General features: G+C 42.6%; 1 protein-coding gene across 3 annotated transcripts; it reads right to left on the reverse strand.

Annotated features, from left to right (window-relative positions):
* Window positions 1–1,621: 1,621 nt before the first annotated feature.
* MYZAP (myocardial zonula adherens protein) lies at window positions 1,622–53,253 on the reverse strand. Of its 3 annotated transcripts, XM_060282783.2 has the most exons (13): window positions 51,561–53,253; window positions 42,449–42,538; window positions 35,456–35,614; window positions 34,658–34,750; window positions 31,794–31,907; window positions 29,213–29,365; window positions 28,350–28,475; window positions 27,299–27,427; window positions 23,582–23,667; window positions 20,744–20,849; window positions 9,269–9,352; window positions 6,455–6,555; window positions 1,622–3,541 (listed from the first exon to the last, which is right to left on the reverse strand). In XM_060282783.2, the coding sequence occupies exons 1-13, from the start codon at window positions 51,642–51,644 to the stop codon at window positions 3,370–3,372; spliced, it is 1,497 nt and encodes a 498-aa protein (XP_060138766.2). In that variant the 5' UTR covers window positions 51,645–53,253; the 3' UTR covers window positions 1,622–3,369. The 3 variants fall into 3 exon arrangements, with proteins under 3 accessions (XP_060138766.2, XP_088513214.1, XP_088513215.1); XM_088657088.1 differs by lacking the exon at window positions 35,456–35,614; XM_088657089.1 differs by lacking the exon at window positions 51,561–53,253 and having other exon boundaries at window positions 35,456–35,616; window positions 42,450–42,538.
* Between the last annotated feature and the right edge of the window lie 10,238 nt (window positions 53,254–63,491).

Raw genomic sequence — 63,491 nt, forward strand, 5'->3', positions numbered from 1 at the left:
GAAATGTCGTTTACCTTCCTGCTGTAGCAGTACCTATTTATCTACTTGCACTTTGACGTGCTTTTGAACTGCTAGGTTGGCAGGAGCTGGGATCGAGCATTGGGAGCTCACCCCATCATGGGGATTCGAACTGCCAACCTTCTGATCAGCAAGCCCTAGGTTCTGTGGTTTAACCCACAGCGCCATCCGCGTCCATTGTGCTTAGATCTATTTATTTAAGATGTATACCCCTGCTTTTCATCACAAGCGGCTTACAGCAATAAAACTATGATCAATGCAACATAAATTAAACCTCAGAAATTTAAATGAAAACATCAGAAAATTTTAAAACGCCAGACAAGCATTCATGATGCAACAGCTTCCTGAAATATGGTTTTAACCAGGTACCTGAAACTCATCAGAGGTGGTGCCTGTCTGACTTCTAGAAGCAGGGAGTTCCCAAGTTGGGCCAGAACACTGATGGCACAACTTCTCATTGACCCAAGTCATGCTTCTGCTCCATGGGGACCCTGTTCTCCCAGATGATCTCAGTGATCAACTTGGGATGTCTAGGGCAAGGGGGTTCTTAAGGTATCCTGGGCTTTGTACACTATTATCATTTATTTTTAATTAATTTATTAAATGTGTGTACTGTACCACCCTTCATCCAAGGATCACAGGGCGATTTTATATTGTAAAATGTGTAACATAGTAACAAAGAAAAACATTACTCACCCCGGCTCCAGTATAAAAGGTCATAGGTTTTTTAATTAGTCAAAGGCCTAGTAGAAGAGGATTTTTTTTTGCTTGGTGCCTAAAGGAGTCAAGGTCAACTTTATCCTTAAAATTGCTTTGCAAACAAGTCACAGTGAGCTACCATCAGTTCTGTCACCTCCTTCTGGAGACTGGGAAATGTCCTGCACTACCTGGAAAAGCTCTGCTTGATGGCACAAAGAGGATGCAATGGAGATACAGTAGTAAAGTATGCCTTCTTGGCTGCCTTCATTGCCACTAGGCAGGTTCAGTGATAAGCCCTTGCCAGTGTTTGATTTCCTCCATTATGTTCAAAGAACCCTAGTACAAGAACCCGGAATCTGGAGCAGTAGATTTAGTTCCATGACCTGCAGAATTAGTGCATGAATTTGCTTTTTTTTTTCTCCTCCCTCCTGTTGCTCTGGGAGCTTCTTTGGGCAGAAGAGTGGGTGGAAATGCTTTAAACAAACATACTGGAACTTACTTCTGAGTACACATGTCTAGGAGAGTGCTGTTTGCGTGCAGATCCTGCATGTGGGCTTCCCAGAGGCATTTGGATTGCTATTGCGAGAACAGGATGTTGGACCAGAAGGCCCTTTAGCCTGATTCCAGCAGCAAGACTCTGTTTACGTTTGTAGGACTGCCCCACACATGACTCAAGGTTTTTTGTCCAAAGTATATGAAGAGAAGGCAAAGCACTAAAAGAGACTGGGCCCTCAAGCCCCATATTCATCCCCATTTTGAACCCAATCCACTTTGCTGCTCTACATCCCACAGTGCCTAGACTACCTACATATTGTCACATGGTCCCCACTTCCCCAAGTGAAGATTTCCAGGTGTGCAGGTGCTTGCATTTTTTCGGAGGAGGGAACACTAGAGACTTGCAGCATTTTGTTGTATCAGATTTATTTACAGATGGCAATAAATCAAATCTCCAGGAAGAGGCCCACCCAGGTGCTTTCAGCTTTTCAGCTCCCTCAGCGCTGCTCTCTCTCCTTCTGTTGCAAACTGCAGTTTGCTTCACTCAGAGACTTCAGCCTCCTCTCCATAACAGCAACAGGAATGCCACTCTTCTTCCTCAATCTCCGATGTCTCTCTCTCCATTCAGAAATTTCCAGAACAATCTCAAACTACTTCCTAGGCATTCACCCACGCTGGAAACCATTAACATGATTCTGTCAAACCCCAGACTCTGACCACAGATTGCCTTGGGAAGCCAAGGGCAAAGGCATGATAGTCCCACCCACAGTAACATTTTCATAACAATATAAATGGCATATATAACATCACAGGGATTATATACTTCATATTTAGTTTTCCCTACATTTGTAAATGTAGAATATGTTGCCTTTTGTACAATTTCCAAAAAGTATTTATTCAAACAGGCACACTAGAGCCAAGTGGGAAGGAACTGAGGTGGCTGGATGGTATCCTAAGCAATTAGTTCTCTTGTTGCAGAATTATCCAAGTGACTCATATGGCCTCGGACTTCCTATACAGTGTTCTTTTTTATTTGCTAATTAAGTAGTGCACATACATGAAAATAACAAGAGCTCTGTTGAAAGAGTATAGTCAAATGTGAAACACACTGACAACGGGCCAGAGTCTTTAAAATGCCAATCATTTTAAATCAACATTTTCCCTGTTAACTCTTACACATTGTGTATTCCTTGAGGAATAGCTATCCCCTCCAGCATTCATGTTAAATGACATTAAAATACAACATAGCACATTATAAAAATGCATATATAGTGAGTTAGTCAAATGTGGCTTCAGTTCAGTACAAAGGACTTTTAACCATATTTTCAGTGGAACAGCATTCAGGGATTTTCAATATACTGTACAAAATAATAGGTTTTGTTAAACAGGAATGTTATAAATAGACACACAAGTACTTCTAGGTATTAATATACACGTACATGAAGAACCAATGCTATATTTCCTGGAGACAGATGAAAGGTGGGTATGAAAGACTGAAAAAAATCCCCTTGAAAAGAAACTGTGAATCTCAGAGACCTGGAGGTTACTGGATGTAGAAATAAACTTGGTAGTTAACAGTTTAGAAAGCTACGTGCCTTGTGGCAGAAACCCAACAAAAGTTAAGTCCTGGGGCGGCACATCAGCCAAGAGCATTCATTTGCTGAGAAAATTTCATTCCTTTCCAGAAAGTTCACAAGAGGACCACTGGCACGCTTACTTGGTGGTGGTCCCTGCCTCCCTCTTCAGGAGCACTGTGGTCCCATTCAGTGTTTTTAGAATCGCCATCTTCAAGAGTTACAAAAAGCAGAGACTTCCTCCCCCCAGCAAACTGCCAATATATCTTTGGCTGTAACTAACACTTTTCCAAAAAGGAAAGGAGTAACATTGAAATTAATGCCCCTGTCAAGAAAAGAAAACGGCAATTCTGTTCAGTAGAATTAGATTAAAGTTCAAATGAGAAATGAGTTTCCATGTGCAGTTAGGATTGCTGTCCAGCAGCCTCTCCTTCAGGTGTGCTCAAAATGTGGCAGATGACTTTGCATATTCCTTCCTCTAAAAAAAGGAACAGGGGCAGAGGTTTTGCTCACCTTTGGTTCCCTTGCAAATAAATACAGGGCAGCTTCATGAACAAAGTTCCTGAAAGACTTCTCTGCCTCATCAGTCCTTCAAGCTGCAGAGTTTCAAGACGCTGGAACATGTGTGAGGAGTTCCTGGGCCTGGAAGGATGGCAGTTGTGCTGCGCTTTGACGAATACTCCAAGACTCTCTTGAATGGAGTGTATGTCCTGGCAGGCTTTGATGTCTCGGAAGATATGCCGCTGTTCTCGGGGCTAGGAATCAAAACCAACAGCACAAAATGTTAGACACTTGAGAAATCAACCAATATTGTTTGGCTGATTAAAACCAATGAATAAGAAGCCACAACATATATGACTCTTTCCTTGGGCCAGGACAATACTTCATGCAGCATTAACCAGAAACAAAATCTACTACACATTTTAGAAAATGGTTTGATGGTTCCTTATAGAGTCTGTTCAATATTTGGAGACCTTAAAACAGGCACCGGCAAACTTGGCCCTCCAGATGTTTTAGGACTACAACTCCCATCATCCCTAGCTAACAGGACCAGTGGTCAAGGATGATGGGAGTTGTAGTCCCAAAACATCTGGAGGGCCAAGTTTGCCTATGCCTGCCTTAAAATATCAAAACCAAATTTTTCATTATGGTTCCTGAGACAAAGGAGCAAGTCTTGATCTATGTTTGGATACATTTGGATGCCATTTTGAATCAAAATGTTGGATTGAACCTTTCAAAACTCCACTGGTTTTTGGTTTCTTGGAATTCCCAAGCAACACTGGGTATGAGGCTGCTAGTCCTTTATTTTTTTGAAAAGACACAGCATGTTGGAAGAATTGCATCTAACATGTAATTTGTTGTAACATGGCAGCCAACTGCAGTCCACCTTTAGTCTCCAGACACTGAACTGGAAAAGTGGGGAGAACAGTGATGCATGCTGGGAATATCTCTGCTCCCTAAACCCCAGGGCAAGGTAATTTGACTCTCAATTTTTTTACATTGCAACACCCACACGAATTGATAATAACTGGCTTACAAAAGGTTGACCTAGTGAGCCCCACAAAAAATGACTCCAAACAACACCCCCTCCTGAAGCGTAGGCATATCTACCTATCATGCAAATCAAGGTAAACAATAATGTTTGGTTTATATGTGGATTATTAAGTACCTAGGCAAATAAGATTATACCTGTACCATAGTTCCTGAGGAACTATCGTAAAAAACATCACACCCGAGGCACAATAGCAAGAGCTTCAAATGAATTTTTAACTGATAAGGGTAGGGAAAGCCCAGCCTATGTCTCCTTTCTCCCCTTCTCTTCCAGTCATTCCTTTGAGACCAGACTCCAGAAAAAGAGAACAGATTCTGGCATATGCTTGAAACTTCTTTCTGTACACACCTACCACCCACCATTCTCCTCTACTCCCCACTGCAGTCCTACTCAGAGCAACAGAATGTCAGAGTTTGTGGGTCCCAAGAGCTGGAAAATCGTAAGAGAACCAGAAGCAGAGGAACTCTGGCCTGGGTGCTTGGCCCTAGCATCAACACCCACCCACACCCACTAGCCCAGGGGTCCCCCAAACTAAGGCCCGGGGGCCAGATATGGCCCAATCACCTTCTAAATCCGACCCGCAGACGGTATGGGAATCGGCATGTTTTTACATGAGTAGAGTGTGTCCTTTTATTTTAAATGCATCTCTGGGTTATTTGTGGGGCATAGGAATTCGTTCATATTTTTTTCCCCAAAATATAGTCCGGCCCCCCACAAAGTCTGAGGGACAGTGGACCGGCCCCCTGCTGAAAAAGTTAGCTGACCCCTGCACTAGTCATTTGCAACTGCAGAAACTCCTCTGAACCCAACCCTTTAAATCTACTCTAGTTAGCAACCCCCCCTCTCCTTCTCCACTTTGGGGGTTTGAGTGCAGTAGATTATTGGGGGGGGGAAGCCCAAGGACCACATTATTTAGTGTGTAATTGAACTTCCTTTCCCCACCCTACCTTAATATATCTGGTACTTCAGCATTCAACTCAAGCTCTTGGTGTGAATTCCTGGAACCTGGAACCATGTGCCACGGTGGCACATGGTCAACCCGCAGAAAGCATTCCCCTCTCACAAGCCTGTTTAAGGGTGAAGTACATACAAGTCCCCAGAGACACATGCATTCAGAGACTTCAGCATTCAAACCGGAATCTGATTAAGAACTTTCCCCCCAGGAACTAGAAGTTATTATTTATGTATAAGAACTTGCAAAAGACTTTATTTAAACGGATGTCTTACCAGTGATCCATAATTGTTGGTATTAATTGCTGCTTAACACTTTTGCACATGGTTGAAAACTTATTATTAGTATAATATAGGCTGTATTTGAATATTATGGGGTCTCTTTATTTTGTTGTGCAGAAAATACATTAAGCCTATGCCCTAATGAATGGCAATTAGCTATTCATAAACAGCGTGAAAAATGCCTCTTCCTGGTTTGTTTGTTTTACTGGCATTTGCCAAGTTGCTACAAACTGAGGACCATCTGCCACATCCCCCACACACATTCTTTTGGTTTAGGGCTTTAAGAGCTTTCCTCGAGCCATAAAAAATCATTAACTCTTATTTACTTATAAAAATTAAACAGGAAAAATAAAGGGCTCTATAAAGCTAAGCAGAGTAAAGGTCAATGATAAATTTCCAAATGAACCACATATAGATGCTTTGGCACCTTGAAGGTCCCCAGGAAGCATCACATAAATAGCTGTCACACGGCCTGGAAATTTCTTAACTTGTCTTATTATCGCCGCCTCTGGGCTGAAGCTCTGGAAACCAGTGTAGCTGGTTGTTAATGTCAAAAGGGCAAAATCATAACTGAGTAATCTTATTAGTGCTTCATTAAACTGCTCTAGTGAAATGACTTATTCAGCATGCTGCTAAGACTTAAGGCTCCTCTGGCAAGCTGAAACACAGCAAGCATATAAAAGTTTATTACACGTGACAAATCACTATTCCTCAGTTGGCCTTGAAGAAGCACTGTTGCACCCACGGAAATGCCCACCTGCTCACGTTCCCCCCGCCCCCTAAAAAACTTCACAATTCCAAGAATTTGCTACGGTAGTTGTTTCAGCCTCTCAACGAAGTGGGCTAAAAAGGATCCCCCCTAAATGGATTCAAGCCCAGATACCTCTGTGGAAGGTCACATCCTACTCCAACATCTCTGGTTTCTACATCAGTCCTTGACTGTGACTCCATCAAGTAATCCAAACGGTCTTGGAATTCTTTATTCTGAAATATACAAAATTGACAACTCAATTCTTCAATTCAATATCCCAGCAGGCCTTGCAATTAATTGTTACACATGCATACAGTGGTACCTCGGTTTATGAACACAATTGGTTCTGGAAGTCTGTTCATAAACTGAAGCGAACTTTCCCATTGAAAGTAATGGAAAGTGGATTAATCCGTTCCAGACGGGTCCGCAGAGTACTCAACCTGAAGCATACTTAACCCGAAGCATGGGTGAAATTGGTTCCGGAAGTCTGTTCATAAACTGAAGCGTTCATAAACTGAAGCGAACTTTCCCATTGAAAGTAATGGAAAGTGAATTAATCCGTTCCAGATGGGTCCGCGGCGTTCGTAAACCGAAAATTCGTAAACCGAGGTGTTCATAAACCGAGGTTCCACTGTATTGTAAAGCAAAGGACTTCCCTCACAGACATTTTCTTCATTAGTATATTTTTTAATTTTTGAGAGAAGCTCCTGATAGTGTACATGACTCATCCTGCTCCGGGCCCCACCCCTGTTGCTGAACCCGGTTAGCCTTAGAGATGGTGACCAGTCCCAAGGTCACCCAGGGAGGGCCTCGAACCAGAGTCCTAAGTCAACAAAGATTAAGAGAGGCTTGCTTTATTTATTTTTACCATTGAAGGAGAACATTAAGACAACAGAGATGGGGGAGCAGGAGGTGCTTAAAAGGAAGCTTATAGGGAATTTCTTAAATTGGAGGCGCAGAAAGTGAGAAAGGAGAAAGATGAAAGCTGGCATGGTAGAGTGTTGAACTTAGGACTCATGCTTACTGTCATTCAGTGTGGATAGTAAGCTTCCTGTGTTTCCATTAATTCTCTGTTGTTCATATGACATTCTCCAATAATTGCCTTCCCACACATTCTCCTCCCTCAATCTGGATTTTCTCTAACCCTCTCCTTTTTGGAGTGATTTGGAGGACAGCGTCCTATGGACAGGGGAGACCTATCCAGTGCTCTGCTCCCTTTCATGTCACAGCTCCCATGACTCCTGACAGGTTTTGCAAGCGGGAGCAATGAGAAGCCTAGATGCCAACACTCTGATCTAGTTTCCAGGGTTTTCCTGGAAAAGCTGTCGCTCAGCAGTAGAGCATCCGCTTTGCATGCAGAAGGCCCCAGATTTAGTCCCAAGCATCTCCAGATAGGGCTAGGTGAAACCTCTTTCTGAAATCCTGTTGAGCTGCTGTTAGACAATAGTGTAGACCAGTGGTTCCCAATTGGTGGTCCACAGACCACTGGGCAGTCCGCGTAACTGACCCAGGGTGTCCATGGCACCGTTCACGTAACACAAACTACCATAGTCAAACTCATGGAATCCACAATACTTACGGTAACTAATTGGGAACCATTGGTGTAGACAATACTGAGCTAGATGGAGGAATGGTTTGACTCTGCATAAGGCAGCTTCCTGTGTTTTCCCCTCCCAAATCTAACCACAAATGTGAAAACACGTTTCTATTAATTTTCACAGGCTTCTCTTTACATCTTACTGCTCATCTGTGCAAAATAAAATATATATAAATATTCTTTATTTGTTGAGTGCCTGAAACATTGAGTCACAGAACATGTGAGAAGATGGGTGCTGCCTAAGTAGACTTGCTATCCAATACAAACCACAAAACCAACCTACAAATTAATGAAAAAGTAGGAGGCAGCACACACAATAATTAAAGTCTAACAAAATTAGTTGTAATATAATGTCTAGGATTATTTTAGCTAGACGTTGGAAAAATCTTTCGGGGTAAACATAGATCATTGGTAAAAAGTGTATGGGACATTGGCCTCGTGGAAAAACTAACTAATAAATTATGGTTGTTGAGGGAGCAGAAACAAAAGGATAACTTCACAACAGTTTGGCTTAATTTATTATGTATGCAAGTCTTCCAGATAATAATCAATTCCCCTATAACATATAGCTCTACATGGCTACAACAGTGGTGTGCGGCAACATATTTTGTAGGAGAACAGTTAGGGCCAGATGCGCCAGCTTGCGAAGGCGATTCGGGGGGCGATGTCGTACACGTGAGCATTATGCCTCCCTCCCTAAGCTGCGCAGAAGCTTCCTGGGCTTTGGGAAGGAGGTGCCAGACTTTAATACTCTAATTTAATCAGAACATTTAGGGGACTAGTCTAGTCCCCTAATAGTCCATTGACTGCACACCACTGAGCTACAGTGATCCTATAAAAGGAAAAAGTATTGGGTTTCCATTTCCTCTGCCCTTCCCCTCACATTCACATTCACACAAACACATCCTGGTCTGCATTACCTAATACAGGAAGCACTTAGTTCATTAATAATCATCCCTGCTCCTGACTCACTCAAATCTCTAGACAGCCACTCAAATACAGCTGACAAATGTACTCAATTAATAGTGTATTGTTTTCTGTTTATAGATTTTCTATGGTTGCCCCCTCTTTTTTCTTCTTTGTTGTTGACACTTAATTCTTAATAGTTATACTGTAATATTATGCTGCCTTGATCAGAAATGTTTCATATTTGTTTTTGAATTTTCCAGATTCAGAGTATATAAATGTTCTGCATTGTTAAACTGTTATATTATTAAATTGGTACATATATTTGTACTGGGCTAACAGAACTAGAAGAGTTTTGAGGCATTTTTACACTGGAAAATATAATCGGCTAAGTATCAGTTAACAACAACAACTTTCAGTAATTAGCCAAATATAATCCTTACCTCTCCTTCAAGAAATGATATTTTTTCTAAAAGTTGAAATATAAACAGTTCCTTTTGCTTCATCTTTCGCTTTTGCAGCTCAATCTATGAAGAAAAAAAATGTAAATGCAGATAAGAGGGAAAAGCTCTGTCACTAAATAAGTTCCCTACCGGAAATTAGATTGTACATATCCATAGGGATGATTTCCAGAGGGATAGCTGTATATCAGTCTGTTGTGCAGCAGCAAAAACAAGACCCATGAACACTCCATTCATTGGAACATGAAATTACTCATTTCAAAATTTATAGCTAAGCCTGAATGTTTTTACAGAATGCCAACAGGTCAAATTGTAATTGTTGAACACATAAAAATGTAACAAATGGCAACAGTGAATATGTTTCCGGGTTCCCAGCACTGTTACTTTTTATTTATTTAAAATATTTTTATTCCACCCTTCTGTCATTCAGTGATGTATAAAAATCAAAACTATCATGAGATAAATCCTAATACTAACATTGAACTCTCTCACACCTACAGGGTTGTTGTATATAGGTGTGGTAGCCCCATATATACTGTCCTGATCTCCTTGTGGTAAGGGGGGAAATACAAACATAAAGAGTATGCCAGCCATGCTTATATCCCATGCAGAAGCACATCCCCTCTCAACTTGTTATACCCATGTTGTGCTGATGACAGATTGTACCCAATGTCTGCACAAATTAACCATGTGCTCATGGGCATAGCCAAGGGGGGCAGGGAGGACAGCTGCCCCCCAATCAATACAAATCAATACAAAGCTGAGGTTCTGCCTCCCTAACAAAAGCCTTCCCCCTCCATGGCTCGTAAGTCTTCCCTTTCATTTGTGCTGCTCTGCTACTGCCGATGTTTTCTTTCACTTCTCTGCCAGGCAAAAAGTTGTTGGATGCAGAGAAGGGGAGACCTAGGAGCAGAAAAGGAACTAAAGGCTACTAAGGCAATGAACAGGGGAGAGGGGGCATGAGGGTGGGCAGCAGGGACACCCCACGTTATTTTAGTGCCTGCATCAGCAGAGAAACCAAATGACACCCTTACCACTCACTAACAAGATTACACTAGTTACAGGTAGGTAGCCGTGTTGGTTTGCCGTAGTCGGAACAAAATAAAAAAAATTCCTTCCAGTAGCACCTTAGAGACCAACTAAGTTTGTTCTTGGTATAAGCTTTCGTGTGCATGCACACTTCTTCAGATACACTGAAACAGAAGTCACCCATTCCCACCACCCTTCTGAGTAATACCCCTCCCCACCCTCTCACTATATATAAAGGTCTGGTGACTTCTGTTTCAGTGTATCTGAAGCAGTGTGCATGCACACGAAAGCTTATACCAAGAACAAACTTAGTTGGTCTCTAAGGTGCTACTGGAAGGAATTTTTTTATTGTGTTAAGATTACACTGTGAATTTCTAAGGAAAGTCAGGACATTGAATTGAATAAAACCCCACACATGAGGCACAATCTACAAGCAAAATGGGCAGGAGTTGCACAATGGCACTGCTCTGCTCCCGTGCATTTCAACTGAGCCCACGTCTCGGTGGTTTTCACCTCAACGCTCTGTCTGGCACTCCCTACTAACATATGTGAGAAATAGCTAGGAAACGGGAAGTCCTGAAAATGTCCAGGAAAATAACATTCATGGGAATTAGACAAAAGAGAAAGGGTGTGTGTGTGTTTAAGTCCCTGGATAATTGCATCAGTGTATGAAGACAGGAGAGGCAGGCAGCATGGCAGGAAATGCATCTGCACATCGAATGAGGCAACCAATCAAGATAGTGCCTCTTGTCAATACCTGTTAGGGCTGGGATACAGCATACCAGGATGGGTCCGGAAAACCATACCATGGATGACTAGACATTAATTATCTTATTTCATTTAGATTAAAGGCAATTCAGGGCAGCTAAGTACATTTCCTTATTTGCTCCCACAACATCACAGTCACCGATGGAAGGGCGTTCCACAGGGCGGGCGCCACTACCGAGAAGGCCCTCTGCCTGGTTCCCTGTAGCTTTGCTTCTCGCAGTGAGGGAACCGCCAGAAGGCCCTCGGCGCTAGATCTCAGTGTCCGGGCTGAACAATGGGGGTGGAGACGCTCCTTCAGGTATATAGAACCGAGGCCGTTTAGGGCTTTAAAGGTCAACACCAACACTTTGAATTGTGCTCAGAAACGTACTTTATTAAGATTCAGATGTAGGGAGACCTTGGTTCAGGCATTGGACCTGATGAGGCCTGAATCCCGATTGGAAGGGATCCAAATGGTCCGCATCCTCCAGGCGTGCTTGGATTGTGGACCAAGGGGGTGTTCCAAAGAAGGGTGCCAACACTAAAAAGACCCAGTCCCTGGTCACCACCTATCTAACTTCAGGAGAACACTGCAGGCAACTACTGGTATTTGGTACTGGGGGGTAGGGGTGGGGTGGAATACTTCCTTTATATCTGAGAGGCCTATTTAGTATTTTCTTTATATTTCTTTATATTTTATTTATATTTCAGAAACATTGGCCAGTCCAAAGCCAAGAAGCAAATCCAGGGTTCAGCTGTTGAAGTGTGTTTAAACAATGGAATTCATTCTCACAAGATGTAATGATGACCACAAACTTGGATGGCCTTAAAACAGGATTAGATAAATTCATGGAGGATAGAAGCAATGTCAGTGGTTACTAGTCATGATGGCTGCTGTACCCACATCCTGCTTGTTTGCTTCCTAGAGACATCTGGTTGGGCACTGTGAGGACAGGATGTTGGGAGTAGATTGGTGCTGGGTCTGATCCAACAGGACTCTTGTGTTCTGGGATTTTTACAACAAATGTCTTAAATTGCCAACAGAGGATGCAGAATTAAGAATAGGAGGACTGGTTAGCCCCCCTATGAGCACAAATGAAAGATATAATCACACTGCACACCTTTTTTATCCTGCAATGATTATCCTAATTTTTTATCCTTTAAGTGATAGTATTTTCTATATTTTTAGCTTTTTCCAGTTCATCTGTGTAAACCACCTAGCATCCCAGACTGGGAAAAAGGCAGGATATAATAATAATAATAATAATAATAATAATAATAATAATAATAATAATGGCACATTAGCAAACTATGTGCTTTATGTACCATAACAAAGACAAGTGCACCTATAAACTTCCCTGTTTGGGCAAATAAATTCAACAACAGGGACTGTGAGCCAAAGAAAATAATAATAAATAGCTTTTACTGCATCACTGTAAGAGAATGGTAAAATAAAATCACAGCAATATAAACAGGAATTTTCTATAAAATGTACACCTAATTAAAAATATTTCTGAATGGCACTCACCTTTGCTCATTAAATATTTTTAAAATAAATGACATAAACTGCAGCAAAGGGATTGTTTATTTTAATTAGCTCTTGGGAAATTTTGGTTTCTTGATCAAAATAAATCAAATTCCCATCTAAAACTATCACTACATTTACACCCACATGCATAAAATGTGTTTAGAATGCTATGATTGTGTAACTGATCTTTTATTCAAGTTAATACTTTTTAAATATATGTTTAATAAGTCCACTGTTTACAGATGTATATATAACAAAACATTTGACCCAAATGAGCAAAGAAGAAACGTAACAAGAAGGACAATGATAAAATGAGAGTATTTTTCAAGCAAAATTTTCTATCAGCATTGTTGTCTCTAGAAACCTAAAGGGAACTACCACTGAAATGCACTTACAGAAGATCAACTGCTGAAGTATTATATATTTAATGTGTGCTATTTACCCATTTCTTCTCAAACAGCAGAGCTTAAAGCAACATACAAGCAGCCACTGAAATACAATGAGTGTGATCCAGCAACAGTTGAGCACTTTTAGAAGTCCCCCTGATTTTATTTGGAGAGTCAAAGATTTACCTAGCCCCACTGCAAGATACAATTTTTATTGTGAAGTCATAATTATTTGTGCTCATGATGGCATTGGGACAGTTATATGTGATCCCACTTTCAATATACTCTTTGTGCACACAAAGTTTCAGAGTGGACAGGCTGCTTTGTTTCAGTTTGGTGAATGTCTCATAGCTTCCTGCCAAAATTCTGCAACTTTTTATACCACAAAATTCAGATTTAATTTTTGACCTGCATTTGTTGTCAAAAGTGCCCTTCCAGACAGCAATAATGTAACAACATTGGGGAAACATCACAGAACAAATAATAAAGCAGAATGATGCACCACTGATGCTCTGTAATGGGATCATTGACATGTTGCAGAATACAATGCCCAAAACAAAACCTGGAGGGACCCTTAAATATTTGGGAGGATCATACCCAATGGAACCAGTGTAAAATCGCATGGCTACAGATTGAAGAACATTAATACAATTCATAGAATCCTGGAAGAATTGCAAATAAACATATTGGGAAACATCCAATGATGTTGGATTGCAAGAGCAAAAATCATGCAGTGTGCAACAAAAGGGTTATATTCTGTTAGTGTTAAAGTCAGCTAGCCAAGAGGGTGATGGGGAGGTGTTACTTAGCAACCAGGCAGAGTGGCATGATGTTTGCTGAAGTAACACATGTCCTCCTTGATTGGCTGTGTAGTTCTGAGGGAGTTCTGAGGGACATAGTTATGTATGTTTGGTTGACATTCTCCCTGTTATGTATTAGGCATGACCTAAGAAGTCAAAACCTTTCTGTTTATTTCTTCAAATTTATCAGGAATTATTTTCTTTCTTGACTTTGCTAACATTATTTAAGTGACTTTGCTAACAGTCCACCACTTGTGCAACAGTGGACATCCAGTTTCTATTCTCCACTCTACAGCCTCCAGATGCCCCCAAAATTTGCTCTGTGTGGGGGGGCAGGGGGAGGAGAGAGAGGAGGGGGCCCATTGGGTGAGCAGATGCCCTCTTGTACTATGTTGGAAGGACCTCACCTTCTGTCACTGGGAATCCCTTTTACAGTATGATAACAACTAGTGGAATAGTAATTGTCTAAAGCATTGTGCACCAGAACCTGTCACTCGACCAGGGGATGTGTTCAAAGAGATGGCAACATAGCACCAAAGTCAGCTAAGAAGGATAGTTTCTCAGCCTCACAGAAACACACTTTGCCTTCCCAAAAATGACACATAGCCTGGGTTTTAAAAAGAAAGAAAATGGAAGCAGTTTAAAAGTATAAAACATTTATTTAAATAAAACATGTACTCTTCTAACACAAAATGTTGATGCTACATAATAGTATTTTTATGCAGTTAACACTGCATAAAATAAAAGTGCACTGGCTGATAAGGTTATTGGCTCGTCTTTGCATTGTTTTGATAAAGCATTTTAAAAACCAGATTAATACTTAAAACATTTAAAGGAGCTTGACACTTTGCAAGATCTATTAAAGTGAAACAACCAACCCATATTCCTAACACACAAAAAGATGGTGCTGCATTTAAGTTCTATCTACAAGAATAAACACCAGCAATGGCAGGAGAGAGTGCTGTTGGGCACTTGGCAAAACTGGGCTCCAGAGATCTCAAGTCACTCATCACCAGCATCGACTATGTGCCTTCAGTGATTCAATTGAGCATATGGTACCATCAAGCACATTTCACAGTACTGTACTGTATGAAACAGGGCCAATGTTCAAGATTAACAGAAAAATGGGGCTGCTGCCATTAGAAGTGAGCAGAGTGGTGTGTGAAATTATGTCCGTAACTTGTAAGAAGAAACAAAAGCTAATAAAAAAATGAAAATGATTTCACTTCTATGTCCTCCCCTCGAAACACATCAGTTTTCATGACAATACTTCCTTATCATTCATTCCCATCATCTTGTCTTATTTCAATACCTCTCTTGGACAATCTCTAATCCTCCTCTCCCTTTAAGGCCAGAAGTCCCTGTTCTTCGGGATGTTGTCTGTAGGCGTTTCCTATAGACATTTCCTCCTCCTGGTTATTCCAGGAATTATAAAGCAACTAGTATCATGAAGCCCGTTAAAATAACAGGTGCTAGAGCAGACCTGTTGCTCTACCAACCTCGGGGACATGCGCTCCAAGTCCCCAACGGATAGAACTGACCCGATGGGGTGGGAGTTAGGAGAAGGCCTCGCTTTCTTTCCTCCTCAACCGAGGCCAGCAAGCGGCCCTACGAATTCCCTTCCCGGACCTCCTACCTCAGCCCGGCTCGAGCACCGCAGCAGCCTGCCCGCCTCATTCTCTCTCCCGCCGGCGTCACTCCTCCCCTCTCCCGTCAGGGCCTACAAAGAAGCAGCAGCGCCCGGCAAAGGGGAATGGGCGGTCCTCGTGCCCGCCTCGCCGCCTCAGCCTGGCTCGTCTCCCTGCTGGGCCGAGCAGGCACCAAGCTCCCCTCTCCAAAGTGTCTCTGCGCTCTAAGACCCAACGGCTGTCCGTGGGGCACATGCGCAGTAGCGCAATCCCACGGACACACGGACTAGACGCAGAGACACTTGCATATTATTATATAGGATATCATTGTCATCATACACTATGCAGTGTAACAGAGACAAACAATATTGGCTTTCATAGAAGAGGAGCATAGATGAAGCTGCCTTATACATATGACTCATAGAGGCTCTCCAGGGTCTTAGGCAGAAACAAACCCTTCCCAGTATTTCATACAGATATCATTTTAACTGAAGATGTCAGGAATTGAACCTGGGAACCTCTGCAGCTCTGTATCGCTAAGCCAAGACCCTCCTCTACATTGTTCATTTTGTGTGTGTGTAAATATGATGTTAGATATAAAAGACACAAGAAACATGATTGCATGCAAGAGACAGAAGGTGCAGTTACAGAATGGACAAATTATATGCAAGAAAGATCAGATTTCAACCTAAATACATTCCATTGTTTATTAAATCCAGTAAAATAAGACTGACTCAAAAGTAGGCTTTTAAAAAGTGGAGCCTTAGAGTCTGAATGTTTCTGTTTGTGCCTACTCAAAAGCTGTCTAGATTCTAACCTAACCAAACGAGAATGGAGTTTCCCCAAGAGATTCACAAAATTCTCATTGCCCAAACTTTCCCACTAAGATTTACGATTAGAGTTTAACTCCCTCTTATGCCCTTTGAAAATTCCAGTCCATTACTAAAAGTATTTACTCTACATAAACTTTCCGTAAAATTGTCATTTTGCTGAGTTTGTTTTTACAGATACTATAATTCCAGTGAATTATACAACAGGTTCATGCTCTACTATAAGTACCTAAGTAATTGGTTTTGGGAAAATATTGCAAAAGCCTTGGACTGGAATTAGCAGCTGGTATAATTCTGAAATTTGCTTTTGTTCCTGCATTATAGGTGCTCAGAATTGACATCCCTGCCACAATGTACCACTATGTCCCAGTAATGTAACTGTTGTAGTTTATGGCACAAATTTCTCAGATCCACCAAAAAGTTGAGCCCATGACCTCTATGCTTCATTGTCTTCTTTTTTAGTAGTTTAATTCAGTGTTCAAGTAACTTTTGTGGGATTGAAAAATATGCAACACCGCACAGCTTGCAAAAGCTTGAGTATGTATGAACAGGGCATTTAAGAATTGCTTCTTTTACAGCTGGGTTTTCAAGTGCCTGCTAAACAAACAATGCCATCATACCACACTGGAGTTTTCGAAGTAACTACAGTACAGGAATCAAGATTCAGTTTGGTCTGGGTATATAGGGTAGCTTTACAGAATGGATCAGAGAATATTCCTTGGTTGTGGTGCATCCATGTTATTTCTCTCCATCGTTTTGTTTCAGGTAGTCACCATTTATCATCTTCCAATGAATCTGAGACTAAATGTGGAGAACAGCTCATGTGCCATGACCTAGAGACAGTTCAATTCAGTTGGTTAGGGGAATGTCACTCTAAATCTGTATTCTGCAAACAGCTCCTTAACCAAGGGATATATTTTCCTTTTTTAAAAAAACCCCACTCCTTTTAGGCTCATTCTGTAAATTCCCATCTACAGTCAGCATTGCTGTGACAATTACCCTCTTCCTATGATGAGGGAGAATAGATGGCTTACTAATGAGGGTGCTAAATGTGGTTTTATGTAATCAGCAAAGCAGTGCCTTTTTTGCTCTTCTCCTTTCTATGCTATTTTGTAGCACACGATTTTTCAAACTAAAAATGTACTTTTGTTGCTTGGTAAAATTAGCTTTTTACTTAATGGTTTGTTTTACTCCCATTTATTTTGCATAGGCTTGGGTAAATCTAACTTAACACATTTCCCAAGAAATATCAAGAGAACAATGCTGTCTTTTTAATTAGAAGTATATTTTTGAGCTGAACTAAGTACATGAGTTGTCTGGCAGGGTCACCAACACCAAATCGTGGAAGAGCCTATCACTTTGCTATCCTATTCTAAACCGCCCTCATCTTCCTGATCCTTCCAAGGAGAATATGAATGCAGCTGGGCTTCCAACTAACTACTAATCAGGATGCTCACATTTTAGACAGCTGTTACTACATGAATTTCTGTAGAGTTAGTATAAAGTGTATGAACAAGAGAATCATATTTGTGTAGCTTTGCCAGTGGCTCCATTAATTTCCAGATGCTGTATGTGCAGGCAAGGCAAAACACGTACCACAAATTATACTATGAAAATAACATATTTGGCCACAGTAGAGGGGAAACAGCATTTCTCACTCTTAGAGCTTGTTCTTAACAGAGCAGTTGCTACTTATTTGTAGTTCTTTCCTATACCGTTTCAGTAATGTCTGAACTAGGGAGGTCACACAGATGAGATGTATTATGTCATTACTTTCCAGCCTTCCAAGAGGTTGGCAGGGAGAGACCAAGAGTTAGTACTGACACTGCAAGTAACAACATTATTTGATCTCTGCATGTAATTTCTCATATCCAAACCTTACTGGAATGGTGTAGGAAAGTAACTATGATAAACAGCACCTTCACTATAGAGGCTGATCATTCCCTGAAATGGAACTTCTTGAAGATTGGGCCATAAATGACATTTCTTCAAGGAACATAGACCAAATTCATACTCCAAATTTCTCTATTTAAGGTCTGTCAGATCTGTTTCATCACCATCTGTTTCTTCATCCACCCATTAATTCCTTATTTGTGAATACAAATGGCAGGTTACAACAACATTTCCTACAGTGAGCTACGGTAAAACACTTCTATCCCTGTTAAATATCACACATTTAAAAATACAATTATTTTTTCTAGTCTTGGCATAGTGCATAGGTAGGCATAGGGGCTGGATCTGGCCCAATCACCTTCTAAATCCGGCCCAAGGACGGTCCAGGAATCAGCGTGTTTTTACATGAGTAGAATGTGTCCTTTTATTTAAAATGCATCTCTGGGTTATTTGTGGGGCATAGGAATTCGTTTATTTTTATTTTCAAAATATAGTCCGGCACCCCACAAGGTCTGAGGGACAGTGGACCGGCCCCCTGCTGAAAAAGTTTGCTGACCCCTGGCATAGTGCATGCAGCTTAATTCACCTCCTTCCTCCTCTATGCTACTTGGCTTTCTTCATTTTAGAATGTAACTGACAGCAACACCTGCCAGAAATCCTAAGAGATTTTACATATAAATTAGTTCCTATAAACTAGTTTTTCAGGCTTGTTATTTGTTTAATTCTACTTACATATTTACAGTACTGTAGAAGCATTAATTATACACAACTGCTCAACATAAAGACAAAGCTGATGCAAATTATAAATCACCTAATACCGTTAAGAGGTAAGCAAAAATGCTAGGAAACGAAACTACTGTATGAGCACAAAGGTGAAGAAAAGGGCAACCACAAATGTCAAGGGTTACAATACTGGGGCATTTTTAGTTTAGAAAAAAATGGGAATAAAGTGGGGCATGATAGATGTGTATAAGATTATGCACGGTGTGAAGAATGTGAACAAAGAAAAAAAGTACCCTCTCTCATAATACTGTACTGAGCTCATAGTACTCTAATAATACCTGAGTTCTAACTCAGGGCCATCCAATAAAGCTGATGGTTGGAAGATTCAGGGCAGACAAAAGGAAGCACTTCTGCACACAGCAAATTCACTTATCCAATGGCCACAAAGTTAAACGTTATTAATGGAGTGTTTTCAGGCTATGAGTGGCAACTGGTCATGATGGTTGTGTATCCACATTCCATGCAGTTGGTGATTCTTTCATTTTAAAGGCAAACCCCCTCCTGTGCTACCAAATAATGAGAGAGAAGGAGAGAGGGAGAGGGAGGGAGAGGTTGTAGAGTTGCTGGTACATACAGTAAAGAACTCACATCAGCATCTGAGGCCATTTTTTTATATGCAAAGTGTGGTATAACTGACTTCATTTCCTCAAACCATCCTGAGAGGTAGGGCATTAACATTCTCATTTTGCAGATATGGCAAGGCTCAGGGCAAAACTAGGCATGACATTAACAGCATGAATGTTATCAGTGCTTTATCAGTGTGGCTTTTGTTATTTAAATAGCATGACCATGGAGGTTGGGGAGGGTTCTGCTGAAATAAAAATAGCAGCTTCAGAAAGTCTTTTTGTTGGGACTGTGGCAGGAAGAGAACAAGGTTGCTCAGGCTTCTCTGAGGCAGCTATATACTATTTACTTCTACTTGATCTCTTAGCAGCTTTTGATACCATTGGCCATGGGCTTGTAAACCGCTGTGATATATTTTTATGATACATATAAATTTATATGTCAATTCAGAGAAATTGGACACAGAAAAATCCATGATGGACAATATGAGGCACATTTTCAATGGCAGGGAGTATGCCAACCCTTTCAAAGACAAGCACAAAGAAGCCTCTACAGCAGGAAGCAAAGGGAGGTGGGAAAGCTGATTTGCTTATACTGTACTAGTATTTTTGAATGTGGCAGATAACGGGCTTACAAATAGGAGAATGTAACAAACAGATATCTTTCAGTTGCTTTACAATCCTCCATAAAGCTGTGTGAGCCTTAAATGTACCTTTGTAGCTGTGTGATTTGTGCTCAAACATGTATTGTGATGGCCATTGGCTATAAACAATCAAATCTACTGACATTACCTTCATTAGTTTGAAATTATGTTTGCATTTCATGTTCCAACTGCCACATTGGCCAAGAACATTAAGAAAATGTCAATATTTTTAATGATGGTGATGATGATAGGAGGAGGAGGAGGAGGAGGAGGAGGAGGAGGAGGAGAAGAAGAAGAAGAAGAAGAAGAAGAAGAAGAAGAAGAAGAAGAAGAAGAAGAAGAAGAAGAAGAAGAAGAAGAAGAAGAAGAAGAAGAAGAAGAAGAAGAAGAAGAAGAAGTAGAAGTTCACAGACCGTACTGTCTGATTTCTGGTATAACTGTGATGGGTCAAAATGAAAATTTAAATTAACATTTTAAAAACATTTTAACATGTTTGTTCTTGAAAAAATATTTATGATCATTACATCTATTTGATAATATGTTTCCAATCTCTGCCTTAAGAAAATCTTCACATTAGAAAATTAGGTTATTCAGAGTAAAAAATAAATTAAAATGCCACAACTTACTTCCTCAACCATGTGCTTGACTTTCTTCTGTTGGCAAAGAACCATGTCATCCAGATGTTTGATTCGTTCTCGCAGACTAGCTGTAACCTCCTCCAACTGATGTGACCTAACAAAAGATGTGAATACTAAATTAGTAAATTTAAATTAGTAAGATATAAATCTGTAGGAGACTAGCTGCCTCCCCAACACTGTATCAAATACTTTAAGAAAAGAAGATCTGTCAATCACAAAACCAATGACACATAAAGCCAACTACCACCTGCCTTAGATGATCTTTACCTTAAGAAAGGAAGCTTTTCATCAGTTGCAAAGTAATCTATTTTGGAGTATGAATCAGAGGAGGTAGAAGACTGAGAAGCAATTTAATTTGAAAGATTGTAGATTTTAGAATTTAATTTTAGAAAATAATTTGTTAAATGTATGCCTGGTCCATTTTACACTTGGCCACAATCCCTGGAAGGTTTTAAGTGGGACATATCAATAATCCTATCTGTCGGCATTTCATCTGGGGACAAAACAAACTCACTTCACTCCAAGTGAAAGTTCTAAGTTATGTATGTACAACAGGGCCAGCCCAGGACGTTTGCTGCTTGATGCAAAACAGAAAATTCCCCCCCCACACTCCTACCCACCTCTTTTCTGCTGCCTGATGCAACTGGAGACAGCCCAGAGAAGCCCTGGCATGCTGAAGGCAGCAAGGGAGAAAAAAGGAGGCTGGAGAGGAGCAAGTGGTAGTGGTGGGGAGTGGCAGTGTAAGAACATAAGAAGAGCCTGTATGCAGCTGAACAGGTCAAAGGACCTGTCTAGCATTCTCTTTTCACAGTGGCCAACCAGATGCTCATTATGGGAAGCCCATATAACCTGAGTATAACAGGAACAATACTCTCCCCATTGCTTTTTACATCATTTTGTGTCAGTCACATTTTGTTGACGTGTCTTTCCTGTTCAGAGGTGTGTGTGTCCAATTTTAACAGAAAAGTGACCATACAAATGAGGGAAACTGAACCCTCCCCACTTTGCCAAAGTCCTTTCAGTCAGTCATTTTTCTCTCAGCACAACTCATTTCTGGTGCTGGAGCCTGGCCCAGAGATAGGGAGATGGATGATGGGCAGGTGTGGCTAGGGAGAGTTGGACTTCCCACCCACCCCACTTGCATAACCCTTATAATGTTAAAATTAGACTAGTCTATCAAGGAATGGGGCATACGCAGCGGTCACCATCATGTATGCTTTGGGCCAGAACCGCAGCTTTTCAAATCTTGTCTTGCCTGCCCTTTGAGTACATTCTGGAGCGTCTTGACAGTTGGGCTGGGCGATGTCAGCTTTTCAACATTGCAATGTATCACCAGTCAAACATTGCAATCTTTGTGATACACCACAAAGTTGAAACAACAAGCTGCATTGGTCCCAACTCAGCAGGAGCTGAGACACTTTCATGAGGCACCCCATGAGGTGCTGGGGCCACACAGCTTGTTTGTGCTTCTCAACTGGGGGGTGGGAAGGCTTCTGCCCCCCAGCTGAGTGAACCCCGAAGTCCCTCCTGCTCATGGGCAAGTGTGAGGGACCTCAGGGCTTCTTTGTATAGCTTGGCTGGGGGGTGGGAAGGCTTCACCCAGCAGGATATCACGGGTGAACCTGCCACTGCTCCTGAGTCCCTCTGCTACCAGCGGCCCAATGTTGAAAGCAGCACTGGTGGCAGAAGGACTCAGCAGAGGAATTGGTTTCACTTGCGACATACTGCTGGGTGAAGTCGCCATCGTGGCCTGCCCCTCATACTGGTCCTGGCGATGCATCAATACATTGTCCAGGCCTGTTTGACAGAGTTATGTAAGACTGTGCTCGGTTCAAATTTCCTCACAGATTTTCTCCCCATGGCAGACCAAGTGCTCCTCATACAACAAATGCCTCTGTGCCCACCTGGAGGGGCTCCTGCACAGAACACCAGACTGGATCCCTAGGGACTTTGGTGTGTCTGATCCAGCTCTTCTTATCTCCCCATTATAAATATTTCCTGTCAAATAATTTTCCTGACTGGAAGACACACCTCTGCATACAGTAGTTTTCTTAATTGCCCTTCTCCTTTATGTTTTCCAGGACTTGAGCTCCTAATTGTTATCGTCACCATAAAAGCTGTTGGGCAAAGAAAGTGTAAATGGTTCTCAGAAAATAGCCCACAAGGTATCCAAGAAAATCTGGATTTTTAGGGAAGAAAGAATGTACATAAATTTCTCAAAGGAAATGCTGATGTTAGTGATGCTCTTCTGTTCAATAATGAACATTCTCCAAATTCGAAGATGACCTTTAGTCGGGTCCTGTAGACAAGTGAAATGCCTGAGGCATCTTAATGCCTTGAAGAAAGGTCTTCCACACAATGAAGACTAAAGGAACATTTTTTTACAACTGAGAATCCATGCATGCATATTACCAGTAATAGCAGGTGGGGTGGAGCCACAAAGACACCCCCCCCACACACACAATCAACATCACTACAGCTTACCTGGATGACACTGGGGGATGGTAGTAAGGTCAGCGTTGCATAGCAAGAGCACTGGATTTTCTTTGCAACATAACCTCAACTTTGTGGCCACCCTCCTCCCCACCAGCCCTATACAGGTACGCTGCAGTGATGACCCCACCATACCAGTCACCACTGCAAATTACTATGGAAGAATTGTGCAGGGCTCCTTCTCTATAGAGAATGCAGATAGCAGCAGTATATATGGCATGCTGGGATTTTTTTTAAAAAAATTATAACATTATATCATCCAAAGTTAATTATCAACTACAGTTAGGGATAGTTTATGAGCACCAATAATCCTAGAAAGAATCAAGACCTCACCTTTGTCTGCCTGACTGACTGTGAAGGTTTGCTCCATTAAGTTGTATTTCATATTCTATGAGTTGCTTTTGCAGTTGATGGCGTTCCTATGTGGGAAAATACATTTTTATATATTTCTGTCTTCTAACGTGTAAGAAATCAACTGCAGTATACAAAACTCTTTTCATTGGAATGTACACACTGCTCATAGAAATCCAAACACGTAGACTAAAAAACGAGGTCCATTCATTCCTGAGCCCAGTTCTTAGTGCTCATGCTTTACCTTGAAAGCTGTAAATGGTTGGCACAGGGGAGGTGGGGCTTTCTGCAACGCAGTAGAGACAACACAGATAAGGCTTCAGTTGGTGCTAAGGGCTGGTAGAGACAACAAGCTAGTAGAACTACCATAGCAAGACCCTGGGAGCTCTCCAAGATCCTGCAAGTGCTCTGGGCGCCCTAGACTCCTGTCATAGCCTTTTGACAGGACACCATCAAGCTTCCCCCAACAGCCCCAAATTCTCATAGAACAGGACACCTTCATGAATGGCTACTTTACATCCAGCCCTTCCAAATTGGTGAAAACCACCAGAAAAGGTTGTCCTAGTTTCAACACTGTTACTTCTGCCTCCTACTTGGGTTGCCCAGTCATTCATGCCTTCTTTCCCTCTGCACTAAACACTGTACCTGGATACAGGTAGTTGCTTAGCCTCAAAATTCATATTGAAGAATGAGATCTGGTCTACATATGCATCAGAATGAGGTGATAAGAGTGGATTGTACCATTCCAGACTACAAGTGGGGGATATAATTTTTGAATAATCTCTTACATAAACACCTCCCTGCACTGCCACCTTATCCTCACCTCAGGGCCAAATTAGAAATGGAACCAAAATAGAGCCCAGGAGGAAAAGGTATCCATACACTTAGAGAGCCTTTGAGATCTTTGAATGAATTGATGTATTTCAGTCTGACCAGAGTGCAAACATATACAACAACAGAGAACATACAGATAATAATAGATTAAAATTAAGTTTTATGAACTGATACACGATAAATAATTCAGATACAAAACAGCTAAAATATTTAAGTTAAAACCTTAACCACTGATTTAAAACATATTAAGATACTGGCCATTAGATTCATTCAAAGCTTATCTCCTTAATTTTATAGCAGCAGCAAAGAATTTAGCCACTTTTAAGGTAATCTCTGGTTCCCTATTAAGTATTTTAAGTACTGGTAGTAATCATCAGTTCTGCTTGTGGTGTGCTGCATGATTGGAGTGATAAACATAGAACGTACAGTATAACCTTGCTAATGACAATGTAGTAGGGCATGAGTAGCAGTTTTGGCTTCCTTCAAACCACATAGGCATATTTGCTCTGACTATGGTTTGCCTTCAAATCTGCCCTGCAGTAACGCAGATGGAAGGACATTGAATCTGGCAAGGGTAAAAGTCTTCTTCGTTCTCTCTTTGAGTTGTTATTATGTCATAATTTTCAAAAACTGCACACTGCCAATGCACATTCAAGGATCAGGTATATAGGCATATGTTACCAGCATAAGGTGGGTGTTTCCCCCTCTCAGCTATGTGAACACTAATCTTCTCTTTCATGGAAGAAAATTCCTATGCTCATATTAATTGCCACTATGGTGTTCCAAAATTAATTAAATCCTTTGCTTGATGAGTCCCCCCGTCCCCCCCCCCCCGCATCTAATTGGAATTGTAAACTAGTCTTCCAACAGCAAAGAAATCAGTGTTTCAGAATGTGATCCTCAGCAACAACTTCAGGCTATACCCCCCAGCTCTCAGTGAATTGTATAATATATCAATGAAAATGGATGAACTGCACTGACCACGAGGACCTTCTTCATCTTCCTCCACCATCAGAGATGCAGCAGCTGACCACAAAGGAAAGGGACTTTTGCATTGTGGACCCTGGACTGTGTCTCCTTAGGGAGGCGTGCCGTCCCCCATCACTGCCTGCTTTTAGACAGGCAATGAAAAGTGTACTTTCCAGAGAGTTTTTTTTAGAATTGTTGCCTTCTTGAGAGATATTAGCAATTTGTTCATTTTGATAGTGGCCTGGTTTGCACATAACGCTTACTCAAACCATGGTAACTCAAACCAAATGCTAACTCAAACCAAGCCCCTCCACACTACCTGATCTAGAACCATGGTTTAGAATGAACAAGCCAACATGTGGGCCCCTGGAAAGGAAATTACAAATGCTTTGCTCCTCCCCAGTTATGTTGTGGTGCTATGGCATGGCTTGAATGAGTATGTCCTCCAAAAATGAGCTCATGATTGAGACAGCTCTAGCCAACCAGGAGTTCTAACCAAGGCTTGTCCTATGGTTTACTGGTCATGGTTTGTCTGGAGAGCTAAACCACAAGCTTGGGTTCAAACAATACATTAAGACAGCCCACAACTTAGTGCACCACCAAAACAACTGGGGAGCAATAAAGTGGCTGCAATCCTGTCTCTGCGTGGCCACACCTTTTGTGATTCATGCTAAGGCATAGGTTGGCTTAGCAGCATGCATGAATGCTTTATCTTATATCTATTATGAGTATGTACAACAAGGTGTGTATCTAAATCAATCAATTAAACTAAACTTCAACAAATATGGTCACATATGGGAATGTGCAAGTCTTGTAAAGTAAATAGGTTTGGCATTCGGAGGATCACTAAAATAAAATGTTTAGATGTGTGAGAAGATAGGTCTACTTCATAGATTTTCTAGCTTACATTAAATTCAAAATAAAATCTTGTTAAATCACATTGAGAAATAGCCATCGTCTCAAAACTAGCATGACATTCACCTGGGGCAAAGTCCATGAAAAGAAAAGGGCAGGGCAGGAGACACAAGGAAGCAAGAGGAAATCTGCCACAACTTGTTCAACAGCAGTACTATGAATGTCACATGAGGTATGTGGGCAGCAGGATTGCTGCTGTCACTTGTAAAAACATATTCGATGCCTGGCTGTGATTTTCAACAAACAAACTCAATATTGAGCCCGTTGCCCTGTGGCTGCAGAAGTAAAAGGAAGGGCACCCTAACCCCTGTGATGGGGAACCTATGGCTCTGCAGAGGTTCTTGGACTCCAGCTTCCTTAATCTCTCACCATTAGCCATGCTGGCTCGCTGCAGCTGATGGGAGCTCAGAGTCCAACAGCATCTGGAGGGCTACAGAACATTCCTCTCCCTACTCTAACCCCTGCCACTGACTCGGAGGACTAGGGGCCACCGGAAGGCTGTGCCTCTCCCTTGCTCTCTCAAGAAAATTGCCACAGAAAGAGGAAGTCTGGTCTAGACTCAGACAAAGGCCAGGGAATGAGTAGATGTAGGAAGCCTGCTTCTTCCACTCTCTGCCAGAAAGCAACTGTGTCAATTGCCCTATGACAGCCATTGGAAGAAGAAAGTTGACGCTATGGCCAAAGGAGCAAATGGCCTCAGCATTGGGGGAGGTATTAATGTGCTGCAAGTTGCTTTGGATAACATTTAATCAAATAGTGGTATAAACAACTATATATATATATTTTTTAAAAAAATCGATTTGTGCACACAGAAATGGAGGATAAGTGTAAAAACAACTGTCCCTGATCGCTATTTTATATATGAAATACTTTCTGTACCACAACAACTAAGGAAACTTTCAACAATCTTTGTATTTTTGTAAAATGGATGAAGCAAGTACACAAGACAATTTAGTGAGGAATTTTGGTGTACACACTTACATCTTCCATGCGCAAAATAAATTGATCCAGCTCGCCAATTCTTTGGTCTTTTTCTTGTAAACTCATCTCGGTAAGTCTCATCTTCTTATTTGCATCTTCAATGGCTGTAAGTAGTCTATTTGTTTCAGACTGTGAAGAAAAGATTAAAATAGGCAAGATCAGCAATACACTGTATAAGCAAGGTAATGTCCTAAAGCAATGTTCTATCAGCAGAATATATCTCTGCTTCCAATTCTCTTGTCAGACTCATCCCCACTCTGCAGATCTCCTCTCCCAGACCCCGGAGAAAGCTTGGAGAACAGGAAGCTGCTTTATCCTGACTCAGACCATTGGTTCACATAGTTCAGCATTGCCTATTCTGGTAGTAGCTCTCCAGGGTTTCCGGCAAAAGCCTTGCCCAGCCCTACCTGGAGATGCCAGGGATTGAACTGATTCTGAATACAAAGCAGCAGCACCTTCACTGGTCTACAAATCTTCCCCTGAAGGGCAGTAAGCACCTGCTACCAGAGTTCATTTTGCAGTCACATAGTCCCCCATGATCCCCAGAAAATCCAACTGTGTGAAAAGGCATAGCTACAACCAACACACCCACTTTGTTCCTTCTGAGTTCTGCTGAGTTAAATGGGATTAAATTCCAAGTAAATGTGCACAAGACTAAAGGCATTTCAATTTTCTTCCTCTGAAATATTTAGGTTTATTTTTTCCCCCTTTTTATTGATTTTACAACATACCCTCACAACCACAGTGTACAGTGGAAGATGACTTGGCTTCCTGATACTACATTAGTTGGTAAACTAGTCTGTACATATCACATACCGGTACATGTTCCGTTGAAATCAAATCAAAACAAAAACTATAAAACAAAGCATGTGTCCATCACTCAGCCTTGCAGCAACCCATCAAAACCATTTCCTCTTTACAAATGGCTGGACTAGGCACAGCTACTCAGCAAGAGGCCTGCTGAAACTCACAACCTGGGGTTTCCATGTTTAGTTTAAGACTCTTCTACCACCACAATAATACACAACACAGGAAAAAGCTTCCCACGTACTATTAGAGTTTCTTTCTCAAGTTTATGTTTCTGTTCTTCTTCTCGTAGCTTTTCTTCATATTGACTGTATAGTTTTCTGGTCATCTCTCTCATTACTTCTGCATTTGCTTCTTGTGAACATTCTACCTATTAAAAAAATGAGGACATTTCTCACAGCCAAATGAAACAGATAAGACAGAAAGCGAAAGGAATATATTGGCAGAAGAAAATCAGATGCCATAAAGCAGAAGCTCAAGAAGTTAGCCTAAGACATTTTATGCCTGAAGCTGAAAATCCAAACCCCTTCACCCCCCGGCCTTTCAACTTGAGATTCCTGCACTGCAGGAGATTGGACTAGATGACCCTCAGGGTCCCTTCCAAATCTATGATTCTATGATCCAACCTGGCACACAATCCTGAAATCACCAGTGAGTTGTCTGGCACAGGCCTCTTTCAAATTAAAGGGACGTATGCAGGAACACAGCTCCTGGTCAATATTTCCTTTTACCTTACTTTTCAGCAGAATAAAGGCTCCCAGACCAGTTTACAAATACCAAGACTATATATATTAGGCTTTCAGTCTCCGCTTTGGCAGCCTACACAGCTGTTCCCCAGAATAATGAAAAACAGAATTGCAACTAAAATTCATGAACACTACCAACAAAAACAAGGGGCAGGAGAATAGGCAAGTTTTGAGGTAAACAGATCCTGAATTCAATAAATGAGTAATGATTTAACATTCCACAGATACTGCCTTTCCAATCAGTCACTGTTTTGAAAAGATTATCACATTCCTCATGCTGGGAGGCACTGCAATTTCCTTTTCCAGGCGTCATCAGCAGTAGGATCCTCTGCCACCCATGCAGTGTATTGCCTCAGCTTACCTTGAGTTTCAGCAGCTCATTTTCAACTCTGGCAGTTTCCAGCTGCTTCTGCTTTTCCTTCAGTTTTTCCATAGACTGTTCATGTGTTTGTTTTAGATTTTTTATTTGGTCTCGTATAACTGTATTCTCCAAAGTAACGTCAACTAAAGTTTTCTGTGAACATATTTTTAAAAATACAAAATTAATTCAGTTGCTTGAAAAACTGGATAAACTTGAAAAAAAACTTCCTGTTTTTTCTCCCAGCATTGCCTCCCCACCCCGCGTTACTCCTTTGTGAGGGATGCAAGGACCAGATTTTCTGAGTTCTCCTACCAAGCAATACATATTGAACAAACTTTAATATCAGACTTACCAAGTTTGTGCTGTACAAGAGACCCACAAATACAACATATTATTTGTAGGACCCAGTTCTATGTAAGATTTCTGAGAGCATGGGTGGAGAACCTTCAGCCTCTCCATTTGGCCGGCAAAACCATTTTGACAAAGCCATACCCCTCTGACCTAGGCTTGATGTCATATATGACGTCAGGTTTGAGGCAAGTGAAGCCCTGGCTCAGCCTAAAGGTGTTTGCAAGCACCACACACCAGCAGGGCTGGGCGATATCTGGTTTTCAACTCCATAAGATATTGCCAGCTAAACATGATGTAGTGATATATCACAATGTCTAGAAAGAAGGAAGAATGAGGAGATAAGGCAGGGAAGGGGAAAGCAAGCAGGCAGTGTTAATTCCTGGATGCGAACTTCAAAGCGGTTTGAACTGGCTCAGTAGCCAGCCCTTCGTAGGCAGCTGCACAGGTGATCAGTGACACTGTTCACAGGTTCTGCCACTTCATGGCGAGGTTAGGCAGGCAGAGTGTAACTGCCGGGATGCTGCAAGGCGCCATACACGCCGAGTAGCCACAGGGCACTGCTGGCCTCCTGGGATGCCAGCCTCCCTGAAACCGAGGCCATTCGCGGCACAGCCTCTCCCCAAAGCCGGTACGGGGCTGCTGCCAGCTCTGGTTCATATTCATGGTTGCCTCCTGCCACAAAAGTGGTGGCTACCACCCTCCAGAGCGTTGGCTCGTGCTGTGCAAGGCGCCAGAGGCGGTTCCATTCTGCCTTAGTGCTAAGGTGCGGTTCCCGGTTGCAGCAATCACAGCCGCCAGCACATGCCAAGCACACAGCTTCGCAGGCAAGGAAGAGAAGCCACTGCTGTTTTCCATGTGCTGTGGGCAGGCACGTGGGTGAGTGAGTGAGCACACGCAAGAGGTGGGCGCAGGCACAGCTGCTGCCCCCAGACCCACTCAAGTATCTTGGGAGGCACTTTCAGCAAAACACTGGTGACGCCCAGGAGCGAAAGGCATGATGCTGGCATTAACGATTTATTGGATTTATTGGAAATTGTTACTGCAATAGAGACTTCAAACTGGTTTTGTGTGATGTATTGATAAATAGCCTAGCCCTACCCACCAGTTTGGAACACTCCTTACAAAGCACTCTTCAAGACTTGCAGAGTGATTTGATAGGGGCTTTGCATGCTGTGCATTTGCCCTCATGGTTTGGTTTCAAACCCTCTCAACAAAAAGGGTTCTCTGGTGTCATTTCGATATCAGGTGATTGAAAGGTGTGTGGTCCCTATCCATTTGTCAAACTTTGCCCACAGAAAGTGGGGAAATCCAATAAACTTTCTCCACCCCTGCCCTAGGATTACTAGTGAATAGGGAATGGTGATGGAGAGGAGAATCTTCTGGTGCAAATCCATCCAAAAATAAACCAATTGTAGATTACTGTACTGTGAAATAGCAGTCTACCAAGCATGAAATGCTGGCTTTAAGACCAAAACACAATACATTACAACACAATACAGTGGGCTCACCACTTACACGAAGGTTAAGCTCCAGGAGTCCACATGCAAAGGCAATATTGTACAAAGTCAGGAACCCCTTAAACTGCCTTCCTGGGAGGCAGAGGACTGCTTACTGGACTCTGGAAAGACTTCCGGAGCACACTGGGACACTCTCAAAGCCCTCAGACAGCCCAGCCTCGAGGAAGGAGGTGCAAGGGAGGCTCCCAAAGCCTTCGCACCTCCTTACCAAAGCCTGATAAATGAGGTGGAAGGCTGCTTACCAGGCACTAGGAAGGTGGCACATGGGCTGAGAACTTCCCAGGGCACTCCTGCAACCCTCCCAGATCCCTGTAAGCAAGGAAAAACCATTGGGTGTGCAAGTGGGTGGAGAAATAAATAAATTGATAGCACCGAACATCGAGTTTCCCCTGCTCTTCATTTATTTATTTATCCCCCACCCTCACACCCACACATAAGGTTGCAGTAGCATAAGTAAAGCAAACGTAAATTGTGGGCCCACTGCATTTAATATTAATTTATCTTGCAGAAAATGACGTAAGCAATTAACTCTAAAATGTAAGTTATTCACAATGCTTTTCTCCCACTGTATATTTAAACGAACAGAGTCTTAGCTCTAAATGTTTAACTAATTGTCATTTTGGCCTACCGACGCTTTATACAACTGGCGCAAGAGCCATGATGTTTGCCAACATAATCATGTATCTATAGTGACCATACTATCAGCAATTTACCTGCAACTCAATTGAGGCTGAGGTCAACGAGTTATTCATTTCACTGAAGCTATTCAGAGCTGCAGAGTGCACTTGTATGTGATTGTCCAATGATTCTTCTTGAGCACTTGATACCTGGAGAAATATAAGCAAGATTTCCCCCTTAACTTAAGATAGCAGGAACTGCAAGCTTACCAGTTGTTTTGTATTAAGGTTACCTGTTTATACAATGTGTTTTACAGGCATCTATGGAAATACATGTGCTCCATCATTACTTGCCACAGTGCACACTTTTGCAAGGGCAAGTAAAGTTGTGTTCTATGCTTGGCAATGAAATATGTCCTGGCTTCCACTAAGAGCCCACTAAAGCTGTTCCAATGCACCTTCCTCAAAAGAAGTGCCAAAGGCACGAATCATCTTTGTGGTTCCTGCAGAGCAGTATCCCATGTTGTATGGCAAAAGACACTTGAAACTTACAAAGCTTCAAAAATGATGTGTAATAATGCATTAGTGGGTGGCTGTCCTAGAGGTCAAAAATGATGTGTAATAATGCATTAGTGGGTGGCTGTCCTAGAGGTCACATTCAAACCATATTTGCACTTAATACAGCTCTCTGGATTGCGGCCCTAATATGTATTTTTATAATATTCCTATAAAAATGCTCCACAATTTACAGTTGTAAAAATATTGATCACAAGGTGCATTAAGCACCTGACCCAGAATATTTTCAGAGTAAAATACAAAATGGCACTATACTGACATTGCAGCCAGATATTGTTGTTGTCGTTGTTTTTTAGTCGTTTAGTCATGTTCGACTCTTCGTGACCCCATGGACTAGAGCACGCCAGGCACTCCTGTCTTCTACTGCCTTCCTCAGCTTGGTCAAACTCATGTTTGTAGCTTCGAGAACACTGTCCAACCATCTCGTCCTCTGCCATCCCCTTCTCCTTGTGCCTTCCATCTTTCCCAACATCAGGGTCTTTTCCAATGAGTCTTCTCTGCTCATGAGGTGGCCAAAATATTGGAGCCTCAGCTTCAGGATCTGTCCTTCTAGTGAGCACTCAGGGCTGATTTCCTTCAGAATGGATAGGTTTGATCTTCTTGCAGTCTATGGGACTCCCAAGAATCTCCTCCAGCACCATAGTTCAAAAGAATCAATTCTTTGGCGATCAGCCTTCTTTATGGTCCAGCTCTCACTTCCAGACATCACTACTGGGAAAACCATAGCTTTAACTATACGGACCTTTGTCGGCAAGGTGATGTCTCGTGCTTTTTAAGATGCTGTTTAGGTTTGTCATTGCTTTTCTCCCAGGAAGCAGGGGTCTTTTAATTTCGTGACTGCTGTCACCATCTGCAGTGATCATGGAGCCCAAGAAAGTAAAATCTCTCACTGCCTCCATTTCTTCCTCTTCTATTTGCCAGGAGATGATGGGACCAGTGGCCATGATCTTGGTTTTTTTGATGTTGAGCTTCAGACCATATTTTGGCTCTCCTCTTTCACCCTCATTAAAAGGTTCTTTAATTCCTCCTTACTTTCTGCCAGCAAGGTTGTGTCATCTGCATATCTGAGGTTGTTGATATTTCTTCCGGCAATCTTAATTCCGGTTTGGTATTCATCCAGCCCAGCCTTTCGCATGATGAATTCTGCATATAAGTTAAATAAGCAGGGAGACAATATACAGCCTTGTCGTACTCCTTTCCCAATTTTGAACCAATCAGTTGTTCCATATCCAGTTCTAACTGTAGCTTCTTGTCCCACATAGAGATTTCTCAGGAGACAGATGAGATCATCAGGCACTCACATTTTTTAAGAACTTGCCATAGTTTGCTGTGATCGACACAGTCAAAGGCTTTTGCATAGTCAATGAAGAAGAAGTAGATGTTTTCATTTGAGGCAAATTCCTGTGTTGGTATTATTGTTTGATTTGTTTTGTTTAATTCTTTGGTTTTCCTTTTGTCTTGTTTGTTATATTTGCTTTCTATATTTTACTTTTCTACATGTTGTTTTTTAAATAATTTCAATAAAGATCATTTTAAATCTTAAAAAAATTTAAAAAAATAAAATAAAAAATAAGTTATTCAAGCCCCTTCACCACGACAAGACAGTGATCCATGAAGGAGGCAGCCAGATATACACTAGCATAAATGTATAGAGAGAGACTAGATAAGGTATCCAGGTAGCCTGTGCTTAATGTTTGACTTAAATCCAATACAAGAGTGAATGCAGAGATCTGCTTCACTGAAACAGAAGGAAGGGAGGATATTGCATACAGCAGCAAAATCTGAGAGGGATACAGCACACTGACCAGCATGTGTAATATTGAATCACAAAAACACACTAACAGAAAACCTCACAGTAATACAAACAATGCCAAGTAAGATGAAAGATCTAGACTTGCCAACATTCAATGAGAGCCATGTCTAGATGAAATTTGCATGGACTGGGGCACTCCTCCATAAATATGTGAATTATTCCACAAAAAGCTTACTAACCAGTGGCAACTAGGCCAGCAGGGTGTACTTTGCAGACATATGCAGAACAGAGAACCAGAGAAACACAGACAGATTTTAAAGGGTGGATTAACCAGGGAGGACAAAGAAAATGGAAGAGTGAAAGCACCCTATAACCTGTATTTCCACGCTTAGCTAAAAAGAGTGAAGGAACAATTAGGCAGGGACACACTGGTTGTGGAAGTAGTCCTTGCATCTGACTTATTCATGTTTGATAAACGTAACAATCTTTGAGCATCAGACCAATGTTGTATCCAATTTTGATGGGAATAAAATACTCTTATTCATTCCATCTAAACAGTATCAACATACTGAGAATTCAGTAATTATTAAGCTTATCACTTTTGCCATCTTTAAAGTACATGTGTACTTACTGCCAGTTCATTTGTAAGCTCCTGGATTTTGCGTTTCATTTCATCATATTCTCCATACATTTTCTTTCTTACTTTTTCCAATGTTAATCTCACCTAATAAAATAAAATAAAATAAAATATATAAATCAAAATATTGAATCTTGCTTCCAATTCTGTGTAGATTATCATTTCCACAGCACAAACATATTGATCTATTTATAGTGATAAAAGATAAAGGTGACCCCTGACCATTAGATCCAGCCGCGGACGACTCCGGGGTTGCGACGCTCATCTCGCTTTACTGACCGAGGGAGCCGGCATACAGCTTCCGGGTCATGCGGCCAGCATGACTAAGCCGCTTCTGTGAAACCAGAGCAGCTCACGGAAACGCCATTTACCTTCCCGCCAGAGCGGTACCTATTTATCTACTTGCACTTTGACGTGCTTTCGAACTGCTAGGTGGGCAGGAGCAGGGACCAACGGGAGCTCACCCCGTCGCGGGGATTCGAACTGCCAACCTTCTGATCGGCAAGCCCTAGGCTCTGTGGTTTAGACCACAGCGCCACCCGCATCCCTATTTATAGTGATAACCAGTGCTTTTTTCTAGGGGGACACAGTTGTACACATACCACTAAACATTTTGTGAATCTAAGTTTGGCCTCATTGAGGGGCAGTATTTCAATATGAGTAGAAAAATGAGAGTATTCCTAAACATTTTTTAAAAGAAAAAAGCACTAGTGATAACCAACTAAATCCAATACAACAGAATCCTATTTTTATTTTTAATGAACAACATCCTATACAGAAAACTCAACTCACATCTCTTATATATTTCATTTCTTCTTTCAGCTGTTGAGTTGACCATCCATAAACCACCATTTCTTTGTTATGATTATCATCAGATCTGCGCACCACACCATAAACCACACCGTGTGATAAGTTCCCTGCAGGCAATCCATTGGGAACATGGTAGAGTTGCTATAAAAAATAAACAGACTTAAGTTAAAGTCACTCTGAATTTCAAAATATTTTAACAAATCTGGTAAAGGTAAAGGGACCCCTGACCATTAGGTCCAGTCGCGGACAACTCATCTTGCAGCACTCATCTCGCGTTATTGGCCGAGGGAGCCAGCGTACAGCTTCCAGGCCATGTGGCCAGCATGACAAAGCCGCTTCTGACGAACCAGAGCAGCGCACGAAAATGCCGTTTACCTTCCCACTGTAGCGGTACCTATTTATCTACTTGCACTTTGACGTGCTTTTGAACTGCTAGGTTGGCAGGAGCTGGGACCGAGCAATGAGAGCAGCTAACAATTCCCAAATACTGGATGCTTTCCTTCACCATTGTGAACTTAATTCAGTATAATTATGTGTATATTTTCAAGTACCAGTAAGGGCTTTTAGAATTCTATTTTTAGGGTTCAGGAAAATCCCATGGAAAATAGAGATGGCGACTACAAAGGCCAATTAAGCTTGGTACTGATCATCTATCTAAAATCTATCTAAATAACCAGTAACTTCTTGCAGCCCTTGCGCAAAATGGTTCACATCCACAGAGGCATTTTAAAACCAATTTAAGTATATAGCTTAAAGTGTCAAATAATTACATTAAGTCACGTTGTAATACATGTGTATGACCAGACTGCCTCAGAATTCTGACTCATCAATAAAAATACATTGTTTTGTTTTGAAAGGAGGGGGAGCAAGCATATGCAATTTGAAATGGGTGTGTCGCCACACTGAAAAGCAGTTTTCCATTTCCTGGGTTAAATATTTCCTTTGTTGCTTTGGTATCAACCACTCCCCTACCGTCATTATTCTTATTGAAACATTCAAGAATTATTTCTGTGAAATACCAAAGAGCAAAGTAGTTTGAACTGGGAACAACTGTTTCAGAAGTATGTACTCTTCCAAGGACTTAAAGACTGCACACAGAACAAGAAGTTCTGGCAGGATTCTAAGTATCACATTCTCTCCACATGCACAAAATGGGGGCGGGAGGGGAGATTCTCTATATTAGTACAGTGGTACCTTGGTTTACAAACATATCCGTTCCGGAAGTCCGCTCTTAAACCAAAGCGTTCTTAAACCAAGGTGTGCTTTCCCATAGCAGCGGGGGACTCAATTTACAAATGGAACAGACTCAACAGGAAGCAAAACATGTTCTTATTCCAAGGCAAAGTTCACAAACCAAAACACCTACTTTGGGTTTGCAGAGTTCTTAATCCAAATTGTTTATAAACTAAGCTGTTCTTAAACCAAGGTACCACTGTACTGTCATGAAGAGTGTTCACCTTCTACAGTCATACCTCGGAAGTTGAACGAAATCCATTCCGGAAGTCCGTTTGACTTCCAAAATGTTTGGAAACCAAAGTGTGACTTCTGATTGGCTCCAGGAAGCTCCTTCCACTCTGCAGTTTTAATCTGAAATCTTAGGCGCAGTACTGAACTCAGAGCTCAGAAACTGCTCACGCTAATGAAATTCCCTGTTGCAAAATTCACCTAGAACAATGGGAGTTTTGAACGCTGACAGGGAGTAACAAACAGGGGGAAATCTGTCAGGAAATAACTTTCAAGGATCTGTGCTAAATCAAACACAGGCATATTTCTAGCACAGCACACCTTAGAAATCATACTTTTCCATGTCAAAACCCTAGGTTTTGCAAAAGTCTAGTAGACTGCCATTTATCGTGCTTAAAGCTGCAATCCTTATACACAATAACCTTGGAGTAAGTCACTGAACGGGTGGTACCCACTGCTTGCACAATGACATTTTCAGCTTCCCCTCCTCTCCCCATGGCCCCTATATCTGTTCTGGGGGTTCTTCCAACCCTCCAGAGGAGATCTGGATTCTGGAGAGGTGAGGGGAACATGAAGAGGAGAAGAAGGGGAAGTGCCATTGTGCAAGAAAATCAATCTGCTACCAGATCTATCTACTTGGATTGTGCCCAAAGGGACTTACTATTGAGTAGACATGTATAAGATTGTACTACAGGCCCCTTCTCTTTCCAAATAAGTTGGTGAAAACTGAAGATATTCAGCCCAGCACAACGGCTACCTCACTACAATCCTGACTTTAGATCATTTGTAAATTAAATAGCACTGGCCTTAGCACAAAGATCCCGTGGGAACTCTGCTGTTTACTTCCCTCCATTGTGAAATGTGCCTGTTTATTCCTATTCTGCACTTCCTGTTCTTGCAACATCTGCCATTTCTTCTCTTCTCTCCCCTCCCCACATTTTGTTTACCATCTAGGCTCATTTTCAGAGTTCTGGAAAACTTGAAACTTGCAAACTTTTCTGTAACATTTTGATTGATTTAATAAAGGTATTGCCCAAATGTGGATTATGGAGTTTTTCCTATCGGCCAACACTGATCCCTTCCTCTTTTGTATATTTTAAACTAGTTACTGATCCCTCAGAGGGCTTTCACTGCTGCCCTGACTGCTGAATGTTTGACAGTCACCGGATTCACACATAATGCTAACCGATGGTTTGTTTTAACATTAACAAAATGTGGCTTGTTTCCGAACCCAACAGCATTCCTTAATGCTGTTTGTCCACTTCATCCCAGACACTCACCAAGTTACAAAAAGCATGAGACATCAGTAGCTGGAAAAAAAGCATGAGACACCAGTAGCTGGAAAACCAGGCAGATGGCCTTCTTAGTAGTGGCGCCCTCCCTGTGGAACGCCCTCCCTTCAGATGTCAAAGAGATAAAGAATTAAACAACTTTTAGAAGACATCTGAAGGTAACCATGTTTCAGGAGGTTTTTAACACTTGATGTTTTATGTTTTTAGATATGCTCTAAGCCGCCCAGAATGGCTGGGGAAACCCAGCCAGATGGGGTATTATTATTATTATTATTATTACTACTACTACTACTACTACTACTAACCAGTTTGCCTATGAGATGACTTATGGGTTATTGAATAAACCATGGCTAAAAGAAACCATGGTTTATATGCAAATACAGCCAGTAGTCCATAAGGGCCATTGTAAAAGCTTTCCAACCATGCCCGTTAGCTTACATCTACAGTACATTTAAAAAAATATGCTAGCCCTGAGCCAAAGAAGTAAGAACAGAAGATCCACATCCAAAGTTAAAAATTTTCTTTATCACTCATATAGACACAATGCCACATCACAGAGTTTTCAGATACGTACAAATATAAAGGCAGCTGAGCTGCAGCTTGGAAAAATAAGCAAAAGCCTTGTTCTATGATTAGAATCACTGACATACAAAAAGCTAATCAATGGAAGAGGGTTAGTTTTCAAGCCACAAGCTTTGAAAAATACTGTTCAAAATAAGGCATTTAGAACATTTGTGAATATGTACTTGACAATAACTGAAACAGGTTTTAGGGGAAGCTTCCCAGCCTTGCCTTATTAAAAAACTAAATCCTTCCAGAGCAGATTATTAAGCAGAGCAAAGATATATCTTTTTATGCGCTGGTACTGCCAATGCACTTTCCTTAGCAATGTCACACTAAGCATACATAAAACAATGGTATATTTCTCTGCCCTTTTTGTTATCTCTCTATGACTTTTCTCCCAGAAACAGAAATTAGTGTCCTGTCCCGTCCCCAACCCATGAAATGGAACAAAACCTTCCCCCTTTCCTGCCTTAGCACTCTGCTACTTAAAGCAAACTACTGTATTCTTATTCATTTTATATTTAAACCACCCTTTATTAAAAATCACAGATTTTCTTCCAGCTCAGCAGCATCCCCAGAAATGAGTTATTAATTAACAAGATTTTCAGTTCTTTTTTTTAAGAACCGTGCTCTACAAAGTGCCTCACAACATATATAAAATATAATGACACATCCAAATATTGGGAAGAAGACCAGTGAGAATATTCCTAGATGCAACTGAGCACAAAAAGGTAAGACAAGGATGGGGGCAAGTTTCACCCAGGTCAAAGACCCAGCTTGGTCTTTGTGCATAGACACAGATACAGGCTGGGAGCCTCAATGGCGCCACTATGGAGGTTTCACCTGGGGCAAAAAATATGGCTAGCCCCCCCCCCCGCCAGCTACGGCTCTGCTTCCCACACATTCAATTTCATGTTAAAAACAAGCGACACATAAACCCTTCATATGCTCATAGGCCAGAATAGCAGATAACAATTAATGTTGCTACCTCATCACATTTAGCTTGGCCTATGTGGCAGGTAGCGCTGTGGGTTAAACCACTGAGCCTAGGGCTTGCCAATCAGAAGGTCGGCAGTTCGAATCCCTGCGACAGGGTGAGCTCCTGTTGCTCGGTCCCAGCTCCTGCCAACCTAGCAGTTCGAAAGCACGTCAAAGTGCAAGTAGATAAATAGGTACCGCTACAGTGGGAAGGTAAACTGCATTTCCTTACGCTGCTCTGGTTCAGCAGAAGCGGCTTAGTCATGCTGGCCACATGATCCGGAAGCTGTACGCCAGTTCTCTTGGCCAATAAAGCGAGATGAGCGCCGCAACCCCAGAGTCGGTCATGACTGAAATTAATGGTCAGGGGTCCCCTTTATGTGGCTTTTTAGTAACCTCTTGCCCATGGCAAATAAGAATTGGTGACAAGCACAGAGAAAGAAAGCTGGCTCTTTTTTGTCCTGGCTGTTGTTGTGACATATTTACATAGTTAGACAAGCTAGTCATTGTTTCATCTGAGCTAGTAGTTTTTGTAAACTTATGTGCAAGGCTGTCTTCCATCACAGACAACTCCGGCATCTCACAAAACACATTTAGTCATGAACACAATGAGGCATGTAATGGTTAAATAAAACGTGCTGATCAGCTTACAACAGTTGTTTGGCAGGGTCATCCAGTTAGTGCCAGTGAACCACCAGCCTGACACTGTGCCTCAAAAGAATGAAGCCCAGCCCCATTTCAAAACGTACCTTGGCATTTATAGAGCACAGCTATTTCCATATGGCCTCGTGAAATTGTGGGTGTGATGATAACAGAGCTATTACTGGCATTGCTTCACCTCTTTGTGAGCCTCACTTTGCAATGAAGGCCATGGGGGCAAGGAGAGAACAGTGTCACCTGTGTCGTGCACATTCAGCACCATACCCATTTCTGCATATATGGTAAAAGTTCTTATATGCAAGGTCCCACACTGGATCTATGAGTGTAGGATTAATCCTTTCCCTCATGCACCCCAGTTTCAATTACCCCCCTCCAGCTACTATTTTTTACATTGCAAGGAAATGCATACAGGTGGCGCTGTGGTCTAAACCACAGAGCCTAGGGCTTGCCAATCAGAAGGTCGGCGGTTCGAATCTCCACGACGGGGTGAGCTCCCATTGCTTGGTCCCAGCTCCTGCCCACCTAGCAGTTCGAAAGCACGTCAAAGTGCAAGTAGATAAATAGGTACTGCTCCGGCGGGAAGGTAAACGGCGTTTCCGTGCGCTGCGGACAAACACAGGTTCCCTCAGCCTATAGAGCTAGATAAGCGCCACAACCCCAGAGTGGTCTGCGACTGGACCTAACAGTCAGGGTACCTTTACCTTTACCTTTACATATGCATGTTTCTTCCCATGGGGCAAAGGACAGATGGAGAGGATTTAAATCAGGAAAGCACCACAAGGAATAAAAGTAGGGGTAGGAACCAAAAACATCCCTCAGATCCAATCGGGGCTCCCACAGGAAATCCTAATTACCAAGATCCTAATTACATATTTTCTGAGTTGCAATTAGTTGTGCCCAGAAAGTCAGAAGATGCTGACTGAAAATTTATGCTACAGTACTAACACTGGTCAGAGCCCTAACTGAAAACTCTGAGGATTTACAGCTGTCAACTGGCCAACAGCATCACCAACAGAAGGTGTAGCACAGCACTTGTTTGACAACACAGCACTGCAGCCACATCTGAAGAGGAGTCATGGAATTCACAGCTTTTAATTAATGTTTAGAGACAACATAGATACGGGAGGGAATTTTAAAATTGCTGACTGAGCTGGGGGCACAGATTGGCTTTTCTGAGCAGTTAAGTAGATGGCTTTTATCAGAATATTGTTTATTATTATGATTTTATATTTGGCTGTAGAATGTTTTGGGATTGTTATATTTAATTTTGGATCATTGTATTTAAGTATTACTATTTAACAGTGTAAATAATAATACTTCATGCTCATGTAGCATATTAACATTCTGTAATATTTACAACAGTCCTTTACTATAGAATTATTGTCCCCACATTACAAATCAGGGACTGGTGCGGAGAGAACAATAGCTCCCTAACGTCACTAGTAGATTCATGATTTAACCACATTTGAACTGGCGATGACTCAAATCCCACTATTAAGACAGCCATAACACTTCTGAATCCTAGGTCTTAAAACCAACTACCCTTGCTCCCTTGCTTTCATATCATATGCCTAGAATTGCTCCTATTACACACATGTAAGTAAGAGAGATACCTCTTTCTTACTTCACATTCCTCTTAAAACCTACTATTTCCGCTGGCATAACCACCTAGTTCCCATGTCCTGCTGTAGCTCTGCTTGCTTTTCCTTCAGAATAAAGGTGGCCAGCTTAGGCATGCTTTTTAAAAAGTGTGAACAATGTAATATGGAAATACAGTGCACTTTGGTCTTAGTTTTGCCCAAAAAGGAACGGGGGGGGGGGGGAATACCTTCCAATAAAACCATTGGTGATTTTGTAAACCAACAAAATTTACTCCAGTTGCAAAATTTGTGATGTGTACTGCAGATTTCTAGAACTTTTTTTTTAGTGCATACCAATAGATTCATCTGATTTTATTTTTAGATGGATTAATATTTACAGGGGTGAAGCAAACATCAGCAAAACTTTGTTAACTTACCTTTTTTGTCCTTTCAGTCTTATTTTTAATTTCCTGAGAAAGCGAGTTTTCTTCAGGGGGCAGGGTCAAGCGTAGCCGACACACATTAGCCTAGAAGAAAGACAAAGCTCTTCTTTCAGTATATTAAAAACATTACTGTCTTTGTGAAAAGAATGAAAAGTAACTTTCTAAGGGACAGCTTGTTTACTTCAGGGAACAAGAAAAACAGAAGTTTTTATAACAGAAATTATTAAATACTGTTGAAAGACGAGGGAGGGTCAAAAGCAGGGCTATCTACAATCAACAGTTTTCTCCATAAGTCAAACTCATTCCATGGCAAATGGAATTATTACTATAACAATATTCTCATGGACAACAGGTATTTGCAATTTTATTTAAAAAATTGAATAAATTTTATAGAGGGATACAAAGATTATTATCAAATATCTTTTTGCCTAACTAAAAAGTTAATCTACCGTAAGTAAAATAAAAACATAGATCCAGAGGAAAAGAAGAGGAAAAGAAGGAAAGAAAAGGAAAAGAGAGAAGAGAAAGAGAAATAGGATTAAAACAGAGAAAGGAGAAAATAAAGTTAAGAAACTAAAGAACTGCCCATTCTTCTTCTAATGGCTATATATAAACATTATTGAACTCATCCACTCCAATATAACACCCAGCACAACTACTTTCTATAAACTTCAGCCTTTAAACCCAAATGTCATTATTTCTTTTTCACGCAAAATGTCTATGAGAGGTTTCCAGTCTTTAGTAAATGTTAACAATTACGTTTTTCTGATTAAACATGTCAATTTCACCATCTCAGCTAAGTCTAATAATTTTAATAACCATTCCTCCATTGTTGGTAATGATGAGTCTTTCATCTTTTATAAATAGAGACTGAACTAGGTGGGGGGAAAGTTAATTACAGTATACCAGAGAAAATACATTAAAAATCACACAGCAGTGCTGGAAGGAAAACTTTGAAAAACTTTATTTGTCACTGCTTTCATTTTGGTGAGCAAACATTTTGAAATGGTTTTCAGTATATTTTTTCAAGACACAATAAAATAAACTGAAAACACATATTGTGATGCTGTAACATTTACAGATGGCATAAAAAACACACACATTAAGATAGGGGTGAAGGGAATTTTTCATTTGTTGTTTAGTCGTTTAGTCGTGTCCGACTCTTTGTGACCCCATGGACCAGAGCACACCGGGCACTCCTGCCTTCCACTGCCTCCCACAGTTTGGTCAGACTCATGTTGGTAGCTTCGAGAACACTGTCCAACCATCTCGTCCTCTGTCGTCCCCTTTTCCTTGCACCCTCAATCTTTCCCAACATCAGGGTCTTTTCCAGGGAGTCTTCTCTTCTCATGAGGTGGCCAAAGTATTGGAGCCTCAGCTTCACGATCTGTCCTTCCAGTGAGCACTCAGGGCTGATTTCCTTACTGAGAGCCAAATTCCCTTCTGGACAGACTTCCAGGTGCAACATGCCACTGGTGGGTGAGACCAGAAGCAAAAGCGGGAAGAGCAAAGAATGGAAATTTTACCACTGTACTGTAAAGTAGTTTCCACATACGTACATTCACAAAGCTCACTCTGTCCTCCATCCAAATAAGCAAGAGGCATTTTGAGAGTTCAAGGACACATTCCAGGGAAAGACATTAAAGGGCAGGGCAAAGTAGGGCCATTGAGTGGCGTGTACTGGAGAGAGGGGCTGTGACTAAAGAGCTGATGTAGAGGAGAAAGAATTGCAAGAGTCGGATTGGAAAGCCTGAAGGGCCACATTTGGCCCCTAGGTCTGAATTTTCTCGCCCCAGTATTAAGGCTTCTTGGGATCAAATTTTGCTTGACATTATGTTACTGCATGAGACGTGTTAACATTCCACCATTTTTATTAAAATTGAACCTATGAGTGCTGTTTGCTACATGAATAGAGATAGCAAGTGTTTCAAAACATAATAATGGCTTTGTGACAGCAAGTGTTATCAGCTGATCTCAGTTTTCTGTCCCCTACAGCATACAAAGAATGTGCATCCTGGAATGATAACAGCCTACGCTATCAAATTAGTGGAAAAGCTATTTAGAGCAGGATGACTGTTTTAACAACCCTTTCATTGGATCTACCAGAGTTTTAACACAGCATTAAAGAGTCAAGATCTTAATCTGGTTTATGAAACATTTCAGAAATAATTTACATAGTTTTAGTTAATGTTTGGAAGTGATAGTAGCCAGTAGCCAAGACAGCAGCAACATCATCCTTGTTACCTCATTCCTTTCATTAAGCAGAGGCAAACCTGGGTTTATTTCTGGAAGCACACTTCACAAAGAGCTACAACCAAGCCTAGATTCCTGAGTGTGCACACACATGATACACTTTTATGCCAAGACAAGTTTTATCCCTCTAGTTCCTGCATGTTTCCACTTCAAACCTCTTAGGTATACACTTAAAAATACCATAATCATTATGAATAACAACATTCCTGGTGAAGGACCAAAGCTCTTAGTAACTAAATCTAATGCCTCTATGCTGGCCATTTCTCTGTTAATATCAATCTGACAACCAACTTCTCTTCAGACTCAGGAAAATGCTGTACGAATTTTGGACCACACTAAAAATAATAAACTGATGCTTCAACAAAACAAATGTGTTGTACCTGGCACACATCATAAGCACACATTCTCAAGCATAATACAGGTACAAATTAAATCCAATGACTTCTGCATTTCTAGTCACATTAACGCAGGGGCCAGGGGGGGGGGGCAAATAGGATTGCAGCTGTGACCAGGTGACCTTGATATGAATCCAGAAGTATGTATGCATAATGGAAGAATGAGTAACTCTGGAGAAAATTTACTTTTAACTAACAATTTAAAGTACTTTTAACTAACAATTTATTTTACATCTGCTTTACTGAAAAGATGCATTTTGGGTAACTTCTCTCAGAAGGCTAAAGGCTGCCCTCCAAATTCTTTTATCAACACAGTAAAAGAGACACACAGATACATGTGTGGTAGAATTTATCACTGCAAGATGGGTCACTGGTTTAGGATATGTTCACATTTGACCTTAAAATGCAGCAAAGTTAAAGGACATAAAGGAGATCACGATCACACACACACCAAACTCCTATTAGGTAAAGCCATAATCTGTGCATGCGCTCTCATCTGCGCATGTGCAATGGATGTCTGAAATGTACACACCTTGTCTTAAGAGGAGTTTACATGTTCAAATCAGATGGAAGTTGGTTTGAGGGGAAATGTATCAAACAGCAATATTTCTCAACAAATTATAGGAAGCCTATGCATTGTGACTAATGTCATACGTACTCAGATTCAAACATTAGCATTGGGAGTGCACCGGAGCCAGAGTAAGCAGTCATGTATTAATAGCCTTGTTGTTGTTGTTTAGTCGTTTAGTCGTGTCCGACTCTTCGTGACCCCATGGACCATAGGCTATGGACCAGAGCACCCCATAGCCTTAGACAACGTGAAAATGGGCTTAGAGAACTACGTGAAGGAAAGCTCAATCAATGGCTACTACCGTAGTAACACTGGATTCATGCCTTTCAAGGTGGAACTAAAAATGTAAGTACTCAAATCCTTTTTCATTATTACTTTTTAAATCCATTCCTCCACCAAGGGGCCCAAGATGGAGTGTGCATGTTATCTTCACACCAATCCTCTGAAAAGTGAGAAAGCATACAACTGGCCCAAGGGCACCCAGTGAGCTTCATCAATAAACAGGGATCCCAGCATAGGTCTCCCCTACCAAAGTCCAGCACATAATCCACTACAAGACAGATTAATAAAATATTTGCATGGCACCAGGTTGGCCCAACCACATCAGCTGCTCAAAGCAACACGTTGGAGGTGAACAAACAAAACAGCACAGACTCTTGAATCCAAACATCTTCAGTGATGCTGCAAGAGATCCTGGAGTGCAGCCACTTAGCAGGTTTCTCAAGCCAACTCACATGCATTCATGTATACTTCCTAGATACTGACCTTAGAGGTAAATCCTCTTCAATTATACACCCATGCCAACCATAGTAAATTACTTTCTCTACAAACACATATTTTACACCTTCTACATTTTAGGAGAGGTTGCAAACAAGCCAGAATATTACAGAAATGGCTATTATTTTGTTTCTTTGCCAGAAAAAATGTAGAGAGAGAATGCAAAATTCTGAGTTTGATGTTTTCATTGCTATTTCTTTAAAATGGCACCTTTCAGAAGAAGGTGGGGCAGTCTGCACATGCTCAGAAACAGACATGCTGGATGAGACCATGGTGAATCCAGCAGTCTTGTCCAGCATCCTGCTTCCTACAACGGCCAACCCAATGCCTCAAGGAAACCTACCAGCACAGCATGAAGACAGCAATGCTTCCCTACTGTTGCTCCCTTGTATTTGGTAATCAGTGGTAGACTGCTTCAAGCTTGGAGGTTCCAAAAGGTCATAATTAATTTACAAAACCCTAAACAACTTAGGTCCAGGTTACCTCAGGGATCACCTGAACCCTTATATCCCAGCTCGATCATTGAGATCACCTACAGAAGCATCATTGCCGAGGCTCAGTTGCCAAGAAGAGAAATCAAGCCTTTGGTGTCACGGGCCCAATCCTGTGGAATACTCTACAAGAGATATTCAGCAGACACCTTCTGTGCCAACTTCTAAACGCCTACTGAAAACTTTTCTATTCCCCCAGGCCTACACAAACAGTTAAGAGTGCCTCTCTCCACAATGGCTAATTGATCTCTGTTTTTAATGTTTTAATGTGGTTTTTATTGTACGGCTTTGTTTTACTGCTGTAAACCACTTTGGGCTTTGTTTTGGTTTTTCACATATTGGTATATAAATACTTCTATAAATAAATAAATAAATAAATAAATAGGCATTTCCTCCTAGGCCTCTGTGAATTTGTCAAATTGCCCTTCAAAGCCATCTGAGCCACAGACCATCACCACACCTTGTGACAGTGTCCTGCTTTGCATGTCATATAAAATATAGTTTAAAATAAGCTATGGGTCATTTAATGTGAAACAGGAGAGTTCTGGTGCCGGCTTCTCAGAAGTCCTAAGACTCTCCCCCCACTGCTCAACCCTGGAAACAAAAAGAAGCCAGAGTCTGGTTTGTGCCATCTGAGGCAAGGTGAGTCTTGAAAGAGAGGGGGAAACTTGTCTGTAACCACTTTCTCCACAAAAGGCATAACATATTATACACCAATATCCACATTTCCACCTTAAAGCTGTTGTGAGGGACCAATACATCCTACTTCTTCTTTTCTTTTTTTGAAAGTATATTATGATGCAGGATAATTCAATCCGTAGAGCATGAGACGCTTAATCTCAGACTTGTGGGTTCTAGCCCCACATTGGACAAAATATTTCTGTGTTTCAGAGTGTTGGACTAGATGAACATCGTGGTCCCTGGCACTGTGGTCAAACCACTGAACCTCTTGGGCCTGCCAATCGGAAAGTCAGCGGTTCGAATCTGTACGATAGTGGTGAGCTCCCCATTGCTCTTTCACAGCTTTTGCCAACCTAGCAGTTCAAAAGCACACAAGTGCAATTAGGTAAATAAATAGGTACCACTATGGCGGTTCCCTGTTGGTATGATTGGTGTGATTGGTATGATTGGCATGTATTGGCATGTATGTATTGGTATGATTGGTATGGAAATCAGCCCTGAGTGCTCACTGGAAGGACAGATCGTGAAGCTGGGGCTCCAATACTTTGGGCCCCCTCATGAGAAGAGAAGACTCATCGGAAAAGACCCTGATGTTGGGAAAGATTGAGGGCACTAGGAGAAGGGGACAACAGAGGACGAGATGGTTGGACAGTGTTCTCGAAGCTACCAACATGAGTTTGACCAAACTGCGGGAGGCAGTGGAACACAGGAGTGCCTGGCGTGCTATGGTCCATGGGGTCATGAAGACTCGGACATGACTAAACGACTAAACAACAACAACATGGCGGGAAGGTAAACAGTATTTCCATGCATTCTGGCACTCGTCACGATGTTCCGTTGCACCAGAAGCGGCTTAGTCATGCTGGCCACATTACCCAGAAAGCTGTCTGCGGACAAACACCAGCTCCCTCGGCCCGAAAGCGAGATTAGTGCCACACCCTTACGATTCGACTTCCCCTTCTCCTCCTCCCTGGCTTCAGATTTGTTCACATCTCTGCTGCTTCCAATATTTTCCTTCTGGGAGTTCTACAACATATTTGTTTTTAACCCAAGCTCTTTTACATATTTTCTAAAATTTTCCCAATTATTTTTAAATTTTTTATTTGAACCACCCCTTATTGAATTTGTCAGTCTGGCTAGATCAATATAACTAATTAATTTTTCTTGTCAATCTCTGATGGTAGGGACTTCCTGGCTTTTCCATAACTTTGCAATTAGAATTCTGGCTGCCGCCACTGAATACAGAAATACCTTTTCATCTTTCTTTTCTACTTCTTTGCCAACCATTCCCAATAGGAAAGACTCTGGAGTTTTCTTTAAATTATATCTAAATATTTTCTTTAATTCCTCTAAAACCCCATTCCAGAAAGGTTTTATCTTTGAACAAGATAAAATCGAATCGTAAAGAAGATTTGAATATAAATATGAATATGAAAATGTACAAAGCAGGGGAAATGATGCAGTAGAAGACAGGATAAAGCATGCTGAAACGTACATGATTGTTTATCTGTATTTTCAGTTGGTTTGTATTTTAGTTGGATGTTTTGTTTTGTTTTATACTTATTTTAAAAATAATAAAAATTTATATATATTAAAAAAGAGAGAGAGAATAGTGCCACACCCCATAGTCGCCTTTCACGGGACTTAACCATCCAGGGGTCATTTACCTTTTACCTTACCATACCATTCTATGCCTGTTGTCTTTGTCCACTGAGTTTTCTTGGCAGGGATACTGGAGTGGCTTGCCAGTTCCCACTCCAGGTGGATCACGTTTAGTCAAAACTCTCCACTCTGACCTGTCCATCTTGGGTGGCCCTGCACGGACCTAACAGAAGCAGAAGACATCAAGAAGAGGTGGCAGGAATTTGTACTAGAAAGATATGGAGGTCTCATATACCCCAGGTAGTGTGGTTGCTGACCTTGAGCCAGCTGCCAGACATCCTGGAGAGTGAAGTCAAATGGGCTGCTAATAACAAGGCCAGTGGAAGTGCTGATATTCCAGCTGAACTATTTAAAATTTTAAAAGATGATGCTTTTAAGGTGCTACACTCAATATGCCAGCAAGTTTGGAAAACTCAGCAGTGGCCAGAGGATTGGAGAAGATCAGTCTACATCCCAATCCCAAAGAAGGGTAGTACCAAAGAATGCTCCAACTACCACACAATTGCGCTCATTTCACATGCTAGCAAGGTTATGCTTAAAATTCTACAAGGCAGGCTTAGGCAGTATGTGGACTGAGAACTCCCAGAAGTGCAAGCTGGATTTTGAAGGGGCAGAGGAAGCAGAGACCAAATTGCAAACATGTGCTGGGTTATGGAGAAAGCTAGAGAGTTCCAGAAAAACATCTACTTCTGCTTCATTGACGACGCAAAAGCATTTGACTGTGTCGACCACAGCAAACTATGGCAAGTTCTTAAAGAAATGTGAGTGCCTGATCATCTCATCTGTCTCCTGAGAAATCTCTAAGTGGGACAAGAAGCTACAGTTAGAACTGGACATGGAATAACTGATTGGTTCAAAATTGGGAAAGGAGTACGACAAGGCTGTATATTGCCTCACTGCTTATTTAACTTATATGCAGAATTCATCATGCGAAAGGCTGGACTGGATGAATCCCAAACCGGAATTAAGATTGCCGGAAGAAATATCAACCTCAGATATGCAGATGACACAACCTTGCTGGCAGAAAGCGAGGAGGAATTAAATAACCTTTTAATGAGGGTGAAAGAGAAGAGCGCAAAATATGGTCTGAAGCTCAACATCAAAAAAACCAAGATCATGGCAACTGGTCCCATCACCTACTGGCAAAGAAAAGGGGAAGAAATGGAGGCAGTGAGAGATTTTACTTTCTTGGGCTCCTTGATCACTGCATATGGTGACAGCAGTCACGAAATTAAAAGACGCCTGCTTCTTGGGAGAAAAGCAATGACAAACCTAGACAGCATCTTAAAAAGCACGAGACATCAGCTTGCCGACAAAAGTCTGTATAGTTAAAGCTATGGTTTTCCCAGTAGTGATGTATGGAAGTGAGAGCTGGACCATAAGGAAGGCTGATCGATGAATAATTGATGCTTTTGAATTATGGTGCTGGAGGAGACTCGAGATTCCCATGGACTGCAAGAAAATCAAACCTACTCATTCTCAAGGAAATCAGCCCTGAGTGCTCACTGGAAGGTCAGGTCATGAAGCTGAGGCTCCAAGACTTTGGCCACCTCATGTGAAGGGGACGACAGAGGACGAGATGGTTGGACAGTGTTCTTGAAGCTACCAACATGAGTCTGACCAAACTGCGGGAGGCAGTGCAAGACAGGAGTGCCTGGCGTGCTATGGTCCATGGGGTCACGAAGAGTCAGACACACTAAACGACTAAACAACAACAACAACAATCATTCTACGATTCTATGGTAAAGCAAGATTATCCCTTTTATGGAGCAAGGGCATCTTGGCGCAGGTAAGGGATACAGAACAAAACCAGCTTGGCCAGCCCTTCCTCAACCTGTAGCCCTCCAGATGTTGCTGGACCTGGACCTCCCTCCCTATGGGCCTATGGATGATGGGAGTTGGAGTCCAGCAACCCCTAGAGGGCACGGGCCCTGTTTCAAGGCATCCAAGCCCAAAACAGCATTAAGAAAGGCATGCGGAGAGCAGCGGCTGAGGCGGCTCCGATTTCCCGCGAGGTTTCGCCTCGACGCCCTTCCCGCCTTTTTTCTTTTTTTGCCCCTGAGGGAACTCGCTTCGCGCATGCGCCTCCTGTTCCTGAGGTAAGTTGTGCCTCTGCCTCAAGCACCTAGCAGAGACCCGCTCGGGGCCGCCGCTTTGAGGTCTCACTCTCTGCGCCCGAGGGGCGCTCCCTTTATCGCCGTGCGCTGTTTCGTTGCCCTGAACGCCCGGGTTGCCCCGCCCCCGCCCCACGGCTGCCCCCAAGCGAAGCCGCTCACCTTTCTCTGAGCAGGGCCGCCCTGGCCGTCGGGCTTCTTCGGCGTGGTAGTGGTGAGGGTCAAGCCCGAGCTGTAGCGCAACATCTCGGCCGCCTTCGACGCGTCCCGCTCGGCGCGGAGTTGTGCCTCGCTCCTCTCTCCGCCGCATACGCCCCGCGCCGCCTCCCTCCCGCAATGGCCACGGGCCACTTACAGCCTCCTCCTGACCCGGCGGGCGTGGCGGGCAGCCGCCCGGCCCGGCCAACCTCTTCCCCGCCTCCAGTCCGCCTGCTCGGACGGACAGGCGGAGGAGAGAGAGGAGGTGAGCTCGCTCAGGCGGCCGAAGGGCCCCCGAGGCAAGGAGAGGCGAGTCGACGGCGCCTCAGAGCGGCTTCCGAAGGAAATCCTTCCTGCGAAGCGGAGGCGCCTCAAGCCTCCTGCTGACACGGGGAGGGGGGGGAGGTGATAAGTCGGCAGTTAGGTTCGATTCGATAAATCGGTTTTTCAACTTTTCATTCTTCTTAAAACGGAGCCTCGCGCTCCATGACAAACGTAGAGCTCTTGGGGGGGGGGGGGACAGGAGTGGGATTCCTCAGTGAAATTCCAGAAAAACATGAGTTTTGTGACGCGACGCAGCTGGGAAGTTTTAATCGGCTCAAAAAGTTGCTTGTCCATTAATCAGGCAGCAGATTTGTGTTGTTGTTGTTGTTGTTGTTGTTGTTGTTGTAAAAGCTACGTAATAGGTTAAAAGGTCTGTGAAAACATAACGTTCACAAACAGCAATTTAAATAACTTCTCCCAAATATTCATGAATTAACTATTATTTTTAATCATTGCTGTTGTAGCCAACAGGAATACAGTACATGGTCAACATATTCCCACCCTTATTCTCTGCACATTTTTGCCCTTGCCTGGCCAGGCTGAATGCCTTAAGGGAACTCATGTAAACGTTGCTCCTCTACTAGATTTTAAGGAGGATTTAAAATTGGTTTCAGAGCCTCAAATAAGGGGGGCATAAAGGGGTGTATAAAGTCTTTAATAAAGCTGCAGTTCAGCAGCAGTGGGGCAAGATAAGCTACCTCTACATCCAAAGCCCTATGGCTCCTGGCCGGAGTAGAAAGGGAGGGCAATAAAACAGATTTTGGGCAAATTGTGGCTCACTAACCTTTTAGAGTTATTTGAAAGTGTCAATGAGCACATTGAGGTGATTTCATTAACATTACCTGGACTTTCAAAGTGCTTTTGACAAAGTACCTGACCAAAGACCTCTGAATAACCTTGAGTAAAATTAGCAGTCATGGGATAAGAAGTCCTCTTGTTGATCAGGAATTGGTTAAGTAGTAGGAACCAGAGAGGAAATCATTTTCCAGGGAATGGGGGTGGGGAGGAATGGCTGTGCACCAGAAAAGGTAACAGATATATGTGTGCCTGTAGATGCCATGTTGAGGACCCCAGCCTCAACTGAAAGGGCTTCTTGGTATCAGAAAAATGGAAAAGACCAAAGATCATAAATCCAATCAGAATACTCAAAATGAGACAAGCAACAAGATCCTTCCTTTGGTGTGCACACACAGTCTTTTGATTTCCAGTCTAATATTTTCTGCAGCCAAATTGCTCTGAATGAAGCTCTGTGAAAAATGCAAGAAAAGCTTTGTGTTTCTAGGGGTCTTATCATTCTTCTCCAATCTTTGCCAATAAAGTAAATAGACAAGCAACCCTGATTCCTTCTGTATGTTGCTCATTGTGACTTTGTAGTCTAATTATAAATTTCGTCCTAGTGTTACCTGATCAATTTTTTTCTCTTCTTGATGTTCCACACACTGCTTTTTATAGGGGTTAGAAATGTCTTCTTCCTCAACTCTGTTCTGGCACAAATCCAACATTTACTCAAAGAAACTTCACAATACGCAGAGGCAGATTGCTTAAACATATGCACGTGTCATTTAACAATGTGCAGTACAGGAATAGCAGCATTGCTGCATGAGGGTTAAGATTCACGCTTACAATATACATTGAGTAATTAAGCCAGATGAAAGAACAGAACATTACACACCCTGTATCACATTTAACAGTGTGTACAACAAATGAAACGGATGTCAATCATTTAGGCTATGATTCCCTATTCTATCACATCCAGATGTGATGACCAATTACTGTTGAGGAATGAGAGAAAATTGCAGAAGCATAAGAGATCTGAACTTTGATGGTTCTGTAGGGCAGATCAGAGTATATATTGTATGAGACACAGTCAATATCAAACCACTTTAGTGCTTAGTTGCAGATTATATAAACAGTTGAAGGGGATAGATTGTGGATTAAAATATTTATTATTAATAATACTTTTAATTGGACAAAAATTAATAATTGTGGACAAAAATATTACTACTACTGTCTCTCTTAATCTGAAACTTTCAAATTTGCTTCAAATGGGCACTTTCAGAACTTACCAGTATACACGCTCATATCAATAACACTAAAGGTGCTTCCTGGTTGGAGTGTGTGACACTGATCCAGGTTTTCTTTGTGTACACATGACAAATGAGCTTTCACACATTTATGTTTACTTCAAGTCATTGATATTCATATTTGCTCTGCCGCTTCTGTCCACAGTAGTGGATGGGACTTTATGAAATGAATTTGTAGGTTTCTTTGAATTTCAACCCCACAAACACTTCTTCCACACCCTCCACTTCCTTTTTCTGTTCTGGGTATGTACCTGTGCACATGAACAGTGCCAGATCTGTACAAATGTTTGCTGTAGGGGTAAAACTCTGCCCTGCTGCCCACTCTACCTGGTTGTGAACTCCAAGCAACAAATAATTTTATATAAATCCTCCCATGAATTTGACTCCCATTAATCCTTTTAAAATCTATTTGAGCTAGAGGGCATCATCACATCCTTTGGCAGTGAATTCTGTTAGCTAATTGCACAGCATGTGGGTAACTTATTTAATTTGTATACTGCCCTTAGGAGTATATGAGGCCTTAGGGGAGGGGTAGTACTTCTGGTGGGGACATGTGCTCCTTCTGGGATAGTTTGCCCATCTTTGGTCCCCAACCTGCACTCAGCTCTCACCTGTGGCTTCTAGAAGCTGTCAGCATGTGACAGCGGCCACACCCTGGGAAATTGCTTTGACTGGCCAGCTAAATCAGGTGAGAGTAGCCAATGGATCTCAAACCCTTGGTGCGTTAGGGACTTCCCGTGCATGCTAAGCATAGCTGCCAAGTTTTCCCTTTTCTCGCGAGGAAGCCTATTCAGCATAAGGGAATTTCCCTTTTAAAAAAGGGAGAACTTGGCAGCTATGATGCTAAGACAGGCTCCAGCGGATTGAGTGAATGAGACAAAGGTGGTTCTAACAGTCAGAAAGGCCGTTTCTGCATGTGCTGTAGAGGAAAGTGAGGGGCAGATTGGGCTCGTCAATGTGGGAAGGTAGCCCATCTAGGGGAATGAAAAAACTGATCTGAAACCTCTGCTCCCTTGTAAGATATCTTCAGGATAAGAAAAGGCTAAGGAGTAAATTCTACACAAATTGGAACGGAGTCCCTAAGATGGTTGGATGGCACATTGTATGTTTCCTTCTGGCAACACCTGCAGTCAAGCTGGTGCCAAACATTGCTCTGTTTTCCCTTGGATCACATCAGCAAGGCTGAGAGTGGGGGTCTTGTCATCTGGCAGCCCAGGACCTCCGTACACACTTCCCAGGCTTGTGCAGTGGGAGTGCTTTGACCTCATCCCTGGAGGCGCACTCTTGAGACAGACGGATGCCAACCAATACTGCCCTTCTTCCGAAGATCACAGGGTGGTTCACTTTTGTTTAGGACCTATTGACTATTAACTTAATTGGGTGACCTTGAATTTTAACAATGTAAGAGTGCAAGAGAAATGTATGCACTTCCTTGTCCTGTGGAAATGACCACCGGGCGTGAGGCACAACACCGCCCATGCAGATAAGCCAAGGCTTGACCTTCGGGGTGTGAGACAAACCACTGCCCACAAGCAAGCCGCAGCTGTCTGAATATTATGCCCTCGGTCAGTGCCAGTGTGGTGTAGTGGTTAAGAGCGGTAGACTTGTAATCTGGGGGAACCGGGTCCGCGTCTCCGCTCCTCCACATGCAGCTGCTGGGTGACCTTGGGCTAGTCACACTTCTCTGAAGTCTCTCAGCCTCACTCACCTCACAGGGTGTCTGTTGTGGGGGAGGAGGGGAAAGGAGATTGTTAGCTGCTTTGAGACTCCTTTGGGTAGTGATAAAGCGGGATATCAAATCCAAACTCCTCCTCTTCTTCTCAGTCTCACCTTTGGCTTTCCCAGTAGTCTACCGTGTTCTGTCTGTTACCTTTGCCTCCCTTTGGAGAGGCATGGCTCACTTCCCACTTGGTAGGAACATGACGTGGTGGAGCAGGTCCCGCAAATATCAGAGGAAACATATGTGTCAGCTCATGATGTAAAAGCACTAAAGGTCAGACTGTTCCTACACGTGTGCATTTGTGCTAATAAAAAGGGCTCTGCCAAGCTTGCCATTCAGCTTGCTTTCGCACAGCTCACCTGCAACAACTCCCTGACTACGTGTGCTTCACTACATTGTCCTATTAAAAATTTGTTTCTATCGACTGAATATCAGCATGGAGAATATGCTCAGAAGGAAGAACTAGAGATCTGGTGACCAAGTGACTTACAATTATTCCAATAGGAGGGATCATTTTGTGATAGGTTTTGTAGTACGTAGCAGCACCCATCATTTAATGAGAGGTCCTACTCTGGAGAAGACATGGAAACACACCCAGATTTCTTAGTTATGTCCTGAGTAGCTCTTCCTAGTATTTTCAAGCACCATCCGTTCTGTTCTACAGTTCAGTAACAACCAATATTCTCTTGCATATGAGCTCTTTAGTAGTACAGTGGTACCTCGGTTTATGAACACAATTGGTTCCGGAAGTCTGTTCATAAACTGAAGCGTTCATAAACTGAAGCGAACTTTCCCATTGAAAGTAATGGAAAGTGGATTAATCTGTTCCAGATGGTCCGCGGAGTACATAAACTGAAGCGGACTTTCCCATTGAAAGTAATGGAAAGTGGATTAATCCGTTCCAGACGGGTCCGCGGAGTACTCAACCTGAAGCGTACTTAACCCGAAGCATGGGTGTAATTGGTTCCGGAAGTCTGTTCATAAACTGAAGCATTCATAAACTGAAGTGAATTTTCCCATTGAAAGTAATGGAAAGTGAATTAATCCATTCCAGATGGGTCCGCGGCATTCGTAAACCGAAAATTCGTAAACCGAGGTGTTCATAAGCCGAGGTTCCACTGTAAATCAACAGAAATGTACTCCTCTAATTTCCACAGAAATAGGCTATTTCACATAGATCTGATTCACATACCAAGTTAAACGGTCAGACCAAAAGCAATCACATAACCAGCCTAACAAGATTTTCCGATTTAAGTATGTCGGAGAGATGCTAAGATCCAGATAATTTTCAGACTAAAGCTTTCAGAGTTTGAGACTGACCTTCCAAAGCAGACAGGAAGCTCTATCTTCCCATGGTTAAATTGAAATGTGTTAATTGAAATGACCAAGAGGTCTAGCATCAGCCTACTATTCATACAACACGGATCCATCCTTCTAGCCACTGTTGGCTTAAAAAAACACAAAAAAACTCTGAGTCCAGGTTCAGACATAACAATGTTAAATCATGACTTAACTAACAAAGGAGCAGCAAAGTACACAATCTTATTTCCCGGAGACCACACATTTGTGCTAAATCATGGTATGGCTTAGTGTTATGTGTGAAAGCCCATGTGTCATTTTTAGGAATGGCCACAAATCAGGCTGTGAAACTGATTTCAAGTGAGGTTGCATACCATGGTTTGACTTAACCATGGTTATATTACCACATAAGTTGTATGTCCCATGAAGATGGAAGCCTTCAACACCTGAGCCTCCCTGTAGCTTATCCTCATTTCAAGTATCCTTATTTCTTTTAACAGTAATTTTTATTAGTTTTCAATTACAGTAATTCAATAATATCCTCATCATAACAATGCCAAATTATAATACAATTACTAATCCCAATCATTTAAATGCCAAATTACATAATTTAGGTGGCCTGCGTGCTAGCATTGATGGTTTTATTATTTACTTTGTTTCTGCATTCCAAAATCTTATTCATCTCAATTACATTCCAGTCAAAATAACAATCCCTTATACGACAACTGCAATGTTAACGACATCCATTCGTCTTGACACCTTAAATGATTTATAAATCTATAGGTGAAACATTCAAACTATCTTTATTCCTCCTGTGTGTGACAATTATTCTGGCGATGGTGTTCCTTCGTGTCCTTGCAAAATGTTTTATCTATCTTTTCCCAGCCGTTGCTGCCCTCCATCCAGCGGCTTCACTCGAGGCGGCAAATTGCGGGGCGTCGCTTGTAGCGTGCATGTGTAGCATCACTACGCATGCGTCATTATGTAACCACGTCATGCATGCGCTCTACGTAGAGGGGTAGCGTGCCCCCCCATGACTACAAAGCCGAGCCTCCAGCCTCACGAGCCCGCTCAGTGTGGTGGGCGGCGGCGGCAGCTGCCCACCGCACCAAACAGGCTGTTTACCAGGAGGCTCAAGGCTCGGCTTTGGAGTCATGGGGGGGGCACTACCCGCATGATAGCGGCAGCAGCAGCCCATACCGACTGCGCATGTGCACCACCCCGTATGGAGTGCCCATGCGCAGGATGCTGCACATGTGCAGTCCGTGCAGGGTGCCGCTCGCACACAGTGGCCCATAAAGGGGTGCCATGCGGTCACCGCACGCCAGCACCAGCCCATAAAGACCGTGTATGTCTGTGTGGCGCACATGGCCGGAGGCGAGGGGGGTGGGGAGGGGCACGCCGACTGTCACCCCCCCAGGCTGGAACCTGGGGCGCCCCACCCCCATCGCCCCCCTTGCTATGCCCCTGCCTCCATCATGCCTTGGGTGGAGCTAATATGTCATTGTTGTTTCAGAAGTCAAGTATTAAAATAAAATCACTTACTTTATACTCAGTGATATGTTTCATAGTGGGTCATACCCAGAGTAGACTGACTGGAATCGATGGACGTGACTGTTTTAAACTAGTTGACTTCAATACAGTAGGTATATTTTGAGGCTGACTTACCGTGTTTCCCCTTTTTTAAGACGTAGTCAGAAAGTAAGCCATGGCAGCATTTTTTAGCATTAGTGAAATCTAAGACACCCCCCGAAAATACAGTGGAACCTCGGTTTATGAACACCTCGGTTTATGAATTTTCAGTTTATGAACGCCGCGGACCCATCTGGAACGGATTAATTCACTTTCCATTACTTTTAATGGGAAAGTTTGCTTCAGTTTATGAACGCTTCAGTTTATGAACAGACTTCCGGATCCAATTACACCCATGTTTCAGTTTATGAACGCTTCAGTTTAAGTACTTCACGGACCCGTCTGGAATGGATTAATCCACTTTCCATTACTTTCAATGGAAAAGTTCGCTTCAGTTTATGAACGGTTACTCCGCGGACCGTCTGGAACGGATTAATCCACTTTCCATTACTTTCAATGGGAAAGTTCACTTCAGTTTATGAACGCTTCAGTTTATGAACAGACTTCCGGAACCAATTGTGTTCATAAACCGAGGTACCACTGTAAGACATACCTTCATGCGAGACCGCCGAGCGCCCCAGCCAGCCAGAGGGGCCTGGAACCGGCTGCTGTTGCTGCAGTGAACGCATGGAGCGCCCTGCAGCGCCTGGCCTCTTCTTTTCTTTTCTTTTTTTTGGGCTGCCCGAGGCCTGCCGCCCTGCCACCGGAACCGGCGGCTGCAGAGCGGAGCGCTCCGAAGCAGCGAGCGCTCGGAGCGCCCTGCAGCGCCTGGCTTCTTCTTTTGCGGGGGGGGGGGGAGCTGCCTGAGGCCTGCCGCCCCGCCGCTGTAACCGGCGGCTGCAGAGCGGAGCGCTCCGAAGCGCCGAGCGCTCAGAGCGCCCTGCAGTGCCTGGCCTCTTCTTTTGGGGGGGGGAGGAGCTGCCCGAGGCCTGCCGCCCCGCCGCCGGAACCGGCGGCTGCAGAGCGGAGCACTCCGAAGCGCCGAGCGCTCGGAGCGCCCTGCAGTGCCTGGCCTCTTCTCTTTTTGTTTGGCTGCCCGAGGCCGGCGGCTGCAGAGCGGAGCGCTCCGAAGCGCCGAGCGCTCGGAGGGCTGTGCAGCGCCTGGCCTCTTCTTTTGGGGGGAGAGCTGCCCGAGGCCTGCCCCCCGCCGCCGGAACCGGCGGTCTGCAGCGCCGAGCGCCCGGAGCGCCCAGCAGCGCTGGGCGGAGCGCCGAGCCAGCAGCCTGCCGCCTCGGTGCCGTGCAGAGCGCCCAGCAGCACCCCGAGCCAGTGGCCTGGCCCTTCCGAGGAGGCCTTAAGGTACAAGACATCCCCTGAAAATAAGACACCGTCTGTTTTTTTGAGTAAAAAAAGTTATATGATGGTGTCTTAAAAAGGGGGAAACACGGTAGTTGGAAACAATGTTTTGCATTGTATTGTTTTATATTCCTTTTTTTTGCTTGCCAGCCAACTGCTGAAGTCGCACAATTGTCTCAGTTGCCATGTTACCTCCTACCAGTCTGCATGCACAGGTATGCCAAATGGGAGAAAAAAGGAACCAACCATCACATGAAAAAAGATGGTCCATTAAGTGGGTCTCATTTTGAAAGGCCTCATCAATCCCCCTCTCCACTTTCGTCACATTTTAACTACTACAGTGGAACTTCGGTTTTCAAACGTAATCCATCCCAGAAGTCTGTTTGACTTCCGAAACATTCGAAACAGGATCAAAGGGTTGGCTGCAAAGTCAATGGGGGGGAAATGAAAAATGTGCCTCAGAAGTCATTCAAAAACGGAAGCATTCACTTCCGGGTTTTCGGCGTTCGCTTTCCAAATTATTTGGCATCCAAGACGTTCAAAAACCGAGGTTTGACTGTACTGTACTGTACTAAATTTCTCCTTTGACACAGGACATACTATTTTATGCAGTGCTATTTTCTGGGGGTACTTAGGGGTATGCTGTACTGGCACATTTTTTTTTCTAGAAGGAAAGCACTAGTTAAAAGTGTGGCATTTACTGTAACAACTTCATGGTGAGTACCAGCACCGTTTTTTTCTAGAAGAAAAGCACTGCTTTGATGTAGTGTTACGACAGCTCACTGCTAACCATGCCTGTTTTTAAACAAGTTTTTGAAAAAGTGGCTTGTAGCTAGTTTGCTACTGGATTACCGTATATTCCGGCATATAAAACGACTGGGCGTATAAGACAACCCCAACTTTTCCAGTTAAAATATAGTTTGGGACATACTCTTTGTATAAGAGATACGACCCAGCGTATAAGACGACCCCCAACTTTTGAGAATATTTTCCTGGGTTAAAAAGTAGTCTTATACGCAGGAATATACAGTAACAGGTTACCACCATTTTTGTTAATCTCATAAAGAGGTAAGGAGAAAGCGCAGGAACCCACAGGATGCTTCCATTCTCTCATTGTGAAGAGATGGAGGGAATGTTATTCATCCATTAGGCCTATTCCTGTTGACCCATTTCCATGGTTCCCATTGAACGGTCTTCCACTCTGCCACCCTTAACAATGTTCAAGATCCTACTGTTTGGGCTACCACTGTCCACTGGGTGCCTCTACTCCTGAGAAAGAGGGTGTTGGAACTGCATAAAGAGACTCCAAAGTTGGATGATATTTAGCCAATATAATTTTATTTCAGAATGACTAGTCTTTTACAGATTAAGCATATCTGGAGGTAGCTGCCAAAATTATTTGATTCCTCACCTCCCCACTCACAAATGGCTTGAGTGAATCAGTTTATGGGCAGAGTCCACAAGGAAATTTCTCTTGCATGAATCCTTGACATGAACTTGAACAGGGACTTTGGAAGGGAACCTCCTGGTAGATTCTGCCCTATATTTCTGGAAGGACAGCTGAACACCAGTGTAAAATAATGTCTATATGATAGTTTCAGAACAAACATAAAACCACAAGAGGTAGCCTCTATTGATTGTCAACACAATAGGCTTCCAGTTTCTTTTTCCCTTCTAAAAATGCTGTCCGAGTATGGTGCAATCTGCCGCCTACAGATATGAGTGACAGTCCTCTCGTTGATGCTGATGGGCTGGAACAGAGAGAGAGAGGACTGAAAAGAACGTTGCTTGGCAGGAACCACAATACCTACTGGAAATCCTGCACACTTACAGCACAAGTTATTCCTATTGACTTGAGGCAGAAAACCCCAAAATGCCCCCTTGCCTCTCACTCATGAACATCAGGCACCAGCCACTAATAACTTTTCCTATGCGGTTACATTGTCACAAGATACTGTACTGTTTCATAATTCACATTTGTTTTCACTGGATTTGTGCAGTATAACCTCCCTATTTGAACAGGAATAGTTGCCTTATATTGAGTATCATCTAGCTCGGTATGATCTACTATGATGGGTAGTGGTTAACATCTCAGGTAGGTTCCCCCCTCCAGCATACCTGAGATATCTATAACAAGTATTTTGAAAGTTATTTACACAGCGCATAGTTAAATTATGGAATTCACTCCCAGAAGAGGTAGTGAGAGTCACTAACTTTGATGGCTTTAAAGGAGGATTAAACAAATTCATTGATGATAAGGCTATTCGTGATGATAAGGCTATTCATGATGATAAGGCTGTTCATGGTTCTCCCTCCACTGTGGGAAGCAGTGTGCCTCTGAATGCCACTTGCTGGGAATCGCAGGCGGGAAGAGTGCTGTTGCGCTCAGGTCCCACTTGTGGGCTTCCCATAATAGGCACCTAGTTTATCACCATGAGAGCAGGATGCTGGGCTGGAAGGGCCTTTGTGGCCCCAAGCAGCAGCACTTTTCTGTGTTCATATGGAGGGGTTAGGGACTGAACCGGGGCCCTTCTGCAGACAAAGTTGGTGCTCTGACGGTACCTAGAGTCCCCTTTCCATTCCCTACATCTGCTGCCCTATAAGATGGACCAGCCTATTCTGCCAATCAAACTTCCACAGGAAAGCCACTTGGGTGTTTTCAGATTCTTTCAGACCTCCATGGCACCCCAATTCCAGTTCTCTCGAAGCCTCTACCTGCCCCTAGGAACTCTTAGCATGAACAAAGTCAGGCTACAATCAAAAGCCAGCTGCTGCAGCAGCACTCCAAATGACTCATTTGGTACCCAGGAGCTGCCATTTCTAACTGGATCTTCAGTGCCTGGATTTGGTTTTGCTTATTTAGATGATCAAACAAACTCCACAGACTAATGTCCTCCCCTGCCCATTTTCCTTATAGCCCTGCAACACATCTAAAGCTGCTTCTCCTATTAAAGGGTACTGCCAATTTCGGGGTTGTGGGGAATTTATTAATGTATGCACAATGGGAGGCATTATGGAGGGTTAATTGTTTTTATGCAAGGCCCAAGCCATACAAACAATGGTTCACCTGTTCCAATACAAAAGCAAAGTTTCCTTCATAACGAATGGTTCCTTACCCTTCATTTTTAATTGGCATATTTGTTCCCTTAACAGTGCTACTGTGGTCCCATATGCAAAAAAAAAATTGCTTCCAAGATTTTCATTGTTATTATAACCATAGTTACTTAAAATCCCAAGTACACTTGAGACATACTTGTTGCTAACTAGGCAGCATGCGGATGGCACTGTGGGTTAAACAACTGAGCCTAGGGCTTGCCGATCAGAAGGTCGGCGGTTCGAATCCCCACGACGGGGTAAGCTCCCATTGCTCAGTCCCTGCTCCTGCCAACCTAGCAGTTCGAAAGCATGTCAAAGTGCAAGTAGATAAATAGGTATCGCTATAGCGGGAAGGTAAACAGCGTTTCCATGCGCTGCTCTGGTTCACCAGAAGCGGCTTTGTCATGCTGGCCACATGACAGCTGGCTCCTTCACCCAATAAAG

This window comes from Zootoca vivipara, chromosome 13 (genome assembly GCF_965207765.1).
Source record: "Zootoca vivipara chromosome 13, rZooViv2.hap1.1, whole genome shotgun sequence".
In the NCBI taxonomy this organism is placed as follows: domain Eukaryota; kingdom Metazoa; phylum Chordata; class Lepidosauria; order Squamata; family Lacertidae; genus Zootoca; species Zootoca vivipara.

Bases quoted from the DNA above. Each gene is read 5' to 3' on its own strand.
- MYZAP (XM_060282783.2), bottom strand. From the start codon at position 51,644: ATGTTGCGCTACAGCTCGGGCTTGACCCTCACCACTACCACGCCGAAG. The intron at 29,366-31,793 runs GTAAATTGCTGA...ATATGTTCACAG, and splicing joins CAGCCTCAATTGAGTTGCAG to AAAACTTTAGTTGACGTTAC. The intron at 28,476-29,212 runs GTAAGCTGAGGC...TTTTTTTAATAG, and splicing joins ATGAGCTGCTGAAACTCAAG to GTAGAATGTTCACAAGAAGC.